Below are 69,994 nucleotides of genomic sequence, written 5' to 3' on the forward strand. Positions count from 1 at the left end.
GCTGGTGTTTCCATGCCCTTAGAATTGCTGCTGGAATGAGAAAACAATCAGTCAACAATAAGGAACTTAAAGGAAAAGCCCAGAATTTTAACACTCTGGTGTAGGTCACACAGAGATAGTGCCAGTGGAAACACCAGAGCTCACTGGGGAGAACTGGCTTTGCTGCAGACTCAGGGATCTTCCCAGGCAAGGTCTGTGCTCTGTGGTTCCAAAAATTCCCTCCCCATCCCTGCCTGCCTGGGTACCACAGGAGGTTTTACCTGGAGAGGGAGGGGGCAGGATGAGAGCAGAGCCTTTGGATCAGGGTCACTGGTGCTCACAACACCCAGTGCGGGTGTTCTGCCTCTGAATTTAATCAGCCTGATGTTGCTTTAGTTTAAAGAAATTTAATTAAACCTCAGCTAAATTAGTCAAAGCCAAGCAAGCCACGTGTCAGCTGGAAACAGGGCTGTGGGGAGCTCAGTCTGCTCAAGCAGCTGGAGATTGCAGATGTTTGGCACCATTCAGAGTTCATTTATTCACACATTTACACCTGTAGAGGTGGCTCTGGGGGCTGGTTAATGAACTCAGCTAAAGAAACAAACATGCCAAGTTGGGCATCATGAGAAGGTTCCTGAGAGAAACCCCATCTAGATGGGCAGGACAACCACAGGATGGTCCCCAGGGACAGGGAGGAGATGTTCCTCACCAAAGAGAAGCTCTCCAGTTCCCATCCTCTCTCTGAACTAATTAATCTGGACACACATTAAGAACCCAAATCACGTGTCCACAGCTACAAGTGGCTCTTATTTCCCCCAGCCCACTGCCCTGGTGTGCCTGGTGCTTCTTCCAGGCTCCTGGGGGATGAGGTTCCTCAGCTCAGACCTGTGGCAGTCCCAAAATTCCCTCTGTGTTTCCTTCAGCCATTGCCAAGCCCTCCCGTCCAAGACAACAAGAGGAGCCCTCCAACCTCTGCATCTGCTCAGCTTCCTGCTGAGGGTGATCTTGGATCAAAAACTGATCCTTACCTCCAGGCCAGCTGGGAACAGACAGGCAAGGGACCAGCTTGGATTTCCTCCAGGAAAGAGTGCTGGGGATGCCTGGGAATGAAAGAGGTGAATCCCAAGGCAGCCCTGGAAATAGTGCCTTTCATTCCTCAAATGCCAGAGATTGCAGGAGCCCAGCCCAGCCCCACTGCAGGCTGGGCAGGAGATGTGTGCAGACAGGAGGGACGTGTTCAGGTGAAATATCCCTGGATTTACACCAGTTTTACCCTCTGCAAACAGCCCAGGGGCAGCTGTTGGCTGGGCACGTCCCCGGGCAGGGCACTGTGCCACAGGGAGGAAACCCCCAGCTCTCCTTGCCAACCATTCATTGCAAAGTGTCTCCCTGAGTGACCTCTGGGGAACTCAGCTTTAGATCCCCTACTTATTTATAACATAATTTAAATAGGAAATGGCATAAAGGAAATAACCTCAGCTACCTAAGGCTGTGAGAGTAAATCCTTGATGATTAAAGCTGCCATATCATTGTTAGCAATGGAATTTCTCTAGTCTTCACAGTCCTAGCACTAACTTTCATCTTCCCAGAGAGACACCTCTCACAAACCCACCTCTAAAATTCCTTTGTTTTTTAAAAAAATAAATCCATTATTTTCTCAACTGTCCAGTTCCCTGGTGGGAGAAAACCTTTCCTGCTTAAACAATCACAACAATATAGCTTGCAGTCTGTTTTAAACAGTAAAAATGCAACAGGAAGCCAGAATTTGGGGTGCAAAGTCCAACCTGTGGACACAGAACACCTGAAACGCTGACTCAGGGGAGTCTCACGCTGAGAAAATCTGCTTCACACCTTGTTTTGGCTCAAGCTGACGGAGCCAGGCACTTAAAAGTGCAAGAATCAGCACTCACAGTCGCTTTTGTGGGTGGGAAGGGAGAACAGAGCAGTTAAACGACCTGGGCAGTGGCTTTGGGAGCTTGTGAATGGTCCCACGTCCACTCCTGTCCCAGCACAGAGCAGGAGAGCACCGTGCAGGGACCTCCTGGGCCAGACTGAGCCTCTCTGGGTTTCCTGCCATTACTTCCTTCCTCCCCATGGAGTGAGAAGGTGGGGTGGGATGCTCCAGGGGAAGACAGCTCTGCTCATGCACCAGCCTGGATGGAGAAGTGGAGATACCCCTGAGGAAACACCCCCAGAACCGAAGGCAAGGTGCTGAAGGTGATGGAGGCAGAGGTTCAGCCCTGAAGAGCTTCACTGCCCAGCACCAGAGGCAGCCCCGTGAGGAGCCTGCAGGGCTGGCTCTGTTCTCATCCAGCAGGTGGGTTTGGGGCAGCTGGGCTGGTTAAACTTCAGATTGTCCCTCCCTGGGCTGGTTTGGCCCCAGTGCCCAGCTGTGGCAGCAATGCACTTCTTCAAAAGAGGCGTGAAATGGGAGCAGATGAGAGCTTTCCCCTTTCACTGGTGGGATTCTGCACTCACTGCCTGCCAGAACCACTCCTGGCAGATGGGCAAAGCACTGGAGTCAGGCTTAATTTTCATTCTGGGATTAACAACTCACTTGCAAAGCTGTCTAGGTCTCAGCCAGCCTGCTCCCTGTGTAAGTGCTTCTGCTCCCTAAACAAGTGACTGTATCCACAGGAAAAGCTACACTGAAGCAGTTCCTTGAGCTAATATTTGTAAAGAGCTCCCAATCCACAGGAGCTGTACTGCAGGAATCCATATGTCCTACAGAAGGAAACAAGTGTTTCCCTCTCTGACAAGGCAGGTATTTGTGCAGCTCAAGATGTTGTTGAAGGGAGACTAGTGTGCAACCCAAAAAAACTTCCCTTGGTGTTGTTCTGGGTGGAAAATTGCATTTCAAGGAAAAGAGGTTAACAAATTTCCCTCCACCCACCCTGCACCCTGTTGTGCAGCTGGGGCACAGCAAAGTGTGAGCTACCAGGTGTAGCTGTTTGAGGGGGTTGTGTTTCCCTCAGGAGAAAATTGGAAGATGTATTTATCTATATTCTAGAGATACAGAGCACCCAGCAAGTGGAAACAAGGAGAGAGAACTTATTAAATTTTGAGATTAATTAGGATGGGCTTTTTAATTTGCACCCTGGTCCGTGGTACCACCTGGGCCATCCCAGGAGAAGCAGCAGTGGCTGACAGGGGTCTTTCTGCAGCAGAAAAACCAACCAGACACCCAAAATGGTCACTGCAAACCACCAGAGTCAGCAGAAGTCCGAAGCAGCTTTGTTGGGTCTACAAAGATCATCCCAGCTGCCATTTCACTCTGGGCATTCCCCTTCCAAAAATCGAACCTTCCTCCACGGATATTTGCCACGCAGGGCACAGCCACTGGGACTAAGAGGCTTCTGAGCCAAGTGAACAGTGGGTGCATCGTGTAATGGGAAGGATGTTTCTCTAACTCAGAGGGTTTCCTGGCTCTGACGTTGCTGGGAGGGTTATTTCTCAACGTGTGTCAGCTTTAATGTCAGGCCACAGCCACATGCTCGCCCCGTGAGGGCTCAGCTTTGTCTTGCCCAGGCCACAGTGGGTATTTAAAGCTGGCATTTACACATCTGCCACTCCCTGAGACCTTCCCAGCTCCAGGGCGTTCTTGCGCCCTCCACCAGGGTCGCAGCTGAAGGATGGAGAGACCTGGGGGGGGAAAAATTCATTATTTCCCACCTAAATCAGCCTTTCATCTCTATTTGCTGTGGCTAAAGGTCGACAGGGTGATGGGAAATGCTGAAGATGAGCAAAGCTCTGAGCACTTTGCGTGTTTACCTGAGCAATGGAATCATCTGGGGTTTGCAAAACGAGCCCGGAAATTGCTCAATTACAACATTTCTGTTGCTTTCTCCTTCCAGTCAGGCTAAAAATAAAGCTAAGCCTTGTGCCAGGCTCATTTCTGCTCCAACCACACTCGTCTGAGCAGAGTTAAATGGGGATGAGGATGGGCCTTTACCATGTTGTTTGTCAGCAGAGCAACTTCCAGTCACAGCCAGAACAGGGAAATGGAACCCACTGGTGAGGCAACCAGCCCAGTACTGCATCCCCAAAACACACCTCATGTCCCCAAAACCCACCTCCTCTCCTCCTGCTCAACACCAAGGTGTGTGCAAGGCAGCTTTTTTTGTGTGTTGGAGGCAACTGAGGCGAGACCCAGCTCAACCCCACTCCTGCAAGTCTCAGCTTTGTGTTTAGGCAGGGGCTGGGTGGAGGTCTGAAGCTCCTACAGCCTTGTTCTTCATTGCCTTCTACAAAATGGGCATCTAATTCTGGGTTGGTTTGCCTGGAGATGCTCCATTTCTCCTGGAAGCCCCGTGCAGTGTGGGGAGAAAACTCTCTTGTTCCACCAAGGGTGAGAGGCAACACTGATCAACCTGATGGACAAATTGCCTGTGCTTCTACCCCAAAAGGGGTTATAACTGCAGGTGTGACAGAGCTGGTGCTAATCATGATATTCCTGATCATTCTGAGTCAGGATTTAGGAACATGGGATACCAGCCAAGACACCAGGCTTCTGGCTGGACACTTTTTTCCCCAGGTATTTCTCCATTCCAACACAATGAGTTCCCCCACAGTGGTATTTTTTACACCTGATTATCCATCTCTCAGCTGAGCTCAGAGGAAGGGGCAGAGCCCTCAGCATGTTTTGCTACAGCAGATCCCACAGACAGTGATAGGAAGAAGACCTTCAACTCTGGTAGCCCTGACCTCTGCTGGGAACAAACCACCAGCACACAGGGCAGGGCTGGCTGGCCCACACAGAAGTCTGGGGACGTTGCAGAAGCCACAGGATGACCTGAAGTGTCTCCTAGGAGAGTGTTTGTTGTTGTTCTGAGGGTTGGCTGCGTCACTGCTGTGAGGGGAGAAGGGAACAGGGCCCAGCTCGGGGCTTTATAAACCAGCAGGTCAAGTACCTTTGAGGAACTGTTTGGGTCTGGCCATGAGCCAGGGTATGGTTCTTCCTTTGGAGCATCCTGTGAGCTTCCCACCTACCCCCATCCCCCGAGGATGTACCTGTACATCTCAGGGATGCCAGAGGGCTGCACTCGAACACAGAACGCCCCAGAGATGCTTCAAACCAGACCTTTTGGAGTCCTTGTGCTCTTGCCACGTGCAGGAGGAAATGCTCCCATGGAGAAGCCACATTCCAGCACCATTTGTCATCCACAGCATCCTCCACAGCCACTGCCACACTCACAGAGATGTCTCTGGGCACTGCAAAAGAGAAACCTCCATGGCAGCACTCCAGCCTGGTTGGAACCCAATCCTCTCCACTTCCTGCCAGCCGAGGGAGGGGGTCAGCCAAGTGGAGAGGCTTTGGCTCTCCCTTTCCCAGTTAATCCATGGATCTGCCCAGGGCCAGTTCAGGCAGTCACTGATGGGCTTGGCTGTGTCCCCAGAGTTTGTGTGCTGAGCCTTCCCCATGGCCAAGGACAAATGTCTGCTGTGGTCTGGTCCAGTAGAAGAAATCAGCTGCTGACAGTTTCCAACACAGTGGAACCTGTTGCTGTAAACCTTAAATAACTGCCAACCAAATCTTACCTGCCTTCCTTCTGCCTCTAAAACGAGGTGAAAACACCAACATTCCAGTATTGGAGCTCAGAGCTTCAGCCAAGAGGTTTAGTGGTTTGTCTGGTCCCAAAGCCAAGCTCAGGAATAAGAGTGATCCCACCAAACCCTGGTGTCTATTTTGGGTGTGGACTTCCTGCTGTAAGTTTAGACCAAACAAGAGGGTTGTACCTAAACAGGGTTGGATTTTCACCCTCTAATGAGCATTTCACTGTGAGGTTATTGCTCTGCACTGTGTGACAGGAGTCAGAACGGAGTCAATTTAGTGACAAGCAAATTTCTTATGTTAAATGTGAACAAGTGTCTCCCTGGGTTTGTTGTCACCACGCCTGGAAGGAGATGAAGCTCAGCTCCCACTGCAGAGACTTCATGAGAATTGATAATTTTAAACCCTTGTGATGTCTAGCAACAGTAATTACATTTCACTCCTCGGATGACTAAAATAGATTCTCCAATATTTTATGGTGTCTGTGACAGGGAGGATATGGAGCTGTGGATGGACAGGACGTGCAGGTAAAGAAAACAGTGGGTAAGGTCAGGATGACATGCAGATCCTGAAATTTCTCCAACTTTTGCTCAGTTCTGAGCCAGGAAGTTAAAAAAAAAATAAAAATAATCAAGGACATTTAATTTATGCATCCAAAACAGCAGTGTTGGGACCTTGGGAGAGTTTCTGCCCCTGACTCCTCTTACTCAGTTACCACAAATGACCTCAGCAGCCACCTGTTAAAATCATTTCAGAAAATGCATGGAAACATTAAGCAAGAAGAAAAAAGGAAAAAAAAAAAAAAAAACAAACCCGCCCCATCTTTCCATTCAGTCAGGTACAAACATGTTTTTTTTTTGGCTGAGGAAAAGCAAATAACGACGACTTTCAACCGTCACTCATAGCTTTGCGGTCCCGGTGAAAGTCCCCCCGGCCCTTCTTGGCTCTCTGGGTTACAGGTTCACAGAGAACAGGTACAAGCTCACAGAGAACAAGTTCACAGAGAACAGGGCACGAAGCTCAGTCAGGAAATAAAACATGGGGTGTCAGGAAAACTCAACGAGCGAGGCACGGTGGTTGTGCCGAGGCTGGGACGACTTCCCAGCAGGCCCGAGCCACTGTGACCTTCACCATAACCACACGAGGAAGGGCTTTTCACACCCCCAATCCTGAAATGACTGACTTGCTTACTCAGGCAGCATCCTCTGAGCCGATTACTCACCCTGTCACCCCTTCTGGTTTCTTTGCTTCTTTGTTCTCTCTGCACCCAGGCACTGGAGGCACCTCTGGGTCAGGCCCTGCTCTATCTTCGTCACCATCGTGCTGCTCCTGCACAAAGGGCTCATCAGTCACTTGGGGGCAGAGGGGGTTAAGCCCAAGACTGGGGTTTGGGTTTAAAAAAAAACCCAAAAGGACAGTTTTGTGCATCCCGGTCTGGGGGATTTTTGCAAAGGTGCTTGATTTTCCTGGCCGCCCTTAAAAAAACTTTTTGCTCTTTCCCAAAAAAGTCAGAGGAATACCCACAGGCCTTGCAATAATTGCTGATAGATTCACCTCTTCTACTCCTCTGTGGAGGGTGATTCTCCCTGGCATGGAAGAGGAAGGCCAGGCTTTGGGGGATGGGAGTCGAAGAGTAGAAATGAGCCTTTTACCAGACATCCCACCCAGCCTGTCCTTGGCATTGACCCCGAAACCACTCCATGGATCCCACCTGAGACCCACCAGGACACTGTGGATCCCCTGAGCCTGAAGTGAGCTCCCAGCTGTTGGGTTCAGCTGGGGTTTGACCAGCAGACCCCTTTGTTCCAGGAAGGTGAGCAATGGTTTCCAATCAACCAACCTGAATGGCTTCATTAAAGGATTCTTAGCCCTTCAAACCCACCAGGCCTGAACTTCTCTTTGGGTTCTTGTTTTCCCTCCTGTCACTGCTCTGCCTGCCTGACCCTCCTGCTGGAAGGGTTTCAAAAAAGCTGAAAAGCATTTTTGAAGGTGGGTGCAAACAGCTGTGTCCCCATAGGTGATTCATGGTAACCTCTTGGCAACTTTATGCACAAACCCATCATTAATTCCTGCTGCCCTTGAGCCAGCTCTGCATCCCACAATTTCCTTCTCACTCCACTTTTAAAGGAATTGTCTGAGTTGAGCACTGAGCCCAACAGCCTGTCCCCCAAAGCAGCACCTCTGGGGGATCACATCCCCTGAAGAGCTCTGCAGACCCCTCTCCATCAGCCCTCCCCTCTCCCCTGCCTACACAGGGGTGCCTGGAGGAGGCTCCTGCCCCACGCCTGAGGGCAAATACCTATTTCCCAATCTGTATTTCAGCTCCATCTCTCATCCAAGTCACCCCCATCTGTCACAAATATCAATCACATCCCATCAGCTCACACCAAACAGATCAAATCTGCTTGAACCTTGACCTTCCTCAACCATCTCCTGTAGCCCAAGGAAGGACCTGCACTAACTCTGCCCCCTCAAACCCTGCAGCAGCCACAGAAACCTGGGGCTCTCTTCCCTCTTTCACACCCAGTAAGGGAGTTCTGCAAGCAGAAAGGGCTGAGCAGGATCATCCTGTCAGTTTAGCTCATCACCCACAAGATTTTCCCTCATTTTGCCGAGCTTTGGAACCACCCCAAGAGAGTTGATACATCTTTTTGTTTGGCTGGGAGTGCTGGCTCAGGTTCTCTGATCACTGCTTTGACACAAGCCAGAGGTGTCTGAACATCTGCACATGAGACACCTGAAAGGTTGGTACACAACAATCAGCAATCTCAGCTGGGAGACATAAATCACACCTGGGGGCTTTGACACCTGAAGAGTGGCAACTCTATTCATCAGCAGATCAATTATGCTAATCATGTTCCTAAAGAACTCTCCTGTTGGTATAATTAGCTATAGGTGTGAATGTGACTTTCTAACATGCTGATGTGCAAGCTTGTTCATCCAGTATGAACTTGGGGAGAGTTCTTAACCCTGATTTTAACTCTTAGCTGGTATAAATATGGGATAATTCCATGATAACCCCCCACGAAAAGTTTTGTTCATCCAATAAAGGCATTTATTGTTCTGCATCTGTTGTAAGTTTTGAGAAACCTCACGTCTGCCTTTCCTTTTTGGGCTTCTCTCCATCCCCAAATACTTCCATATCATTTGGGAAGCACTTTAACACCCAGAAACTTGTTGGTTTCTGGGGTCTTAGGCCACCAACAAGTGGTCTAAAAATACTGCTCACTGTGGGCCTGGCCTGAGCTCCTGCTTTCATCACCTGTGAGCTCAAACCACATCTCACTCCTGGTCCCCTCACTTTGTCCTCAGCTGAGGAGGAGATGGTGTGTTTTCCTCGCTTTGGTGATTCACATGTGATGGGTCCTCATGGGGCAGGGACCTCTCCTTGCTGACAGGGACTGGGGAGTCATCCATCTCCTCTAAACCCCAAAGAAAGATGCAGAGAGATGTTTTACAAGGGCTTGGAGTGACAGGACAAGGGGGAATGGCATCACACAGAGAGGGCAGGGATAGATGGGATATTGGGAAGGAATTCTTCCCTGGGAGGGTGGGGAGGCCCTGGCACAGGTTGCCCAGAGAAGTTGTGGCTGCCCCATCCCTGGAAGTGTCCAAGGCCAGGTTGGACAGGGCTTGGAGCAACCTGGGCTAGTGGAAGGTGTCCCTGCCCATGGCAGGGGAGTGGGATGAGGTGATCTTTAAGGTCCCTTCCAACCCAAACCATTCCATGTCCATGTCCATTCCATTCCATGTATGACAATTCTATGACCTTCTGCAGACTCAGTTCCTCTGGACAAGCACTACAGACCTGCACAGATAAAGGCTTTTCCCTTCTCCAGCCTCCTGGTGGTGCAGCCTTATTGTCACCTGAGCCCTCCTGACCTGTGTGACCCCCCTGGGCATGGCAGTGCCAGCAGTGCTCCATGCACCAGGATAAGGCTATCACAGACACCTCATGGGCTACACACACAGGGAGGGCTTTGGCCCCCATTTCCTACAGATTTCCTAAGACTCCTCCCCATTTCCTAAGGAGCTGAAACACAGACAAACCCAGCACACACTGGAAGTCCCACGTGCATCATCTACCACCACGTGTGACTGGTGTGTTCTAGCAATGACTCTGCACAGCAACTCCTTCAAACCACGTTCATGAGTCACTGAGAGCACCCCTGAGCATTGCACCCAGTGAAGCATCATAGGCACATTTCTTTTCCAGAAGTCCCTCAGGCCTCAGAAAAAGAATGTTCAAAAGGCTGGCTTTGCCCTTGGGGCACTGAGATAGGGGCACCTCATCTGTGATGCAGCCTCCTGACAGAGAACTGATCATGGAATATCCTGAGTTGGAAGGGACCCACAAGGACCATCCAGTGCAACTCCTGGTCCTGCACAGACACCCCAACAATCCCACCCTGTCCCTCAGAGTGTTGTCCAAACCCTCCCGGAGCTCTGGCAGCCTTGGTGCTGTGCCCACTGCCCTGGGGAGCCTGGGCAGTGCCCAACCACCCTCTGGGGGAAGAACCTTTTGCTGAGATCCAACCTGACCCTGCCCTGACACAGCTCCAGCCATTCCCTGGGTCCTGTCACTGGTCACAGGGAGCAGAGATCGGAGCTGCCCCTCAGGAAGAAGCTGCAGACCCCACTGAGGTCTGACTTTCATCTCCACCAGCTGAACAAGCCAAGTGACCTCAGCCACTCCTCATATGGCCTCTCCAGTCCCTCCATCGTCTCTGTGGCCTCCTTTGGATGCTCTCTAACAACTTCAGATCCTTCTGACATTGTAGCCCCCAAAACTGCCCCCAGGACTGGAGATGAGGCTGCTCCAGCCCAGAGCAGAGCAGGACAATCCCCTCCTTTGAGCAGCTGATGATGCTGGGCCTGGTGCCCCCCGGGACATGGTTGGCCCTCCTGGCTGCCAGGGCACTGCTGGCTCCTGTCCAACCTGCCATCAGCCAGGACCCCCAGGGCCCTTTGCATGGCACTGTTCCCACAGCACTTGTTTTGCCTCCATCCCTCTCCCCATCATTAAACTGGGAATTCCCACTAAAGCACAAGAGCTGTAGGAAACCCATCTTGTTTGCTTTTCAACTCCATAAATAAACCTCATTTCCCAGACTGCCAGGTGGAAGGGGCTGTTGGAACAGCCCCTTATCTGAGAATGCAAAGCTCTTGAAGGAGCTCAGAGCGCTGAGCTCAGATCCAGGAAGCCGGGCTGGTTTTGAGCCTCTTGTTTTATTCAAAGCAGCTAAATTTTCATGCTGGCCCGGTGCTGGACGTGGGATATAAATAGAAATTAATCCAGCAGGCTGCAAAGCCAAGCCTGGGCCCAGCTCTGCCTCCAGCACTGGCTCTTGGCACCTGGACAAGGGAGGAAGGACCCGAACGTCACCGGGAATGTGACCTCCTGCTCTGCCCCCTTGGCTCTGCTCAACATAAGCAAGACTGGGATGAGCTCACCTCTTTATAAGGAAAAAATGTCTTATCCAGGGCAAAAAGAGGCTTGGAAACTCATCCCCCACGTGGCTTGGCAGCCTCTTTGGGAAGAGCAGCTTCTGCAAGATTCTTTGGTTCCCAGTTATCCCAAGAAGAGGGAATGGGCACCTCTGGGTGCTAAAACTTGGTGTCTTCCCTGGCCAGAGATACTCAGAGGAAAGGATGGTGGGAGGAAATAAAACCCAAAGGCAAGTGCCAAGCATGGGGAAGAAAATATAGAATAGTTTATATATTATATAAAAATATAATTATGTATAAATATAGCCCCAGAATGGTTTGGGTGGGAAGGGACCTTAAAGATCATCTTGTTCTACCCCTGCCATGGGCAGGGACACCTTCCACTAGCCCAGGTTGCTCCAAGCCCCGTCCAACCTGGCCTTGGACACTTCCAGGGATCCAGGGGCAGCCACAGCTTCTCTGGGCAACCTGTGCCAGGGCCTCACCACCCGCCCAGGGAAGAATTTCTTCCCAATATCCCATCTAGCCCTGCCCTCTGTCAGTGGGAAGCCATTCCCTGTGTCCTGTCCCTCCATCCCTTGTCCCAAGTCCCTCTCCAGCTCTCCTGGAGCCCCTTTAGGCCCTGGAAGGAGCTCTCAGGTCTCCCTGGATCCTTCTTTTCTCCAGGTGAACCCCCCCAGCTCTCCCAGTCTTTCCTCATATCATATATTATATTATATATATATATATATAAGTTGGGGCCAATGGCTACAGGAGAATCACCAAATTTAACCAGCTTCCCAAAAGCTCTGGCTGTTTCCACAAGTGACCGTTTCCCGTTTCCAAATCAGAGTAAACAAAGATGCTGCCAGCTGGAGAACAAGGAAAATTCTCCACATGCAGCCAAAAACGTCCTCCAAACCAGCTGCTTTCTGGAGCCCAGCACAGAAAACCCCCACACCACACACGTCCCACCAGCAGCTGCCAACACGTCTGTGCCATGGTCCTTCCACCAGCCCTCCATGGTCCTTCCCCAGAGCTCCCCCTGCCCCAAAAAGGGCCTTTGGGGTGGGTTTGGATCCAGCAGCTCAATCTCCTCTTGCTGTGCCAGGTTTCAGAGCTGTGGGGGTTGGAAGGAGCTCTGCTCCCTGGAGGAGGAACAGTGTCCATTGCTGGGTTGGTTTTATTCCTTCTGGACAAATTATCTGAGCTTCCCAAGGACCAGCCTTTCCCTGATCCTTCTTGGAACTGGCACCTCCCAGCCCAGCACAATTAGCTTTGGGCAAGTAGCTAAAAGTAGTTAAAAAGGGGGGGTCACTGCCTTTAAGTACTTTATGGGAGGATACAGAGCCCTAAAACATGGGGAGGGTTTTGAGAACAGTTCCCAGTCACAGTGAAAACCTGGGATAATGCCTGGAGGGAGCCCAAATCATCCCAACCAAGCTTTTCCTCCATCCCCTTTCAAGCCACTGGACCTAAGAAACCACCAAAGACCTCGGTGCTACAACTTCTGCCTCAGGTTTTCATCCCAGCATCTTCTCTCCCCACCATCAGATGTGCAGAGGGAAACCACAGCCAGGTTTTCTCTGCCTCCCAAACAGGTTGCAGCAGCTTTTCACCCCAGTAATTTATAATCCAGATTTTCAGTGCTAATGCTCCGCTGCCAATAGATGTGACACCTCAGAGCTGCTGGGATGGATCAGGGACAGAGCTTTTACCACCAGAAATATGGATGAATGCTAATTTATAAAAGCCCTCTATCTACCAGCCTATCAGAGGAAATGAATTCTAAACCATTCTGCAGGAAAATACAGTGCTGGCAAAAATTCATCAGAGCAACATTTAATCTTCTTGGTACTTTGTCATTTTTTTGTTCCATTTCTCAATTTATTTTTTTTTCTTGGGGGGGTGGTTCTCACAAAAAAAGAACAAGAACAGCAGTGTAAGGTGGACAAGGGGAAATATGAGCTGGTTGGGGTTATTTCTATGAGCCACTTACAGTAATGGGTTTGAACATACAGTGCCAGCAGATGGGACCATAATTCTTAATAGGTGTATATTTAATAATCCAAAGTCAGGAAGGAGATGATTAATTGCCTTTTTAAGGAATTTTTTATTTAGATTTATGCTGAGGAAGAAATAACATTTTCCTGGAGTCAATGCATCTTTACTAGTCAGGTAAAAAAATGAAGTTAATAACTTTTGAGACCTCTCTTTTGAGAGAGGTAACAGCCCAAGCCAGCTCAGCCATTTAACTCCCAGCTGAGCCCTCTTCCCCTCTCCCACACGAATCCTGCCCTTTTCCTTCTCTCTGGCAAGGATCCAGGCATGGAGAGGGTTGCAGGGCTGTGCAGGGAGGAGGAGCAGCAGCACCCCAGGACCCCCAAACCCTGTGCTTAGGTTCCCACCACGTGCCCGTGCTCTGGGATTTATCCCATCATCCAATCACACCAAGTGTGGTCCCTGCCCAGAAAAATGCCTTGGCAGATGAAGAAATGGAAAAACCAAGCTGCTTGTGGAAGAGCAGAGGCAGGAACAGAGCTGGGACCTGCAGCCCTACCCCGGGCACCCGACTGTTGGGCCTGCTTGGGAAACTTCCCACAGGATCTGCCACGTCCCCCAGGTCTGGCTGGGAGAGGGATGAGGATTTCCAGGGAGGGTTGGCCCTGTGGGATGCTGCTCCACGTGGAAGAGCTGAGCAGGGATGGCAGGATGGCCCCAGTTTCCCTGCAGAGCAGGTCCTGCACCAGCTTGTGCATCACCAGACTGTGTCCAGGGCAGAGGCCCCTGGGCACTTCTGCACCCCAGGAGACATCAACTGCCCCTTGCAGGAGTGACTTCTGAGCATCTTATCCCTGAGTTCCCTCACTCCAATCTGGAGAAGCTGCTTCTGGAGAAACTCTCTTTGATATGGCCACCAGATAACAGAGAGGAGAGGCTGCATGGAACAGTGCCTGGGAGGCTGGAAGTGCAGGAGAATTCCTGTGGTAAAACAGGGGCTGGGACACACCAAGGGCAGCCCAGCCCCAAGCAGGACAGCACAGGCACATCTCACGACACACATTTCAGCATTTTCACTCACCTTGCACAATTAACACTGGTGGTAAGTTTTAAACTGTTTTTCTGGATAGAGAGACAGAATCCAGTGTGGGAATCTCCTCTTGATTTCTCAGTAGTTAATCCATTTTGCCTACCAACTCAGGGACATGGGGACAGATCTCAGGATCAGGCAGAAGCTCCTGGCTCCATCAGCCCAGCCCAGAAGTTGCTGCAGAGGTAGGACAGACACCACCAGCTGCTGCTGCCTCCAAAGGGGCTGTTCCTGCCATGCACAGGGACAGCAGACTGGGCTGGCCCAAGCAGCAGCTCTGACTCAAAGCTGCTGTCCCTGATCCACAGCAGCAGCAGCAGCTTTGTGTTCCCTGCACTCGTGACAGGATGCAAGTCTTGAGATCTCACTTAATCCCAGTTTCCTGCCCTGGCTCAGGTAAACAGAGCATGACTCTTGCTCAGCCCAGCTTTTCCTGTTTTCTCTGGAGCTGTGGTCAAGCTCACACCACAGAACTTCAGCTGGGCTGAACAACTCGAGGCATTTTGACCATTCCTTTGGCCAGACCCACCATCACCTCCACCAGAAGCTCCTGCACAGAGCAGGGGAGCAGGTTCCATCTCCATGGTCACACTCAGCATCATAGAATTACAGAATGCTTTGGGTTGAGAAGGATCTTAAAGCTCATCTCATTCCACCCCCTGCCATGGGCAGGGACACCTTCCACTAGCCCAGGTTGCTCCAAGCCCCATCCAACCTGGCCTTGGACACTTCCAGGGATGGGGAGTCCACATCTGGGATCTACTTGAAATCTCTGCAAAACCTCCAAGTTGTGACCTTTATTGTGAATTTGCATCATTTCTCCCTTCCAGTCAGGCAGAACCTCTGATGGGAAGCAGCTTTCCTGCAGTCAGCCTGCTGGCTTCGGGCTCTGTGATGGGAACTGTGGGGCTGAGGGGGCTCCTGGACCCTCTGGGGTGCCACATGCTGATCAAGCAGCAGGATGGGAGCAGCTTCTGCCCCCCTGCTCTGCTCAAAGAGCCACAGAATGGTTTGGGTTGGAAGGGACCTTAAAGATCATCCCATCCCAGCCCACCCCCTGTGCACCGTCCTGGTGCCACATCCCCCTGCACAGTGGGGTGCTGATTGAGCCAAACTAATTCAGAAAGTGGTTTAATCAACTTAACCTGCCCGTGCTGAGGCTGATGAAAGCAGTTTGCCTTGGAGGGCTTGGCCAGGCCTTTGTTTGGGATTTTCAAAGCTTCACAACCCACGACTCGAGTCCCACTGGAAATCTGTTCAGTGGTTCTCAAGCCCCTCTCTGGGATTTCGGTATTGCAGAAGCTTTGGCTGCAAAGACTTCAATTTCACCCTTTAATAAGCACAGAAAACTTGATTTCAGCCCCACTTACAATGCTGTAAATCCAGGCTAACCATATTAAACTCGGGGCAGCTGATGCCAGAGACTTAAAACCGCCACGGGTAAAGTCCCCTCAGGTGTGTGCAGCCAACAGCCTGACCTGCAGCCACCCTGGGCTGATTTGTAAAGCAGCCCAGAGAAATTTCTCTTTAAATGTGCCATTAATATTAACAGCTAAATCCCTGGCCTGCCCTAAAAACCTCAGCCCTGCCTAAGTTTGCAGCAACCCTTCTGATTTAATTTGCTGACAGACCACGGCAGCAGTGTTTGCAAGCTGATGTAGTTCCCTCAAAGTCAATCACATTTATTTCTGTCACTAACAGGGGTGTAAGTCAGTACCCTGGCTAAGGACCAAGCTTTTCCTCCATCCCCTTTCAAGGCACTGGACAAAAATCTGCTCAGAAACCACCAAAGACCTCTGTGGTCTTTCACTTCGCCCTCAATTTTTCACCTAAACTTATCCTAGAGGAAAATTCCCCACAAGGACGAATTTTAGTGAGTTATTTTCTCCTCCAAGAAATTATTTTTGAGGCTTTCTAGTGCTGCCCCACCATGAGAAAGAGCTTTAAGCAAAGCACACCCTGGAGCTGATGCATCAATCCTGGTGCTCTGCCCAGGTACACAGGGCAATATTCCTTGTTAATAGGAAGAGAGAGGCCTTTTTTTCCCTGGACTAAAAGCAGCAACTGAGCCAACAGCCAAGCACAAACATGGTCCATCCTGCTCCTAATAAATGCTTTGGCACTGATGTCCCTGTGGCTCCCTGTGCCAGGCTCAGCAAGGCACAGCTCATCCCTTTCCACCACTCAAACTTTCCCCAGTCCCTGACCAACCCCATCCCAAATACCCCGAACAATGGTTTCATTCATGGGAGAAGGAAGAATTCAATACCATTTCATGTCAATAATAACTGCCTAATTGAACAGGAAAGCCCAACCCAGAGGGAATTTCTTGCCTTGGCAAGAACATCCTGGGATTTCCTATTTGCAGCCCAGAGGATCCTCATCTCCTGCCTCACCTGGGCCCCAAGAGCCAGATAACATGGCCATGGGTGGCAAAAAAAAAAAGGGAATTAAAAACCCTGCTCAGAGGAAGAGGGAAACCATTCCTTCCTGCTCTCACTGGTGGCTCTGGATGCAGCTTTGTCTTCGTTTCAGTCTGAAAAATTAATACATTTGTGGTCCAACCACGTGACGAGACAGGGTGCTGTCAGTCAAGACACTTTCCAAACTGCTGCTGTGGGCTCTCCTTTATTACTGGAAGCTCTGCTGTGTGTGGTTTGTCATTAGACATTAGTCTGGGCTCACAAAAAACCCCCAAAAGTCAGAATATTTGTTGATTTGGCCACCCACTGATGATATGATTCCATCCTGATAAAAAACTGCACTGCACGAGACCCATTGCAAACACAGTGGAAATATCCAAGGATAAATACTTTTCGTTTCAATATTTAAGGATCCTGATTCTACTTTTGGCTTCAGCTAAAAATAGTTCATCCCTTGAAGTCAGGAGCTCTCATTCTTGGGGAAAGGTAGACCTGAAATCATCAAATCATAGAGTGATTTGGGTTGGAAGGGACCTTAAAAATCATCTTGTTCCACCCCCTGCCATGGGCGGGGACACTTTCCTCTATCCCAGGTTGCTCCAATGTGGCCTTGGACACTTCCAGGGATGGAGCAGCCACAACTTCTCTGGGCAACCTGTGCCAGGGTCTCCCCACCCTCACAGGGAGGGATTTTTTCCAAATATCCAACCTGAATTTCCCCTCTTTCAGTCTGAACCTGGATGCTGCAGGGAGGGAGGAAGAGCATCTGCATCCCACTGTGTCATGCCCCAGGCAGTGCCAGCCCACCCAGGGATGGACAAACATCTCCCTTGCTCTCCCACATCCCACTAAATCCACCCAGGGACTGGTTTGTACTGGTGGGAAAAACACAACAACAGCTTTTAGAGAGGAGGCAAATTCGGGCTCCTGAATTGCCTCAGATCATGTGAACAGTCAGTTTTAGTTTTTGTTGATAAAGTGAACTGACTGAGAACCTGAAACCAGAAAGAAAGCAGAGAGAAGCAGAAGAGTGGGCAGCTCATAAAAGAAAGTAAAAGCAAAAGAGCAAACCCTCCCCATTCAGAAAAATAGAGTGTGTTATGAAGAACCAGAGTAGTTGCAAAAGAAGCCTTTCAGAAAATCAGAGTCAGCAATGCAACACCTAGAAATGAGAATATAAGGGTAAATACCATCAGAGAGAGACACAAGGATTTAGTGATAAACTCTAATGTTGATAAACTGAGATGTAGATGGAAAAGGTTAAGAGAAATACCAAAAAAAAGGGTTTTCTGAATTAACTGAAACTGAGAAAAGGAAACACTGAGAGCCACAGGGAAAGGTGCACTATTAGATACTCTTCTTGTTTCAGTCTTCAGAGGAAAAAAACATGCTTAAGTCTCTCCAGCTGCCCAATAATGAGTCAGGAATATATAAAAATGAAGTCTGTATACATATATACAGACTAAAGGGTGACAAATTATAAAGCTACATTAAAATCTACATTTACTACACAACTACTTCTAAAACCTCCAACAAACTAAAAATCCAAAAGGTATCAAATAATTCAAAGGTATCAATACCTATATATATATATGTATTTTTAAAAGCACCAAATATTTTTTTTATATCAAATACTCTGTATTTGATGGGTGAAAGACTCTGAAGTGGTAAGAGCCCCCCCAAAATCTCCTTGCAGAGAGACAGAGGCCAGAGGAAGGGGAGAGACAAGCAGGTCACCCAGAAAGGCAGAGGGAAGCAGGGCCAAGGGATGGGCAGGAACAACAAAAGGCTGAACAGTCTGTCCATGAGCCCTCTGAGGAGGCAAGAGACAAGCAAAAAGCATTTCTCAAGAGCAAACTGGGTCACCCAGCAGCCTTTCTGACGGGTATCTGGCCGTGTGGATAAGGAAGAGGCCAAAATATCCAAATTCCTCGGGGCTCTGAGCACCGTTCTCCACATGTGCCTGCTTTGTCTGGCTCTCTCAGGCCGCCCTACATGGCATCAAGAACACAAGTCCTTGAAGCTCTGAGTTGCTCAGTCACTCATTTATGTGCCTCTAGAGAAGCTGCAGGGGACTAGGATCTTTATCCTGTGCTTTGGGGGCAGATCATCCCAAAATGCTGCTCCTCCAGAGGGTGCCAGTAATTGCAGAAGTGCCCTGCCAAGAATGACAAGCACGGAGAGAGCGGGCCAGGCCATGGCTCCCGTGCCATGGGATTGATGAGCAACCAGCAGGCAATGGAAAGTGCCCTGAGGGATCTCCTGCCTTGCCAGTCTCGGCTCAGAGGGTCTGGGGACGTGGCAAGCTGGGCTGGCATCGCTGCCAACACCTCCCTGAGCTCCACGGGGCACAAACCAATCTGCTGGCTCGCCCTGGGGCTCTTACAGGCCCCCCCATCCTCCTGGAGCCCTCCCTGGGCTGGGCACTTTCCGTGTCATGGTTATTTATTTCTGAGTTGTGCTGGTGTCTCTGTTTCCTTTCAGCAGGGCTGTCACCTCACCAAAGGCACAGGCAGAGGATTTTGGGATGTTTTTCCATGAAAGACTTGCAGCCACCTTCACCTCCCCTCAGACTTGTGAACATCAGGACCAATTACTCAGGAATGTTCTGTTTGCCACGACTGGATCCAGGTTGGAGAGGAAGAGCTGGGCTGGGCTGGTGGCACGGGCCCAGCAGCAGAAATGAGCACCAGTGCCACAGCAAAGAGGTCACCAAGAGCCACAACCACCTGAGGAATGTTTGAATCAACCGAAATTCCCCCACCGTCCGTGCCAAGAACAAAGCATCTGGAAAAAAAACATGATGCCATTTTTCTGCTCAAAAAAAAAAAATCCTCTTCCGTGTTTTTGTCATCCATAATCACCATCTCAAGAGCCTCCTGAGCACTGAGACGTGCTGTGAGTGTTGGGGATGGTCCTGTGCAGGGCAGAGTTGATCCTTGTGGGTCCCTTCCAGCTCAGCAGGTTCTGTGATTCTGAGACCCCTCCATCCCAAGACCTCTGCAGGAAGCCCTGTGTGGACTTGTTGATGCTTTGCTTTTTCCTTGACTCCTCCTGATGCCAGTGAGGTTTTCCAACACAGGGTATCAGTTCATCCATGGTTATTTTCAGCACAGAAGTCAACAGCAGCAGCACTGTGTTTACAGAGCCCCCTGAGCTGCTCCTGAGCTGGTTTGCAGTCCCCTGGATGATAAATGTCACCTGCCCTTTCTTCTGAACTGGACCAGATCCCCACCCCCATCTCCCCAAACCCATCTCCCCCAGGCCTCCTGAGCAAACTGGTGTTCAAAGGAAGGTGCCACCATGGGGCTGAGCTGAAGCACTGGGAGAAGGGCTGGGGGGGAAAATCCACAACACACTTGGGCAAATTGTGGGCATTCCCCTTAAGGGGCTCTGGGAGAGCTGGAGAGGGACTTTGGACAAGGGCACGGAGTGACAGGATAAGAGGGAGATTGTTTCTAACTGAAAGAGGGCAGGATTAGATGGGATATTGGGAAGAAATCCTTCCCTATGAGGGTGGGGAGGCCCTGGCACAGGTTGCCCAGAGAAGCTGTGGCTGCCCCATCCCTGGAAGTGTCCAAGTTGATATTGGACAGGGCTTGGAGCAACCTGGGCTAGTGGAAGGTGTCCCTGCCCATGGCAGGGGGGTGGGATGAGATGATCTTTAAGGTCCCTTCCAACCCAAACCAGTCTGTGAGTCTGACTGAGCTGTGGCCACATCACTCCCTGGAACAGCCCTGGTTTAACTGAGGTCTCTCTGCAGACCCCACAGGTCTCAGAGGTGGCCACAGCAGAGATGCTCTGAAATGGCATCAGCCTGATGGCTGGAGATGAGGTCCCTCCTGAGCTTCAGGTGATGTTCTGTCATGGGCAATATCAGAGCCTGGATGGGTGGCAGGTTGTCTGCAGAGCATGGATTGACTTGATGACTAATTCTTCAGAGCTCTTTGCGCTTCTTGAAAAGGAGAATCAAGAGGCTGGGGAGTCTCATCCTCAGAAAAGCTCAGTTCTCACATCAGCACTGGGAACACTGCCCTGCTTTTCCCAAGATCCTGGAGCTCTGGGTGCTGCTTCACAGAAACCATGGCCTCGAGCAGCCTGCTACAAACCACAAAGTGCTGAGCACTTAACGACCATAATTTACTGCTTACAAGGGCACTGAGCTGTGCTGAAAGCCCAGCCCAGATTATGGGTTTCAAATACTAGGAAATCTGTCCCTGAGCCCTTAATCCAGTTTATGGGCTCATCACAAATGGAGCTGAGCCATTCTTGGAAAGAAAACTTGGCAAAAGCAGTCCTCCTGTATCAGTAGAAACCACATACGACGCTCAGGCCAACAAATCTAGATTGGGGAGCAATTAAAACATGTAACAGCCTCTTTCAGTGACTGAGGGAAGTGGTGACAGAGGGGCAGCTACCAGAGCTGGGTGCACAAGACCAGCACCAAACCCTCTTGTGAGGCTGCTCTGTGGTCCCAATCCTGGGTGGGAGCTGAAGGTTCCTCAATCCCAATCAAGCTAAGCCTGCCTGGGCCAAGGAGCTGCCTGGTTGTGCCCTTCAGTGTGTAGGAACATCCTCTCCCTCTGCAGAAGGCAAGGGGAGAGGAGCTCAGCTCACCTCACCAGTGCTATTGAGGTTCACAGAGTTGTTCTTCACCCTATTTACACTTAGTGGGAAAAAAAAAAACCCAGACCCTAACATGGCTATTCTTTTTTAAAAGTCTCTTCTAACAACATCTCTCTTTCAACAGCTCATTTACTGCCCATCTGGGACTCCACAGTAAAATCTGTTCAGCTGTGGCTCTAAATGACTTCCCTTCACACTAATCCTTGCTGTTCTCTGGCAGCCAGGCTGAATTCTCTTTTGATTGCCCACATCAATAAATCAAACATTATCCATGCTTGAATTTGGTTAAGATTCTGGTTAATGGTGCATGAGATAGAAGAGGACTCAGTTGATGAGTCTTAGCTGTGCTGCTCAGTAAAACTGGTCGAAGTGGAAAAAACCAGCCAAGATGGATTTTTGCCATTAAAAATACAACTTGTCTGATCCCGTGCACGGGTGGGAGAAGATGCACTGATTAAAATCGTGATGAATTTGTGGAGTCTTGAGCACCAGCAAGGGAAACAAGAAGTGGGAGAAGGGCCTGGGATGTGTTTGCTGCCAATGGACACGATGAGCACCAGAGGAGAGCGCCTGGAGGAGGGCACGGGAGCCTCGCCGGGAGCAAGAGGAGAGGGAGGTGTTCTCCTCACCCAGGAGACCTCTGGCAGGGCCAGAGGAGCAGAGCCCACGCCCAGGAGGACATCCCTCCTCCCAGGCCTCTCACCACCCATCTTTTCTCTTTATCTTAGCACCATCTAGAGGGATGTGCCTGCACACCCAAGGTGGCAGCTCCACGGCGACATTTGGCAGAGGAGAACACCCAAGGGCCACGTGTGGAGTCGGGGGGGAGCCAAATCACCAGCAGCAAAGCCTCAGAAGAGCAGTTCACTCCTCCAGCCACCTTCACTCTGTGCTTCAGCACAAGGTACAATCATTCCCCTCATCCTCGGGAGCTCATCTGAGAAGGGGAAGGATTGTTCCTCCAGGGGGGGTTGGAGGTTGAGAGGTTCAGGAGGGAGGTCTGGAGGGTGTTCCTCAGGGATTGGGGGTTTTCTCTTGATTATTTTTTTTTTTTAACACCTACAGATCTTGCATCACAAGCTCCTGCAGGCTTCAGTGGAGGCCACATGTAGAGTGCTGTGTTCTGGGCTCCTCAAGAGAGACATGGAGCTCCTGGAGTGGGTCCAACAGAGGCTACAAAGATGCTGAAGGGATGGAGCATCTCCCTGACCAGGAAAGGCTGAGGGAGCTGAGGCTGTTTCAGCCTCAAGAAAAGACATTGAGAAGGGACCTCCTCAATATCTGGCAGGGTCTGCAGGGAGGGAGCAGAGGATGGACCAGGCTCTGCTCAGGGAGCCCAGCAATGGGACAGGAGGAACAGGCAGGAACTGATGCCCAGGAAGTTCCACCTGGACAGGAGGAAGAACTTCTTTGCTGGGCAGTGGCTGAACAGAGACCAGAGATGAGGTGGAGTCTCCCTCACTGCAGATATCCCAGACCCATCTGGCCACAGTCCTGTGCCATGTGCTCTGGGATGGCCCTGCTGGAGCAGGGAGGTGGCACCAGATGACCCTCTGTGGTCCCTTCCACCTGAGCCCTTCTGTGATCTGAGGGTGTGACAGGGAGTCCTCGATGGTTTAGGGCAGAGACTGCTCTTCATGGCCACTCAAGCTTTTGCCTGTCACTGGCACCACACAGCAGCAGCACAGGCCACCAGCTGAGCTGAAGGTTTCTATGCTGTATTTTATAGTTTTCAGCCTATCAGGGCTTACTCAGACCTTCCACCATGGAGGACCAAGACAGAGTGGGTGGTGAGACATCAGCTCCTCCCTCTCACACACTGATCTCACAGACTGTGCTGCAGCAGCCTGGGCTGTGCAGCCCTGGCAGAGACTATCCCTGCCCTCCATCAGCCACATCTCTGACCAGCCTCACACAATCCCAAGGCAAGGCCATGGAAAACAAAGTCTGACCCGCCTGGATCAGCGAGTCCTTGGTTTGGAGATGGGAAACACATTGCCTTGATCAAAGGGCAAAGCAGAAGCTTTCAGAGCTCACCTGGCTGAGATTAAGGAGCACAGACAAGCACAAACAGCAGCAAGGTCTGGAAAATGTACAAAACCTGCATTGCTTCAGTAACTGGTTGCACTGAGGACTAAAATCCATCAGTGCTCTGAAGGTGAGATCCCAAAGGATCATGGAGAAAGCAAAGCCTCTGCCTGCATCTTGTCTGCTGGGGATGTCACCCTTTCCTCCCCCCTCAGTCACTGGGACATGGTTAAAAAGGTGCAAAGGTCTGGATGGGGGATGGAAGGATTGTGCGGGGTATCCTTGCCCACAGCACAGCTGATCTTTAAGGTCCCTTCCAACCCAAACCATCCTGTGATTCTAAGATATCCATGTCCCTGCAGCACCCAGACGACAGCAGGAAGGGAGAAGAAACATCCCACTCTTCTCCCCTGCCTTGCACAAGCACAGTGCCCGCCGCAGTGATCCCACCCAGCTCAGCTGATGAGCTCCCGCGTCTCAAACCCAGATCCTCCAGCAGCCACAAGGCACCAGCAGCAGCTCCTCCAGCCACGGCCAGGCCACTTTTCCCTTTCCTTTCCCTTTCCCCTCCACCACGGCCGGCTCAAACCTCGGAGCCAACACTCGGAGCACTTTCTCCTTTCCGGGAGGAGCAGGGATCGCGTTCCTGGGCGGGGAGCCCGGGGGCAGCGCCAGGCTGAGCCACCGCCCCGCCCGTGCCCGGGCGCTCCGGGAGCAGCATCCTCGTGGGAAGGAGGGTGGGAAGGAGGGAGGGAGCGAAGGAGGGAGCCGGGCTTGGTGAGTCAACGCTGCAGAGCTGCTGCGAGAGGAGCGGGAGGCAGAGCCAGGCCGGCTGGGAAGGGCAGATCTGCTGAGCCCGCGACTAAAATGGTTTGAGTAATTATCGACGGTAAGGAAAGCTCTGGTTGGAGGCGAGGGAGCTCAGAGGGGTTCCCGCAGGGTAAACACTCCGCGTGTTTTATGGCTTTGGCTCGTGGGGGGAGAAAGGTTGGAGTAGCTGGAAACACAGCCAGGGCTCCAGACACACTAACAACTCCCTTTTAACCTGTTAAACCCAGTCCTTCCATTCCCTCTGCTGCTTTTGGCCACAACCTGCCGCGGGTCCCGCAAGCCCCGCCACGATCCCCTTCTATGTGGACCTCCAGCTCAGCGAGAGGTCCCGCTCTGGGCTCGCTGGGGAGGGTGTTTTGGGGTTGTTTCAGGTTCCTGCAGTGAGCAGGGGTCTCCCCTTTCCCCCCAGCCTGCCGCTATGTGGCCAGGAAGATGAGGACCCTGTGGAGCCGGGAGCACCGGGAGCCACCGTCCTGCCCGGCACAGGCAGAGCCCCGCGGCCACCGACAGAGTGAGTCCGGACCCCGGGGGGACAGGGACACCCACACACCCGGGATGGAGGGGCCAGGGCTCCCCTGGGCTCCCAGGGCACCTCCACACCTCCCTGCCCCCTCCCTCCGTGTGCTCCGGTGACCAGAGTCTTCCTCAGAGCCCGGCGCTTGGGCTGAGGAGGAACAGGTGGAAGTTACAAAAGTTTCTTTCCTCTGTCTTTCCTCGCTGGGTTTTGTTGTTAAACGTCCTGGTTCCATCCCAGCCCCTGGCAGGGGGGATGAGCAAATAACAGCCTTTGGAAGAGGGGACAAACACGCTCTGGGGGGGGGAAAGCAGAGGGGCAAGAGGATGGCACCTGCTCCCCCAGGGCTGTGTGTCCCTGGGACAGTCTTTGTCGTTTCATGCACCCTGTTAAATACCAAAATACATCTCCGTACCCCCACAGGCAGGAAGAGATCCCTGGTCTTGCTTCCCAATCTTCCCCAGCCCCTTCCTGGCTCGTTTAAACCACACTTTGTAGATCACTCGTGCAAAACCCCTAGAGCAGCTGGTCCCAGTTTGGCACAGAGGGTACAGCAAGGGCCATCCTGGCTCCTCACCCATCCCAGTCAAGGCAAGGAAGGTTCACCCAGAGCTGCTCCTACATCACCTTGCTCAGGTGTTAAACCTCACTGTCAAAGTAAACTCAGTTTTGAACAGCAGACAGAGGAATCTCAGCACAGCAGAGATCTGCCCAGCAAATACCAGTTGTACTGGTCTGGCTGAGTCACTCCTGGTTGCTCCTGTGCAAACATGCCCAGAGCTGCACCCAGGCAGGGGCACATTCCCAGGCAGCTGCCACAGTGGTCAGCTCATGCCTGGGATCTCCTGCCTCTGCCAGGAGCTGCCACTGGAGACTCCAGGGAAGATGTAGGGCTGAGCCATTCCCTTCCTGCTGCTCCCATGTGCTGTGGGGAGGGGAAGGAAAGCAAACTACGTGCTCAGAGAATCCTATAAAGTCTCTAGAATATCACCTGTTCCCTAAAATAGCAGCTAGATCTTTAATGGGGAAGGGAAAGGGAGTGTCTCCCTTCACTAATGCCTTAATTAAGTGCATACGAAGGAAAAACAGAGTCAGGATTTAGCAGAGGCTCCAGCTGGGAAGCTCAGGGCAGGCACTTGAGTGTATCAGTGAGAGAAATCAAACTCCTCCTCTGAGCAAAGAGGTTCAGCACCTCACTGCAGTTAATTGCTGGGTGTTTAATTGCAGTCAGGGGAGATGCCAGGCTGGCACGAGCAGAGGGTCTGGCCCTGTGCAGGTTGGGCACAGCAGCCCCTCAGATCTGTGGCTGCAGGAGCTGTGCCAGTGCAATGGGGAGGCTGCACATCCCTCTATCCCACAGCATTCCCCAGCCAGGAGCTCTGTGTGCCCCAGGGAGAGCTGGCCCAGCACAGGGTGCCAGGAGCACGTGGCTCAGCAGAGGAATGGTCTGGCTGGGAAATGTGGATGACCCAGAGGCACTGGTGGGGTCACAACTTGGAAGTTGTGGCTCTTTATCCCCTCCTCACAGCAAGGTGGGCTCTCCATGTCACAAACGCAGCCTGACTCCTCACACCTACTGCTATTTATAGTTTTTGGAGCACCTTCCCTGTTCACATCCCAGCCTTGTCCCTTCAAATCCTTTCCCTTTCCCCTTGGCTAATCCCAAATCCACCTCTTTTCTCCTCTTGTTGTGCATTTGCAGATGTAAAGGGTGAGGTATCAGCACCCCCTGAAGCAACAGCCTCCCCTCCCAGGAACATCAAACCCATCCAGTGCAGGTCCCGACAGTAAAAGCCCTCAAGGTCCTCCCATGAAGGCCACAAGATTTCTTCCCACTGATTTCTCCAGGGAATCCATTTGCTGGGAATCTTACAGCACAGGGATTGGAAAATATCAGCAAATCCCTCCTGTATCTGCTCTCAACACAGAAGCACAACGATAGAAAACATCTTAATTGGTCTCCTGCTACCAGAATTTTCCAGCTGGTAGACAAAAAAAGAAGATTCCCAATATGTATCAGATGCTCCTGGCACTTCTGGGCCATGGAATACCAGAGGAAGAGCTCGAGCCATTGCATCCCAGCAGCGAATTGGAATTTTTATCCTGTGAAACCAATTTGTGCTCCTGATGATATTGGTACAAAATCAGTTTCCATGAAGGTCAAATCAGTCCCTGAGCTGGAGTGAGGAATCTGGGAGCTCAGGGCTGTGGAAATCCCAGGATGTTTTGTACAACTCCTTCTCCCATGCCCAGTCTGAACGGGCAACCAGCTCCCCCAGAGCAGAGGCTGCAGGAGCACAGCAGGACCCCCCCAACCCCTGCAGTGTCACAGAGCAATGACAGCAGAATCACAAACCCCACACTCGTGGAGGAGACTCTGCCCGACCCCCTCCTGTGACAGCTGAGCCAGAAGTAAAGTTGGATCAAAAGCAGCTGGCTGGGAGAGTGGTGGGTTTTGTCCTGGAATGGGTTTGCTGTCCTTGTGGTGCTGGGACTCAGTGCTGAGGGTCCTCTGGCTGCTCATGTAGGCAGAGGTGGCTCCTGCCTCACCATTGCTTGTGATAAAAATAAGAAGAGAGGGAGCAGAGTCATCCTGCACCCCTGGGAAGAGCTGAGTGAGAGCTCCCAAAGCTCCAGGGCTCGGCCTCGTGCTGCCCTCGGCGCTGGTTTGGCCTTTGCTGGTACAATTTGGTGGCAGGAGGGGATGTACACAAATTACTGACCTTAATTTTAAAACCCTCCTGGCTTTGTGTGGGCCATGCTGGGCTTTGTGAAGGTGGGAGAGGCACAAACCCTGCCCTGGGGGTTGTGGGGCTCTGCAGGGGATGGGGGGGAAGGAGGGAGGGTAGGCTGGAAGGTGGAGAACAGCCACAGCAAGGCTGGAAAATGCACACCTTGGGCTCTTTATTCTGACATTGCCACTCCCTGGGACAGGTGTCACCACCAAACTGGGGGTTAGGTGGTCACAGCAGTGCAAGGAGCCACCTGAATGTCATGGAAGGGCCTGGCTGTGGGACAGGAGGACAACAGCACCACCTGAGCACAAAACTCACAGTGCTTCCTTTGCCATTCCCTCATGGATCCCATGGACACACTGAGGTCTCCTGCTCTCCACTGGCTCCTCTCATGTGTTGTGTGCAAATGGAGAGCGTGGAGAGAGGAGGAAAGGAAAAAACAAAGGAAATCAGCCTGCAAATGGAGCAGAAAAGGGAGCCTGACAAGAGCAGTGCCCCAGGATGCCCTACCCAGTGCCCTCTCCAAGGCTTGACCCCAAGGATCACCCAGGGCTCTGCCAGTCTGCTGGAAGGTGTCCCTGCCCATGGCAGGGGGTTGGAATGAGCTGAGCTTTAAGGTCCCTTCCAACCCAAACCATTCTGTGTTTCTATGAGATGTGACTCTTGGGGATGGGCCTGTGCAGAGCCAGGACTTGGACTCGATGATCCTTGTGGGTCCCTTCCAGCTCTGTGATTCGTGATTCCACGATTCCATGCCCATCACCTCCCTCCCAGGGGAGGCAGCAGAAGCAGCAGGTACTGAGCACTGTCCCCACCTTGTTCCTGAGTGGAAAGTGTGCTGAGTCATCAGCTGGGACAGTGCCCACATGTCACAGGGCAGAGACGCTGTCCCTGACAACTGTGTGACACAAACACAGCCCAGAGCAGGCAGCACATTTCCAACACCTCCAGGCAGCGTTTCCCTGTCTTCCTTGTACTGCGAACTCCCACGTGCTTCATTCCAAAGGCGTGGGATTGGCACCTGTGGGTGTTCCCTGTGACTCTCTGAGCCTCCCCAGGTAAGAGCAGTGAGAAATGTCCCACAGGAGCTCCTCCAGCCTGTGCCTGGATTGTTTCTGACCCCTGGGGCAGCTCCTTCCCCCTGAGCCAGGGGCAGGCAGGTCTCCAAGGCAAGCAGCTTTTCTGTGAGTGTCCTGCATGTTTTATTGGAGTCCTACTTCCACATGTCCATCTGGCTAAATCCAGGATGAGGGATCACAGCCCTCTCTTCTGCCCCACTGGTGTGGAGGGACAGCTTTTATTTTGGTGTTTTCCAGCCCCCTCTGGGGGTCACCTGCCCCTGAACCAGCTCTGGTGTGAGTCGAGCACGGTGGTCTGGATGAACTGGCACAGACAGGGCACGGTGCTGTGCTCCAGGTGCCCCCCTGCCACGGCCCCAGGGAGCTGCCCCGTGACCAGGAGCCGGACGTAGCACCCGCTGAAGATCACCAGGAGCTGCTGGGCCATGGCCTGGAAGGAGCAGAGAGGTGTCAGGACAGAGCATCTGGGCAGAGAGAGTGGTATTAAACACCGTTTGTTCCCTCCTTCAAGGACTGTCCTGCTCTGAGAGGAGCAGGACAGCAGCCAATGGCACATATAACTGTCCCAGATCCCCTTCTGGTCAGCACTGGCCCCACAGGGGAGGGACACAGAATGACCCATGGGTGGCCTGGGAGCTTGGGGACCTGCCCACTCTGTCACTGCCTCCTCTGGCTTTTTTTTTTTTTTTGGCCTCTAGACAGCCAGAGAGCCTCAATCTGCAGGGATGGCACCTGCACAGAATTCACTTAGTAACAGCGAGAGGAAAACTGGAAAATAAATCAAAATCATCCCTTTTGAAGCTCCTTGCTGAGCAGGAATGAGGACACATTTGTTGCTCAGCATGGCACAAGTCTTTGAAGGCACTTTCCATGGAGGGAACAGAGGCTGGGCTCGTTCATAACTCATCCCCAGCCTGGACAGGGGCACCAGGTCCCTGCACAGACCCTGGGTAGATTTGTCTTCCAAACTGGGACTCCCAGCCACCAGCAAGGAAAAGCCCAAGCCATGAATTCCTCAAGGATTAAGCACTGGCTGATTGAGCTGCTCAGCAGCAGCAGGGCTGGAGGAGGTGTGTGAGGAATTCCAGGTGCTTCTGGTGGTGAAAAAGGAGGAGTCTCCCATGGCTGGTGGGTGCTGGGATGAGGTTTGGAGCTGAGCTGCCTGGGGAGGTGATTTGGTGCCTCGGGCTGTCAGGGAGGGATGTTTCTCCTTACCTCTGGTGGGCCCTCAGGGATGAGGCAGAGCAGCTCATTGCACGTCACAGGCTTTTTATTCAGGTTCTCCCCACTGGATAAAAGAGGGGACTCTTCACGTGGAGCCTCCTCATCCTCTGTCCCCAGGTCGGGCTGAACTGCTGCCTCCATGACCACACAGAGCTTGTCCAGCCTGTGCCTCAATCCTGCCTGGAAGAGAAAGATTTCGGGTTCTCCAAAGGCAGTGGTGTCCTGAGAACAAGCTTTTAAAGGGCTTTAACAATTCCCTCCTGCATGTTTTTCACTCCTGGGATTTACCATCCCAAGCACTGTGAGGTGGGTGTCCATCCCACAACCAGGAGCTCTTGTGGCAGTGACTGTTCCCAGCACAATGGTCACGGCCTGACAGGGGGAATCTTGTCTTTAAAATCCGAGGTTTTGAAATGTAAGTCTGTAAAATCCCCTGTGTGTGGACTGGGGGGGGGGGGGGTGTCACTGTCCATCCCCCCAGGCTGCAGCTGTTGGTTCAGCAGGGGGAAGAGCAACCTGGAGATTTGGGGAAGGTTGTACCCCCTCACCTCTCATCCCACAGCCAGCAAGGGCAGTTCAGGGGATATTTATACACCCACAGAGAGACAAACATTCCCTTGGAGGCCAAGAGGACAACATTTTTATCCAATTAACCCAGTACAGCATTTCCTTCTCCCTCAGGCCATCCCATTTATTCCAGGAGGACAGCTCAAGGTGTCAGCTCTTTCAGGTTGGGACACGTGCTTCCAAAATTGGCCTTTCTTTGGTTCCTGATGACTTTCCTTCATTAAAATTGTGCAGTTAATTACCCAGACACACACATAGCAAACAAACAAATCAAAACAAGTTCCTGCTGAACTGGGCAGCAGCAGGTGCAGTTGATCCACCTCCCAGTGTGCCCAGTTCCCAGCAGGAGAAGCTCAGGAGGACACTCAAACACTTTTTTGTCCTTGCTGTGTTGGGCTGAAATGTTGTTAATCCCTTAAATATTGTCAAAATCATCTCAGGGTGATGATAAATTTTCTATTTTCATCTCTCTCTGTCACTCTCTTTCTTCCCCCCTCCTCCTTTTCCTGTTTCATTCTCTCTTTCTCTGCCTCACATTTACTGTTAAATAGCAGTAAATTACATGTTTACTCTTAAAATTATTGTTACCGTTTTAATTATCAATTGGTACTGTTATTAAATTATTATTTAATTAATAGTAATTGGCTATTAGTTATTAATTTTATTAATTTCATTACTATTATTTCATAATAAAATATTTTATTTACAAATTCAATTATTTTATTAATAAATTATTTGTTATAACAACTAATCATTATTAATTGTTTCATTTATTTAATTGATTATTCTTAGTAGTTTGTTATTCTTGGTTATTATTTAATCATTAATTAAATAATATAAATTAAATAATATAAATTAAATAATATAAATTAAATAATATTAATTAAATAATATTAATTAAATAACATTAATTAAATAATATTAATTAAATAACATTAATTAAATAATATTAATTAAAGATTTAATTAATGTTAAATATTACCATTTCTATTAAATTCAATAATTAATATTTAATTAATGTAAAATGTTAATTAATTAATTAATATGTAATTAATGTTAAATGTTAATTATTAAATTTAATGTTAATTTAAGTAATATTTAACATTAATTAAATTAATATTAAATATTAATTAAATCAAGCCTGCGCAGTGGATTTTTTAGGTGAGACACAGTGTGCGCGGAACTGAACCCACCCTTTAATCCTGAGGTTCATCTGCCAGGGCCGAGCGAGCTTGGACGGTGGCAGTGAGGTCCTCAGGACGTAGGTTTGATTAGAGTGACCTTCTCTTAGATGGACGGCCTTACAGGGCTAAGCGAGCTCCATCTGCCCGGGTTTGGGATTGGAGTTGTCCTTCTCCTAGGATGACTGCCAGGAGGCTAAAGAGCTCATCCTGCCCAAGAATGTATTAAATCTGGTCCTACGGTTTTGATCTGTCTGGCATGGGCGACCCTACTGGAGGCATGTACCATACAGTTTGCAACCATACAGGGGAACGGAGACTATGTTCCTATTAGAACACCTTGAGCAAGTCTTTCGTTTCCTGCTTTATTATCACCTACCTATAAATAAACTGGAGGAGGTACCCAGGGACAACCCTTTGTCCTGTCCACCATTTCAGGATGTAACAGAGCAAAGCAAGTATATCCAGAACATGCCGAGCCTGGGCAGTAGCCACAGGAGAACCAAAACCAGACAGACAGAACAAACAAAGCAAACATTCTGACCCCAGTACCCATCCAGGCAGGGGTGCCTTTTATTGGCTCCAGCCTGGCGGGGCCCCCCATTATTCTAAAAGAACCAACTATCCACCCTGACCTTATCCAACCCCCACTGTGTTTCCACATATCTTCAGGCACACTACTCACCTGCGACATTGCATATGGGATTGTGCCACTCTCCCTCCTGCTAGTCGGCGGACCACCATGGCCCGCTTGACACACTACGATAATCCCCCCCCCCAACCCCTCCCTCCCAACCCTGGAACGCCAAACCTCTGTGTGCTCTGCATCTTCCTTCTCCTCTTTCATGGAGGTGTAGTACCTGCCGGCAAGGCTCCCCCTGTTTCTCCTCTCTCATGCAACGGTTGTGGCCAAGGGCTCAACCGCGCGCGCGGAGCGCTCGCGGCGCGGGGACATGCCCAAGCCGCCGCAGGAACGGCCCCCGGCCGCAGAGGGTCCCGGCCAGGAGGTTAGAGGCTCGGGAGCCCTCTCCCAGCAGGTATATTAATTAAATAATTAATGATTTAAATAATTAAATCATTAATTAAATAATATTAAATCAATTGGTACTGTTAAATTATTAACTGTTAAATTATTCACCTTTGCTGTTAAATAAAATCCATACTCCTGCCTTTGGCAGCTGGTCTTCTTTGCACCTTAATTTGGGTAGAGGCATTTCTAATAATTTTAATAACCTGATCAAAACACTTCTCTACCCCCATCCTACCAAGCCTGGGGCTCAGGGTTGGACCTGCAGCTGTGCCCAGGCTGTGCCCACCCCCCTTACCTGTGCCCACCCCCCTTACCTGTGCCCACCCCCCTTACCTGTGCCCACCTCCCTTACCTGTGCAGTGCTCTGCAGGTGGGTGAGGTGGGAGGACAGGGCCTGCAGGCAGCGCTCGGGGCTGAAGTGCACAAACCACAGCTGGAAGGGGCAGGTTAAGGGGGGAATGTTTCCATATCCCCCCTCCCAGCTCCGTGGGGACGGGAGGGCAGATCTCACAGGGAGCAGAGCCTGTGGGATGCTCAGGATACAGCCAGGACCCAAAAAATGCATCACGGGGCTCGTTTTAAGCCACGAGGGTCTAGTGCCATTTAGGGCTGTTTTTAAGCCATGTCTGGTCTAAGACAAAACTTCAAGGTAATGGGGACAAGAAGAGGGGTGGCAGAGAAAGGGGACATTACCCCAGTCCAGTCCTCCTCCCTCCCCTCCTGCAGCCTGGGGTGGGGGCACAACAGGGATAACCCAGGGTCACTGCCCATCACTCATCTCAGTGGCCCTATATCCAAATAAACTGGTGGGGCACAGTGACTTAGCTCCCCTAAACCCTAACCCCCTTCCTGCTTCCTTGGCTTTGTTTCTCTTTCTATTTCTGTATTCTAAATGTACTTTATATTTATATTATTCACATTATATTTATATTATTTATATCCCATTTATATTTGTGTTTACATCCAACAACTGATAATATTTCCCCTTTATCTGTTGCAAAATTTACCCTACTTGGTGCTGGTCTGCAGGACAGAGACACTGCTGGGAAGAGTCTTCCTAGAGCAATGTGATGGGGATGCAAGTCCTGCCAGCTCTGAGGCAGCCAAAGGTCTGCCCTTGGACATCTCCTCAACCTGCCACCATCTAGGGGATCCAGGAACAGCAGAAAAGCCAGAGGGTTAAAATAGATCTGACATTGAGCAGACAGAGCAATTGTAAATTATTTGCTGCTCTCAGGCAGTTCTGGGACACAAAAAGGTGAAGGCTCCTTGGATTAGCCCTCACTTACTGAGGTGTAGAACTATCCTGGTGTGAATAAATGTGTAATTCAAGTTTGGAAGTGTTTCCTCCTCATGCTGCAGGACTTTGTCCCTGCCAGCCCTCCTGCACAATTCCCTGCTCCCTTCCCTGCCCCTATGCTCCACCCTGGCTTCCCTCACCATTTCTATCTCTTACCTCTTTAAACATCTCTCCCTCACCTTCCTCTTACACCTTAATGGGATCTTAAAATTCTCTTGATTCCCCTAAATCTTTGTCTAGTTCAGAAAAGGTATCTCTGAACCCAGGGATGGGGACTCTGGTTTTCTCCATGTTGGATTTCTGGGGGGACACTCTGGTTTTCTCTGTGCTGGTTATTTTGGGATATTTTGGGTTGGTTTTTGTTTTTGTTTTTTTTTTCCTTTTTTACCATAAGCACATTGCTGTCACTCTGCTTATAGTGAGAATCATCACTGTCCCTTAAGTATAACACACTTCCAGGAATAATTGTCTGCCCTAAGGAATCTCATTTCAATCCTTTACACTCATTATTTCCAACTGACTTTGGGCATAACTCAATCACCACTTACAGGAGAAATAAAAATACCCAGTTCCTCAGGCCATGCAATGAAAAAACCATCCTAGAAATCCCACCCTCTGGATCATAACGTCACTAAATACCTCCACATCATCCCAGGAGGGATATGAACAATTCCCTACACAAAGGATACTTGTAGGATGTTGTGTGGCCCCTCCAGGACATCTGTAATCCCCAGAATTAAACTGTGCTTGATAAAGATTTCATTGACAGCTGCCAGCCTCACATCTGTGTTCACGTTTATCTGTGAGAGAATGAAAGAAAAAAATAACATCTCTGAGAAAGAAAAGTTGGGTCAAGCTACAAACTGCAGCTGGATAATCCCAAATGCTGGGTTTCTGACAGGAAAACAGTGACATGAGCAGAGTGTGGGCAGGGCAGGGTGTCACCAGCCATCAGGACTGGCCTCTTCACCAGCAGCAGCCAGAAATCCCACTGAGGTTTATTTCTGTCATAGACAAAACCTCTGAAGCTGAATTCACTTCCAGTGTCATGTTCTCTCCCTTCCATCCCCCAGCAGCCCCTGAGGGAAGGACTCATTTCCTGAAGCTCTGTGCACCCCCACAGTCACCAGGTTTCCTCTTGGAGGACTCATTTGCTCCAAAATCCATTTCAAAAGCCCGCTCTGGACTTTGAATGAAGCCTTTGCAATATTATTCTTCAATAATATTGAAGGCTGTGGGTGCTTTCTCTCACACCAACATCACCTCCCTGCTTCCTTCTGCTGCCCAATCTACTTTGGGTTTATCATTTTATTGCAACTTCTGTTGTTCTGTTGCAAGGCAGCTGCTGTGGGACCTCGACCCCAGAGCAGGAATAAACAATTCCATTAATTCCAGAGGCAGCAGAGGCTACCAGGACTGTCCACAGCTGCTGGTGAGCCCCTGTGCCTTCCCACCAGGTGTGGGAGCAGAAACTGTGCTTTGCAAGGGTTTGTCTCCAGGGTGACCTTGTGGCAGCCTCTCAGTACCTGAAGGGGCTCCAAGAGAGCTGGAGAGGGAATTTGTCACAAAGGCATGGAGTGACAGGACAAGGAGGAATGGTATCACACAGGGAGGGCAGGGTCAGGTGGGATATTGGGGAGAAATCCTTGGCTTTGAGGGTGGGGAGGCCCTGGCACAGGTTGCCCAGAGAAGCTGTGGTTCCCCCCATCCCTGGAAGTGTCCAAGGCCAGGTTGGACAGGGCCTGGAGCAACCTGGGATGATGGAAGGTGTCCCTGGAAGGAGATGGATCTTTAAGATCCCTTCCCACCCAAAGCATTCCATGACCTCCAGCCACAGCAGGAGCTTTGAGCCAACCTGAGCAGCTCCAACATTTCAGCCACCACAACCCCTCCCTTGGCTGTATAACATCCCTCGCCTCAGCCTAATCCCTGAACGCTGTAAAAATATTCCTTCCCCCCTGGATAATTTATATTCTTAGTGTGCATCTAGGGAAGAACTCCCCTCAGGAGTCCTGCTCCTCCTGCCCCACATTCCCACACACAATTCCCTCCTCTCACCTTCCTCTGGCGCCGATCAATGACCAGTATGACCAGTACAGTGACTGCCACAGCAGCCAGGGTCACCAGCACACTGGACACCCAGTAGCGTCCAAAGGAACACAGCTGGACTGTGGAGTAAAAGTTTGTCCAGAGAGACATGTAGAAAATCTGGAAAAAAAATAATTAAATAGAGACTGGGGATAGTCACGAACCCGTGAAAGTGAGAAAAGTCACACAAAGAAGAAAACCAACAGTCCCTCTCCCTTCCCTCTCGTCAGAAATTAAGTCACACGAGATTTTTCAGAGGGTGAGAAAGGACAGAAGGGCTTTCCAATAATAAATAAGGGAAAGAAAGGACTGGAAGGACTGAGTGAGCTCTAGTTTATTGTAAAAAATCACCAGTCACCAAAGACAGAGAGTGAATTATTAATGATGATTCATACCCAGGAAGGATTTCAACTGAGTTCTTCCATTTAGAGAAGAAATGCACTCACTGAGGCATATTAGTAATAATTCTAATAGTCCTGTATTTAGAAAGGTCCTGTGTCAAGGTGGTGCAGGGATCACTCAATTACAATAAAGCTCAAACAGTGGACACTGAAACGGGATCAAGGACTCTGTTAAGGGCTGACAAACTTGGTCTTTCCATAAAGATGGGAAAAACTGAATTTCTTTACTTCAGACAGCAAGTATTTGGGCAGGAGACTGCCTGGAACCAAGTATGATGTGTGCATAGCATGTCACAGCATCAGCTTGTAATAACATAATTTATTTGCACTAAACAGGCACCAAACCCCTCGAAACACTGAGCCCCAATCCCTACAACACTATCAGAGAAAAAGTTAAAACCCAGGCCTGTTGTAGGTATCTCAGCTACCTCAGCCACGGACAACCTGTTTTGGTGGGACTGTACCAGCAAGAGGTTGGAGGAGGTGCCTTGCCCTCCACCTACAGAAATTCTGTGAGCTGGGAGATCTGCTTTTTAACTTGATTTTAAAAATCTGAAGATATTCTGGTCCCGATGCTATTTTAGACCAACAGACCAGTTAACTCTGGTTACTGAGGGGACTGCCTAGAGTTGCTCGTCTTCTTCTGGTGAGAGAGGCTCCTCCACAGACCCCACCACCTGCTGCCAGGCCAGTACTTTGTTTGCAGGGTGCTGAGGGTGTGATCAAATCCAGCTCCTTGTTTTAGTTCCTGGGTTTTTTTGCACAGCCATCATACCTGTCTTCTCCTTTCACTGATAGTGTAGGGATTGGGGCTCAGTGTTTGGAGGGGGTTGGTGCCAAAGGAACCCACTAGGATGGTGAAAACCAGTATTTCCTCCCTGCCCAACCCCTCCCTGGGCACAAGGGAACCAGGGGTAGGTGTTGGTGCCCCTCGGGCAGTGCCTGGAGATCCCCCCTGTCCTCACCACGGCGATGGCAATCTGGAATGCCCGTGAGTTGTAGAACATGTACCTCCTCACTTCAGGCTTCAGGACACCATCCTGGATCAAGTTTTTCCACTGATCCAATGGCACCTGCTCAGGGAGCAAACACAGAACTAGAGCCAGCCTCCAGTTTGGGCTCCCAGTCCCCCCAGACCCAGCCTGGGCAAACATCGTGGGGCCAGCCTGGCACTGCAACCCGAGTCTGTGTCCCCTTCCACAGAGAGCATCTCCAATCCCCCCCACGCAGCTCTCACAGACCAAAAACTTGTGTTCTTGCCCCATTTGCAGCGAGGAAAATCTGCCTGGAATATCTGCCTGGAAAGGGCAGGGAAAGGCACAGGAGGAAAAATGCCTTTTTATGAGGAGGGACAAGACAAGACAGGTTGTCCCAGGGATTCCCTGACCCATCAGAGTGACTTCCAAGCAAAATTCACTCCAACCTGTGTTCAAAGAGTTTCCTCATGGAGGTTTAATCCAAGATCACCCCAGCTGACTCGCAGCTGAAGTTGAGCTGAAACAAGCACCTCTCAAAACAAAAAAAACCCAAAGCCCTCTGTGATGTGGCTGCGAATGCAAATGATGCCAACCCAGCTGGTATTAAACTCCCACAGCATCCCCAGGGCAGCTCACCTGGACCCCCAGGGCCTTCAGCTTCTCTGCACAAAGCTCCATGTCAAAGGAGGAGGTGGAGCAGGTGTTGTCCATGCTGAGCACCAGGAGCACCTGGTCTTTGAGGGGTTCTGCAAGAGCCCAAAGGAGCCATGAGCACCCCACTGCAGGGGGAGTTTTCTCCCAGCAGCCAAGAAACACGTGGCAAAGGGAAGGCTGAGGATCTAAAACCACCCTGATGTGTTGGAAAAGAATCCAGAATCCCCCTTGGACATTTCTAAGGAGCTCTGGAAGCAGCCTAACGTAAGGAGACAACTCACAAAAAGGAAGGAGACCCTGAACACTGTTCCAGGGGTGAGCAGAGATAACAAGAGATAACATGATGCTCTGATCTTCAGCCAGATAATGTCTTGCCTCACCAATCCCTGACTGAAAGGACAATGGCCTCAGGCTGCTGGGGGTTGCTAAGGCTGATCTACCTCTTAGAAATCCCCCCTTGGCCTGCCCACCCCACCCACCACAAGCAACAGCTGGAGCAATCAAATTAAAGTGCCTTCCAGGAATCACATTGCCTGAGATGTGGCAGGGCCACCCTGGAACCTCCCCCCTGATCCTCCAGTGCCCAGTTCCCCACTCCAGCAGTGCTCCTGGGATCAGCTCAAGGCCCTCAGCTTCCCAGTGTCACCTCAGAGGTGTAAGCTAGAGATCCCAGTCACAGCCAGGAGCCTAAAAACTGTGAGGACAGCCTGTCCTAGATTTGAGGAGCAGCTTTGGAGCAGCACAGGAGAGCTGTGATCTCCAGGCATCCCATCTGCAATCCACCTAGAGCTTACACAAGCTGTGCTGTGGCAGGCTGAAGAGTTCAGGTCTGAGGAAGTGGCTTGTTCAGCTCAGATCCTGTTTCACTGAAATGTTTCCCTCAGCTTTCCTTCCCCTTTGCAGCTCCCAGGTCAGCTGGGTGTGCCCTGGGCTGCTCCTGCTGACACTTTGTGCTCTCCCAGACTGTTGTGCTGGTGGAACACCACGTGTTCACCTTTCACTTCTCCCTCATTTCCATCCTCATCATCTCCTCACTGCTCAGGAGCAGGGGATGCCACATGGAACGAGGCAATTCCGACATGGTGTGACTGCACTGAGCCAAAAGGGGAAGAGCAGGAGCAGCTGGAACCTCCAGGATCACAAGGTGCTGGTTTTTTGCTGAGCTTTATCTCCTCCTGGCACAGAGCAGTGGAGATGGTGATGATTATAAAGCAAAAATAAAGCAAATGGCCTCAGCCTTGGGCCCAGCTCTCCTGTTCTCCAGGGCTTTTAGTCTTGGACACTTCCAGGGATGGGGCAGCCACAGCTTCTCTGGGCAACCTGTGCCAGGGCCTCACCACCCTCACAGGGAAGAATTTCTCCCCAATATCCCATCTAACCCTGCCCTCTGGCAGTGGGAAGCCATTCCCTCTTGTCCTGTCACTCCAGGTCCTTGGAAACAGTCTCTCTCCATCTTTTTTTTAGGCTCCCTTCATGTCCTGGAAGGCCTCAATCAGGTCACCCCAAAGCTTCTCTTCTCCAGGCTGAACAATCCCAACTCTCCCAGCCTTTCCTCCCAGCAGAGCTGCTCCAGCCCTCTGATCATCCTGGTGCCTCCTCTGGACTCTCTCCAGCAGCTCCATGTCCTTGCTGTGCTGTTCCCCAGGGCTGGAGCAGCTCTGCAGGGGGGTCTCAGCTGAGGGGGCAGAGGGGTAGAATCCCCCCCTGCCCTGCTGCCCACACTACAGGTCAAGTTTCCCAAATTTGTCTTGGAAGGCCAGGAGAAAAGGACTTCCAGGGTCCAGATTTTCAATAGGTTGATGTCCATTCATTCCTATATATCGGTTATTCCAAAAAAGTCAGAGTGTCTCCATCCCCTTCCCAAAATGCTGAAACATCCACACTGTTCAGTCACTTTGGCAAATGAGATGCTGTTAAAGAACATCTTTGAAAAAGTTTGTCTGTGGTTATTTTAAGGGCCCTGTGCTCAGATTTGCCTCTCTCCTCATCAACGAGCCACTCACCTGTCACCCACTGCAGGGATTCTTCCTTTAAATCACTCTTACAGTAGAGGAGGGAGGACCCATTTTTCCCAGTCCTGCCAGTTTGGCTTTTCTGGGCCATGCTGGAGGTGCCTCTCCCTGAGGGATTCTCTGTTGTGGTGTGAGAAATTCAGCATTTATCTCTCTCCCTGCTGAGAAGCACCAGCTCAGCCCCCCCGGCAGCCGGCTGGGGAGCAGACTGTGAAACCCTCACTCACACTCCCACTGCTGCCTCCCTCGAGATCCTGCTTTCCACGAGCCAGGAGGCATTTTTTTTTTTAGCCCTGAAAAGAGAAAAAGAAAATCCTAAATCTTGCAGAGACAGCAAATAAGGGATAACAGCAGTGACTTTGCTCCTTGGACCCTGCACTTGGCAGGTGTTGGGCAGCCCTGAGCACAGTAAGCACAGACTCGCCTCCTGCTGCAATTACCTTTGTTTTCTGTTAATAGCTGGAAACGTTGTCCTTAAATATTCCTTAAGTTATCCTGACATCCTTAAGCATTCGTATTTTGTAAGCAATTGGTCAAGAACAGGCAGGATTTCTCCTTGTGAAGCCAGCGGGCTCTTTCGGAACCTGGAGCCGGTGAAAAGCCCGTCCCTGGCAGCGCCACACCCCGCTCACCGTGCCGGGGATAAATCCCCTCCTCAGGGAGGGAGCAGCGCAGATCAGGCAGAAAAATGCCTCTGCTGAAAGCAGGAGCTCTCACCCGGAGCAGCAAAGCCTTTGAGGGTCTCTGCTTTCCTCTCCTCTCCCCTCAGTGCCAGGAGCCGACGGGCAGGTTCTCACAGCAGGCACTGTGCCCAAGGGTTTGCCTGCTGATGTAAGTCTCTAACCCACTGCCAGGACCTGTGGGTGGCTATTAAAGCTTGGAAGACTCTGAAGTTTACTTTTCAATTATCTTCCCTCTCACGTGGCTCCGCTACATCCGCAGCAGCTCTTCAAAAACATCACCCACTTTTTAACCTCTGCGTGGAGCAGGAGCCTGTTGCTGTCTCCTGGTGTGAGGGTCCCACATGGATTCCCCCCACTCTCCTTCCAAAGAGGGTTGTTTTCTTTCTGCCTGGGGGTTGTTGCTGCAGTTCCCCCCTTGCACACAGCCAGGGTAGTCCCCGGCAAGAAAGGAGGCAGGAGAAACAACAGGAGAGGTTCTGCTGGCAGGAAAAACCCCTCAGAGGGCTGGAAACTCACCCTTAAAGGGGACAAACCACGATAAATGTTGCACAGGAGGTGTGCAGTGTGTGTGTGCACAGGGTGGGCACAGCACCTGCTCTTCAGGTGAGGAGCAATTCCCCTGAATTCTGAGCACAGCCCTCCCACGAGCACCCACGTTGTTACAGAGCACATGAACAAAAGGTGGATTGAGACGGTGAATTTTCTCCCTCCTTCTCCCCTTTTGCCATCAATCCTTTCAGGTTGGCATCAAACAAGAAGGGAAAGTGAAAATCAAGACAGAAAAGCCCAGAGAAAACAGCAGCAAAGAGTGAAAGAACAGTGGGAACTAAAGGAAAATCTAATTAGAAACTAAAGAAAAACCTACTTAAAATGAAACAACCTGTTGCTGCTGCTGGCACATTAAGTTAGAGGTGAATCAAGGCTCTGTGGCTTAGATGTCTTAGAGAATTTGGGGTCTCTGGAGGACAATCCCCAGGAGGTGAGAGTGAAGGTGCAGCAGGTCAGGGCAGCTCAGCCACTCCCAGCCCATCAGGGAGCTGCAGGAAGGAATAGCCTTCCCCAGCCAGGACAAGCTCCTTGCCCAAAGCAGCTTTGCTTTTGCCTCTTTGTGCAGCACAGACCTCATTTGGCTCTGCTGCCTTTTACTGCAGAACTGCCCATTTTGGAGGTGGAGCCCCCCTGTCCCCCCCCAATCTTCCTCTGGTGCCTCCTGTGCCAGCTGGAGGAGCAGCCTCTCATCTCCTGTACTCCCAGGCTCTGTCTCTCAACATCTCTTCCTATTCTTTATGCAATGCCAACGTCTCTCTGGTGACTTTGCCTCCTTCAGGCTGTGGACCCTCTTTTTCAGACACCTCCAAGCCCTCACTAAACAGCAGAGAAACATTCAGCCAGTCCTGCTTCATTTCCCGAGCTGCCAGCAGAGCCTTACCTGGTCCAGCTCGCTCCTGGTCCTGGGAAGGCAGCTCAGCTCCCTCCTCCTCCTCCTCCTGCCTGGCCTTTCTGTGCCATTGTCCCACTCTGCAGTGCCCAGGTGCCACCACCAAGCAGGAAGTCTCTGGTCCTGCAGCCCCAGCCTGTGCTGGGAAAGTTCCCTCTCTTCCCTGTGCCTCCCTGGCTCCCAGACTAACCAGGCACAGCTCAGCCCCTGCCTCCCTCTCCTCACCCCGAGCTGCAAGCACCAACTTGCAAAATCTCCCTTGTGCATGTGACTATTCCCCTGGGCTGCTTTCAGAAATGTGGTTTTAACCCTCTGTGGTTCCTCAAAAGTGTTCCCACACACTGAAGGCACAGCCATGGGAGCAGAAACTCCCCACCCCCCCAGGAATTATCCTCACCTTTGGCAGGGTGGGGGGCCACAGCTGGAGCTGGACTCTGAAGCCTGTGCAGTGTCACAGAAGTCTCTCCTCCTCCTCCTCCTCCTCCTTGATCAGCCAGGCAGAACTAACAAAGCACAAATCCCACAGTTGCATCAGATTAGCTGCTGTGGGAATATTAAAGCCAAACACCCCTGACAGGGCTGGAGACACCAGAAGAGGCAGATGAAGATCTCAAGGCTGACAACAGGTCACTCACATTGGGCAAAAGGTCAAGTCAAAGCCCAGAGGAACAGGGATAACACGCAGGGCAGGAACTGTAGCCCTCCTCATACCAGGAGCCTGGGCTGAGAGGGAGCAAGTTTCCTCTCCAGCAGCTCCAGGAGAAAAGCAGAAGGCTCAGGCACGTGGTCAGAGGGACCCTCCAGAGCAGCTTCAAGTGCTCGAGAAGTTGTTTCTTCCATGCAAAGAGACAATGCTGAGAGAAACCACGAAAAGGAGGCTCCTTGGCATGGGAATCGTGGTTTCAGAGCTCACCAAAAGCTGGAGGATCCATGGAGGGTTGGAACAGAGCGAATCCAGCGTCTTGAGGACTGTTAGTTTTAGTGAATGGTTGAAAAAAATAAAAAAAAAGCAGCTTCTTGCAGTGCCTGTGGACACTTCCTGGAGCAAAGGCCACCCTTCTCTTGGAGGGATGGGTTCCTGCAGCCCTGCCTGCCCCAGGCATTGCTGAGTGATGTGTTCATCTCACCACGTGGCTGCACAGGCCACAGGTATGACTCCAAAGTTCCTTACATGGGATCTTGGGAACTGGGATCTGGGAACTGGCACAGCAACACCATCCAGGTATTGAGAAAAATCAGATAAACCCTGCTGCTGTCACCAGTTCCAATCCCCACCCACAAAAAGCTTTGGGCTCTTTTGTAAATGCTCCTCATCAAAAGCTTTGGCTTTGTTTCCTCCTCTCCTCACCCACACAAAGATTCCAGCAGGGAATGATCACCCGAGTGCTTCCAAAGACCACTGTCAGCTCTGCACGGGAAAATGCCCCAGGCCAAACCCTGTGGGGGCAATAAACTTGAAAGCAACAACAATAATTACCTGTGAGGTGCCCACAAACCCTGTGGGATCTTGGCACATCAGCAGAAGCAGAAAACTCCTGCTCCTCTGTAAGTTTGGGATCACCAGACTCGCTGAGGCTCCAATCCCACACTGCTTTGGGTGGGAAGGGACCTTAAAGCTCATCTCATTCCAACCCCCAGCGACAGGCAGACAACCTTCCACTAGCCCAGGTTGTTCCAACCTGACTTTACCAAATTATTTGCTGGCTCTGGGGGAGTCCCCCCCATTTTCCCAATTCCTGCAGTGCTGTGCAGCTGGTTATGGATTGCTTGGAGCTGGTGTATCTGATTTCCCCCTCCCCAGGTTGGTGTTACACTCCTCTGCAGGGAGCCTCATGCTGTTGGTCTCAGATCATTTCTCCCACTTCTCAAGATCATTTGGAATTGGGACTCAGTTCCTCTGTACCGTTTGTATCTCTTCCCAGCTTGGTGCCTCGGACATACCTTGTACTCCCTGTTCCACATGCTGCATTAATGAATATATTACAGGGAACCTGATTCCAGGAAAAAAAAATACCTGCTGTTTGAAGTGCTTTTCCAGACTTTTCTGACCCCTCCTGCCCTCAGGGATAAACTCACCCCCCATCATGTCCTTAACATCATTTCTGAGGTGGCTCTTTGCTACCTACTGCAAGTCCTACTGCTTCAAACACAAGACATACACACTTCAGTCTGGTTTTCCCTACCCTGAGACCATATCTCCTCTATATTTACTACATGTTTTGATAAAGTGAACTCTTTTTGCAGTGTTTGGAAGGCTGATAACACAGCCCTGACTGGAATTCCTGTTTTATTGGCCACACTCTGAACACAGTCACAGTTTCTCTCTCCATCAGCCTCATTTGGGCTGTGCTCACTGCAGCCAGCACTGGTACATCTCATTTTCTTTTGATGAAACTGCATTTTCAGTGGAGAACTGTGCTGTCTTTTCCCTATTTATTTTTTTCCTAGTGAGTCCTAATTAGGAAAACAGGGTTATTGAAAGCCTTATCTTGCCCTTCCTGCACACAAAGTCCTTTCACAGGCTCTGAGTTGTTGGTTGTGTTGGTTTTTTTTTTTTCCTGAAACAGCTCAGCAAAGCTGACAGATTGACAGTCATTAAATGTAAAAATTTATTGCACAATATCCCTAAATTACAAGTTTCAAATGAGAAATGACATTTGCTTAAGGCACAAAGTGTGGTTCTCATCTTTTTTTTCCCTATTTCTGCCTCTTTCCTATGAAGACTTAAAGTATTCTTCTTTTTAGTATGGTAATGCAAAAACCTCTTTCTTGCATCTCAAATTAGAAGAGGGAAAGCTCACTGTGTGCCTTGGATAATGATTCAGCTATTGATCCAGAAGATGCTTTATTAGATTATTTTGAGGCAGACGAATGTAATTTAATACCAATTTATTTTCTATTCCTATGCCAGTCCCAGATACAATCTTTTCTGCATGAAATTAGCTCTTTCTCCTTTCAACCTCAAAGAAAGATTACACTTTGCTCCTTGCTTGGATTAGCAGGGGGAACTTTTTCACCAAAATGTTGATTTTGAGGGTTCTTGACAGTGGTTTCAATACCTTGAAGTCAAAACCTCAGCCGGGATTAGTGGGTTCTAGGCTTGCCTCTCTCATTATTAATGCAAGAACTAGTGATGTCTGATAAATGGGAGATTCCAGAGGAGGAAAATAGAGGGAAAGAGGAAAACTGAGCAAGTTTAATGCAGGCAGAGAGAAGGAAATGACCTACAGAGGACACTGCGTGATGGTACCACAGGAGGATTTGGGGCAGCCAAAACGAGGGGCTGTTTTTGTGCCCAGCTCTGGCTGGGATGCACCATCCTGCTGCTCACACCTCCCACCAGCTGCCTCCCAGGCCAGGAACTGCTGGCTTTTCTCTAGGGTCACTTATTGCCACCAAATTCTGCCTGCCCTGGGGTCAGATGTGGGAGAAAACAGCAGGAGCCTAAATGTGGGGATAGCAGGAAAGGAACACAGGCACTGCCAGCTTGTATCTAGTGTTTAAAAAGTTCTGCTTTAATAAAGATCATCAGGGACCTCACAAAAGCTGAAGAATGAGGTGTTTAAGGTTGTCAAAGGGGGACTTGCACACTGGAATACCTCAAAAGATTCACTGATGTTCCCAGCTGGCACAGGCAGCCTGGCAGCACAGGGAAAGGCTCACTGACTTCTGGCACTGGGAACATGTGGGGTCCTCTCTCCTGGTTCTGAAAGTGCCCAAAACAATCCCACCCTGTCCCTCAGAGTGTTGTCCAAACCCTCCTGGAGCTCTGGCAGCCTTGGGGCTGTGCCCACTGCCCTGGGGAGCCTGGTCAGTGCCAACCACCCTCTGGGGGAAGAACCTTTGCCTGAGATCCAACCTGACCCTGCCCTGACACAGCTCCAGCCGTTCCCTGGATCCTGTCACTGCTCACACAGAGCAGAGGCTGGAGCTGCCCCTCATGAGGAGCTGCAGACCCTGGTGAGCTCTGACCTCTGTCTCCTCCTCATCAGCTGAACAAACCCAGTGCCCTCAGCTGCTCCTCAGATTGTCCCTCCAGGCCCTTCACCATCTTTGTGTCCTTCCTTTGGACCCTCTCTAACAACTTCAGATCTTGTATTGTGACACCAAAAACTGCATCGAGGAGTTTTGGGGGCAGGACTCGAAGTGTGGCTGCACCCCTGGGAAGGGAGAAGATCAGGGAAGATCTCTAGAGGTGAAAACTTCTCTAAAACTAACCAAAAATTAAAAAAAAAAAAAAAAGGTAAATAGCACACAAAATGCTCCTCTAAACATTATAAAATGATGATTTTTAGGCCCCAGGAAGGCCCATGACCCAAAGGCAGGCAGAGCCAGCCCCCCTGCCATGTCACACGGGCTGAATGACTGTCCCAGCAGGGCACTGCCTGGCCCTGTGCCCACAGCCCCCAGTGGGATCCCCCAGGGACCCCTCTGCCCTCACTGCCCACCCCTCACCTCATCCCTCCTGTTCATTACAAGCCCCTCCTCTCATGGTATTGGATTTAACTGCAACAAAGGCACAGGGGATCAAACCCATCCTGGCTCTGAACTGACCAAACAAATATCCAGCATCATTAGACAGGGCAGAGGGGGTCAACCTGCCTGGGGGGGGGTGTTTGATTTCCCCTCTGCCCCCCTCCCAGAGGGGTGCTGAGCTCTTCAACTCCTTGCTTGACTGGGCAGCAGTGAGGAGGAGACAGTGACCTTCACTGGACAGCGTGAGCCGAGTGGGGAGCGAGCTCTGTCAGTACAGACGTGCCTTCAAAATTGAACTCTGGCTTCAAGCAGCACAAATATGTGTCCTAATTGTACCTCAGACTGCATGTTAAGCCACCCAGATGACATTCATATCCTGGTGTTCGTGTCATGTGTCCATCTGGTGCTTGTCCAGATGACACACCTTCTCAATGGCACGGTAAAGGTGACAAGTGTTAATTCTGCAAATATACAGATAATGCCCGAAAAGAACCTCCACAAAAATCAACTCCAACCCGTTGTTGATGAGCAGGGATGTGACCAGAGGCAAACTGAACTGTGTGACTCCTGGTCTGATCCCAGGAAGGTGTTTATTTGTGAGCAGTTTTAACTGGGAAGAATCGAGAACAGCAGCCCCTCACTGACACTGCAGCAACAAGACACGAGGGCTGATCATTCTTTCCCTCCCTCCAGCACCAGGACTCTGATATTCCTGGCACTCAGGTGGTATTTCCAGGGATGGGACCTCAAATCAAGGGTATCAGGCAGTGCTGGGTGTGCCCAAAGCAGCTTCTGGCTCTTTCTGTGGTACAGGTGATGCTTGTGGTACAAAGAGACATCAGGGATTATCACAGAACCACAGACTGGTTTGGGCTGGGAGGGACCTCAAATCTCATCTCATTCCACCCCTGCTACAGGCAGGGACACCTTCCACTACCCCAGGATGCTCCAAGCTCTATCCATTCCTTGAACACTTCCAGGGATGGGGCAGCCACAGCTTCTCTGTGCAGAGGAGCAGCAGGGAAAATTCGGGCACAGATTTGTACCAGCAGCTGGGTTTGGGTCTCACTCCTACTCATCAGACTCCCTGCAGAACATCTAGAAAATCACATTTCAGAGGCAAGAAGCCACGTTTCCCACTCCATACCTCTGTCAGAAGAATGTTCCCTGCAGAGTATTTTCCTGGCACAGCCTGGCTTAGGCACTCAGACAGCACCAGGGCTCCCTTTCCCAGAGCAAGATAAAAGAATGTCAACTTGAAATAAAATCTCTACGCTGCAAACAAAGCCAGCCTTCCTGGAGAGCAGTAATTGGAAACCCTTCCTTCAGTGCAAAGTTTATTCTCAACAGTTAAGTTTCAGGGAAATATTACAGAAAATTGTTATTCTTCCAGCACTTCTGCATGTTCTGAAGGGAGTGACTTCACAGCACGTTTGCCAAGAAGAAACAATTGGGGAGGGTTATTTTTCCCTGTTCTAGAGAGGAAGGATAAAGTCCTCATTAACAAAGGGAAACTTAAGAACCAAAAGGAGAAAGTGGGGCACACACTGCAGCCTTCCTGGCCAGAGCAGGAGTCTGTCACTGGTAACAAAGGGGATGAAATCACTAATTACAGCCCCAGGCCAGGAGGGCTTTCATGAGCAGTGTCCTGCTGCAGCCTGAGCACCTGCTCTCCACAGGCAGAAATGTTTCATCTCCAAAGGACACACCAGAATTAACATGGTTGCAACCTTTTATGAGGCCACAGCACCTCTCCAGTCATCCCACCACACTGATTCAAACTGCTTTCATCCTGTTCTCCTCGTACCCACCTGGTTTTTGTTTCCCCCCAGCCTGGCACGTTTGACTTTGCAGGAAGCTTTTGTTTCAGTTTTACAACTTGTTTAATGGCTTGAATTCCTGAAGAGAACCTTTCAGAACTACAGTGCAGCACCATAAACTTATTCCAGGAGACACTACAGCACTCTGCTCGTTCAGTGTGACTGCAGAATTCACACCCATCCTGCTTTTTCTCCCTCCCAGTCACAGCACAACTCCAGAGGTCCAAGAGGCTTTGCAGTGCTGAGGGGCTGTGGAAATACAGGATGTCCTGTCTGAGGAACAGAACACCATCAGTGGGGTTCCTTGTCTAAATCCTGACTGCACAAATTGTGCATCTGAGCAGGGACACACTGACTGAGGGCCCTTTTCTGCAAAAAGCCTGAAATTAAACTCAACAAAAAAAGCAAAGCTGCAGTTAACATTCTGCTGGTGGGACAGGGAGAGGAAGAGACCAATAAAACATGAGACCCCCTGATATATTTGTATGTATTTTTGATTAAAGAGCTAGAAAGTGATGCAGGACAACCCCAAAACACTTCTTTCCCACTGCTCCCAGGTACAGGATGCTGCAGGATTCAGGATGACCTTGGTACAAACACTCAATGACCAGTACTGGACCAAAGGAAGGATAATTACTGCTCAGCACCTGGCTATCAAACTATTCCAATCAACTGGCAACACTTTATTTCCCCCTAATGCTCACAAGAACATTTGTTCCTGAAGGTTTTCAGAATGATCTGGCAGGTAAAGCATCAGACTGGAGCCAAGAGGAGGAGCTCTGTAATGGGTTTGAACTTACCTGCTGTGACCTTCAGAGAGTTGCTGCCTCTCTTACTCTTGCTTTTAGCAATACTTGATGGTCAATCTGAGGAGTCCAGACTCCCATGGTGCTCACTGAGACCTGCCAGCATTCCCAGGACAAGTCAACATTCCCAGGACACGTTAGCAGGAACGACCAGACTGACAGGAGGCTTTGGAGTGAAGTGTTTTTACTTGCAGGTGTCACAGTGCCAGACTTGTACCTCAAGCAACAGCAGAATATACAGAGGATATTCAACACAAGCACCTCAAAATGATCAGCCAGCACTGCACAGCCAGAGAGCTCTTCCCCAGGGTTACAACCCTGTGCAAAGGTTTAACAACACACTCAGAAATGCAGTTTGGTCAATGAAAATACAGTTACACACATTTAACAATTACTGACACGGGCTCTCCATTTCAATCTGGCCAGAATCTCCCTCTCCTTTCTCCTTCAGGCAGCACTGATGTGCCAACTGGATTATATTTGTTTAATAACTCAGCCCAGATGTGAGACGTGGCCATTTCGTGTTTGACTCAGCTCTGAACCCGTGTCAAAAGAGAAACTAAGAGAACTCCAACAGCTCACTGCAATAATTTAACACATGGACAAGGACAGGTGAGGGATGGCTGAGGGCTGGACATTCCACCTGAAGCTCAGACACGACTCCCAGCACAGTTTTCCTTCTTCCCCCACTACCCATTGATGCGATAGTTCACGTGGATCTCGGGTTTGATGTCACACACCAGGGACAGCAGCTGGGACAGAACCACCTCCCTGTTCTTCTGGAAGTTCTGCTGGATCACACTCATCTTCTCCTGGGTCTCCTTCTCAACTTCAGTGGTGCAGCTGCCATGAGATCCGAGTGCCTGCACACGGCAAAGGAAAGAGGAAGCTCCTGTGTGAGCAGTGTGACCAAGAAGTCACCACACCAAACTGTGTATCTGGTTTTTCTGGACTGTCTCAGGGCATCTCAGCCATTAATCTTTGGTGAGGGAAGGTTCATGTGAATGTTTATGTTAAAACACCAAAAGAACTGTTGGATTTTTTGCTCAGGTTTCGCCCTAAACTCGTCCAAGTTTGTATTTCAGCCTCAGCCCCTGCCTTTTATTCTCTTTTATAGAATCACTGAATGGTTTGGGTTGGAAGAGACCTTAAAGATCATCTTGTTCCAACCCAGGGGAGCATTTATTCATTAGCAGTTAAGAGCATGAGCATTTAAAGAGTGCCCAAAATAAAGGCTCTGCTGTACAGATCATTGGAACCTGGAACTCCTGGGCACTTCTGTACTAGAGAGGGCAAGAAAAGGAACACCATTAAGTTACTTTAAGCACAATTCACACCATCCCATTCCTTCTACCCTTGGAGAATCTTTATAAAAATGTGTGATCAGTGACAGGACCCAGGGAACGGCTGGAGCTGTGTCAGGGCAGGGTCAGGTTGGATCTCAGGAAAAGGTTCTTCTCCCAGAGGGTGGTTGGCACTGCCCAGGCTCCCCAGGGCAGTGGGCACAGCCCCAAGGCTGCCAGAGCTCCAGGAGGGTTTGGATGATCCTCTGGGGCACAGGGTGGGATTGTTGGGGTGTCTGTGCAGGGCCAGGAGTTGATAATCCCTGTGGCTCCAACTCAGGATATTCTGTGGTCCTAACAGGAGTTGGGCCACATGATACACACAGCAGGGAGTCTCTCCCAGCTTACAGTGTCCTTCTTGCCCCATCAGCAAGGACAGAGAGAGAAAATTCCCATTAAGAGAGGAGAAAATGGCCCAGAAGAAGAGACTGACACCCTGGGACTCAAATTCTTCCCTGTGGAAAAGGATGAGTAAAACCAAACCAGCTGAGAGGCAGTGAAGTCTGTGGGAATTGCCTGGGATTTGAGCCAAGCTAACAAGCAACGGTTAAAATTATTCCTGACCCACTGAGGTGATTATGCAGGAGCAGAGGAAGTGGAAATGTGCTATCCAGAGGATGGACAGAGGGGAGGATGCCAGGGCATTTTTCTGAAGATTCTGGAACTGTCAGGGGTACCCAGGCACTGCAGCCTCAGCTGGTGGAGGGCCTCAGTTCTGTGCCTTTTGGGAATACTTCTTGCTCAGAAGGGAAGGACAGAGCCATGGGATACAGAAGGAAACACTGCTAAGCAGAACACAAGCCTTACAGCTGCTTCAGCAAGAGCAGCAGCTACGAGGCAAGTGGCTCCTACCACACCAGCACCATAAAAACCAGCCTGTCACAGGAAGAACAGGACACTGCTACACACAGGAGGGTTTGGGGGCTGCCACCAACCAACCCACGAGTGCATTAATCTAATTCCCTGCCTGTCAATAGTTCTGCAGTTGAGATGCAGAACACCCTGTTCTGAGTCACTCCCACTGTTCTTTCCGTGCCACGTGGCCCTGCATCACAGGAAGGCACTTAGGGAAGTGCAGCTCCTGCACCACACTCCACCCCCAGGGCTGTTTCGGGGCAAGGAACCCCAAACACGAGGCTGAGGGGCTGCAGGGAAGTGAATGAGGTAGAAAACCAACCGCTGCCTCCTTGGCCTTGAACTCCTTCTCCCGCTGCAGGCGGTACTGCTCGATCTCTGCCTGGGCTTCCTCCTTGGCCTGCTTCAGCCTCCGGTTCTTCCCTGCTCCCAGAGAATAAAACAAGGGAAAGAAAGAAGAGAAAGCACTCAGAGCTTGCTGCCCCACAGCTCTGCAGCTCCCCATTGCACAACTATCACCACAGAGTTTGCTACTGCAGCAGTTCCCTGTGTAGGAGGCCCCAGCCAAGCCCCCCTCAGTGATCTCGGGGGCACAAGGGTCACCCCACCAAACCACAGCCAGGAGCTTCCCCCTCTGAGCAGTGGAGAGCTTCTCTGGGGCACTGGATGCACTGGGCAATGTTCAGCTCTGCCCTTACTCATACAATGAATCCCAGAATGGTTTTGGTTGGAAGGGACCTTAAAGCTCATCTCATTCCACCCCTGCCATGGGCAGGGACACCTTCCACTAGCCCAGGTTGCTCCAAGCCCTGTCCAACCTGGCCTTGGACACTTCCAGGGATCCAGGGGCAGCCACAGCTTCTCTGGCAAGCTGTGCCAGGGCCTCTCCACCCTCACAGGGAAGAATTCCTTCCCAATATCCCATCTAACCCTGCCCTCTGGCAGTTTAGAACCACTGCCCCCTGCCCTGTCGCTCTCAGCCCATATCAAAAGCCCCTCTCCCTCCTTTGTACCAGCCCCCTTTAGGCACTGGAAGGGGCTCTAAAGTCACACCAGAGCCTTCTTTTCTCCAGTTGAACACCCCCAGCCTGTCTTCAGAGCAGAGGGGCTCCAGCCCTCTGATCATCCTGGTGCCTCCTCTGGACTCTCTCCAGCAGCTCCATGTCCTTGCTGTGCTGTTCCCCAGGGCTGGAACAGCTCTGCAGGGGGGTCTCACCTGAGGGGCAGAGGGGCAGAATCCCCCCCTGCCCTGCTGCCCACGCTGGGGGATCTGCCCTGGACACAGTTGGTTTCTGGCTGCCAGTGCATATCCAGCTTTTCATCCACGAGAACCCCCCAATCCTCCTCCACAGGGACACTCCCAACGAGTTCTTCTCCCAGTCTGTACCCACCCCTGGCACTGCCCCAACCCACCCCGAGCCTGCAGCCTCTCTGGGAGACCCCAAAAGAGCCCAGCAGAAAGAACACTTAGTCTTAGCTTTGCCCCAGACCAACTGTGAAACCCAGAGCAAAACTGGGCACTGCCTCAACTTCCCCTCTTGGACTTCCCAGCTCATTTTCCCCTCCAAGATTTATCATCATTGGAGTGAACTACACAAGTCTGCTTCTTGCAACACTGTCAGGGGGTTGAACAAGTCAGGGCAGATAGATAAATATAGATATAGACAGATACAGATGAATATGGATATATACAGATAGACAGCTGTAGATATAGACAGATAGATATAGATAGACATATATATAGATAGATATAGATATAGATAGATAGATAGACATAGATATAGATAGATAGATAGATATAGATAGATATAGACATAGATAGAGATAGAGATAGATATATAGATAGAGATAGATATATAGATATAGACAGATATAGATAGATACAGATAGATATAAATTGATATAGGTATATAGATAGAGATAGATATAGATATACAGATATAGATAGACATAGATATAGATAGATATAGATATACAGATATAGCTATAGACAGATATAGATAGATATAGGTATGTCTGAAGCAGGAAAAATTTGCAAAGTTGGGGCTCTTTGTAACCAGGATTTATCTTATTTAACAGTAAAATCTAACTTGGATCGCCAAGGAATACCTCTCAGCTCTCTGAAACACCTAACCACGGATGGGAAACACAGTTTCCACCAAGAAAAAAGAAGTTAAAGGTGGGAAGGACAGAGAAAAGCGCAGGCACCCCCAAGTGACGCCGCTGCCGTGCCCAGGCCGGGGCCTGATGGTGACGGGGCCGAGAGCCACGGGGCTGCTCCGAGGCCCGGCACGGGGGTCCCACAGCGGTCACAGAGCCCACACCGAGCCCACACCGAGCCCACACCGAGCCCACACGGCCGGGCCGCGAGGCCTGAGGCGGCCGCGCCGGCACAGGCCGGGCCTGTCTACCCCGGGTTCCCCCGCCGCCTCAGCGCCCGTGGCCTGGCCTGGAGGAGCCGCGCCGTGCCGTACTCACGTTTGCGGGCCTCGGCCACCTTCTCGGCGGCACGTTTCTCGGCCTGCAGCAGCTGCTGGATGCCCTGCGACTGGCTCGCCATGGCGGCTCCCGCACCCACCGAGCGCCGGGGCCGCGGGCGGCGCCACGGGGACACGCCCACACGGGGACGGGCACGCCCACAGCGGCAGGGACACGCCCACGCCCGCACCATGTTGGATAAGGACACGCCCTGACCACGCCCCCACCGCGCGGGCCACGCCCCCTCAGTAACGTTTCCACCGCGGAGGTCACGCCCCCATCAGGCCACGCCCCCTCGCCCCAAGCTCCGCCCCCAGGGGGATTTTTAATTTAAGTGTATCACAAAATTACAGAATCAACCGGGTTGGAAAAGACCTCTGAGATCATCGAGTCCAACCTGTGACCCAACCTCACCTTGTCACCCAGACCATGGCACTGATGCCACATCCAGGCTCTGCTCAAACACCTCCAGGGACGGGCACTCCACCCCCTCCCTGGGCAGCCCATTCCAAGGGCTGATCCCTCTCTCTGCAAACAACTTCTGCCCCATGGCCAACCTAAACCTGCCCTGGGGCAGCTCAAGGCTGGGCCCTCTTGTCCTGCTGCTGGTTCCTGGCAGCAGAGCCCGACCCCCCCCTGGCTCCCCCCTCCTGTCAGGGAGTTGCAGAGAGTGAGAAGGTCTCCCCTGAGCCTCCTCCTGTCCAGGCTGAGCCCCCCCAGCTCCCTCAGCCTCTCCTCACAGCGCTTGTGCTCCAGACCCTTCCCCAGCCTCGTTGCCCTTCTCTGGACCTTCTCCAGCCCCTCCATGTCCTTCCTGAGCTGAGGGGCCACAACTGGGCACAGCACTCCAGGGGTATTTCCCCAGGGTGTGGTCTAACAGACTTGTTCCTAAGAAGCTCTTTAACATCAGAGCTGTTGAATCTAAGTCAACTGTTTTCTACTTTTGGGAAAGGGATGTAGGTCCTTGGTTCTTTTAATCTACTACCTGATCAATGAGGTCCCACCTCCCTTTATCGACAGTCCCAAGGTGTTTCTTTGCCCCCCCGCCACAAAATCTGCAGTCAGCCCACCTTAAACCCCTTCAAGAAAGCAGTGTTGGGGGGTTATTTTTATTTATTTCATGAGTTTTAATTTTTAAATTATTTATTTCCATGATTAGAAGTGCAGCAGTCCCAGGATACACATCATGCTCCCCATGGGATGCTTTGGTCCCCTCTGAGCTGTGCCATCCCCTCCAGTGTTTGTGTCACCCCAAGCACAGACCCACTGACACACAGGAGAGTTTATAATCATCAAGAACCCCCTTCTCCAGGGGCTCCCACTGCCCCCAAACATCCCCTCACCTCACCCCATCCCGCCCAACCCTCACCCATCACACCCCAGGGACAATTTTAAAGCCCTGAGCGCAGCTTCCCCAGCATCTTTCAAGGCATAAATTACAATTATTGTTGAATAATAGTGCTCTGATGAAGCAGGAGAGCCAGGACAGTGACTCATCGCTGCCGAGGGGCTGCTGGGCCACCTCCTCCATCCCCCGTGATGGAAGGGACAGGAGAAGATGAATCAAAAGCATATTTATAGTGCTCAGTAGGAATTCTGAGTGTTTTCAGGGTGACCTTCAGCTGGGCCCAGCGATGAACTAAATGGGTTTAGCAGGTCTGTCCATCCAGGGGGGTATTTGCTTCAGGAAAAGAGAGAGAAAAGGAAACACCAGGAGAGGAGGTGCAAATTTGGGGTTTGAAGCAAGCCTGGGATGGGGCACAAGGATCAAGAAGAGCTGCTGGGAGCAAAGGGCTGAGCTGTGGCATGGACTGGTCTATGCTGGCAGAAGGGAAATCCAGCAAATCTGGTGCCACATCATCTGTCACAGACAGGGCAGGTTTGGCCAAGAGGACACAGCTCAGTTGTGCTGGTTATCAATGAGCACGGAAAGGATGGAAAATCATAGAAACACCATAGAAGGGCTTAGGCTGGAAGGGACTTTCACTAGTTCCAACCTTCCCTGACATTCTGTCTCTATTCCAAAATACACCACAGCCAAAACACCTGCTGGGGCTCAACTGGGACACACCCAGACTGCTTTTAAACAGTAACGACCCAGAGATGAGACCCTCCTTATCTGACCCCAAACCTGAGCAGCTCCTGCCCCCCTCTCCCCTCAGACCTTTGCCAAAGGCCACGAAATCATTAAAGTCTCCCCCTGACTCCCCCAGCCCTCAATCCCAGTCCCATCCAGAAACCCCCCATCCTCATTAGCTGCTCCAGTTTTTGTTTCAGGGATGTCCCCTGCTGCTAATTAAAGCACTTGAGCTGAACCCAGAGATGATCCCAGAGCAGGGTGCTCTGAAGGGATACCAGGGATCAAACAGGCTTTGCACAAAGGGGTCCAGCCCTGCCCTGAAGTCACAGCCAGCACTGGGGGGGTTATTTTGCTCCTGGGTGATGGTGATTTTTAGCCTCACAGCTTCTCTCTGCAAGGTGATGATGATAACATTGCCCTTTTCTACCCTAGAACTACCCCAACTTTTCAGAACTACGCTAACTTTTCAGATAAAAATCCCTCCAAATTCCAGCTTTGTGTCACCTAAAAAACATGTGATGAGTTTTCAACCATTTCATTCTGAGAGTTAACAAACGAGGCGATAACAGCTCGTGTTTAAAACAATCCTTTGCTTGGTTGTGCTGCTTTCTAGTTTATTACTGCCCAAAAAGCTACTTGAAACCTCATGTGAAACACTTGTGAATCCCAAAGCTGTTTGATTAACTTCTCCACTCCCTTAAAACTGTTAAAAATTGCTTTTCCCTTCTTGCATTAAAAAAAAAAAAATATTTCCAATCCTCAAACCTGCCCAGGTGTGGATAAGAGCTGCTGGTACAGCTTTAATTCTGCCAGCAATGGATTTATAATTAATTAGTATCACAAGTACTTCTGAACTTGGCTTTTTATTCCCTCAGATTCATTGAACAGGAGCTTGTAATTTGCTATTAAAGAAAGCAGCAATTACTGACACTGATAATGTCATCCCCTTATTTGTCCAGCACTGATTTCTTAATATGATAAACTTTACTAATCCTAAATTTCACGTACCTCACATTCAGCAGAGACTGGAGGAAGAATATCTTTAGAAGATTAAGGCTAGTCCTGCTCTCTAACAGGGGGAAATAAATTGTTAAAATAAAGAAATAAAAGCATTTTCTTTGCCTTCTTCCACAGGTCAGAGTAATGAAAATTAAATCAAACGCATTTCTTAATTTTCTTTCTTTTTCCAAAAGCTTTTTTTTTTATTATTTTCTTGCAAGTGTTGAGGACTTATTTTTCATTTTGGAGCTGCATCTTTCCTCTTTCTGCTTTTTTTCCTACACTGGCTCATAACTCCAAGTGTGGGTCACACAGGTTCCTGAAACAGCAGAAGATGTTTCTAGAAGTAGGAAAAAATACAGCTTGTCTTTATTAGTTTTTTTATTTATTTTTTTTTTTTAGTTTCCAAGCCCAGCAAACATGTGCCATGTCTTATGATCCCTCAGTCATTAAAGATTCCCAGACACATTTCAGAAGAATGAGATTTTAAACACCGTCTCTGGCTGCTTTCCAGATCAGGTAATTACATTTTCCCTCTCTAAAATCCCTTGCACTTTCAACTGGATACGTTATTATTCTCCATTCCCCCAGTTAAACTGTTATTTTGTGCAATTGTTACTCTTTTGGGGAGTTTTTGTGTCAACTGCCTGGGAACCAAACTGGTCTCTATTTTCTGAGGTTTAATTCATTAACACAAATCACTTCAAGGCATTGAGATGATGCAGCTGCCAGATGTTGATAAACGATCATTAATTGATCATTAAAAGACAACCAGTGAATAATCACCAATTAGCAATAGTTCAAAGGGATATTTTAAATTTATAAGCAGAGTATTAGAAATCCAAGTGCAACCTAGCAGTAGATTTACATAGAAATCAATTAAACCCTGAAGTGAACAAGCCTGTACCACTTGTCTGTACTTGACCCACACCAAGAACTTGGCTCAAATCCCCCAAAATAACAAAGAATGTTTCATTTATCATTTGGAGTTCCTTTGTGATCAAGGACAATTTAAAGCCTGGAGTAACCCGATTGCAGTGATGGAATTACACCCGAATGGACTCACATTTATATGGTAAGAATTGATTTTTTTTTAAAAAGCAGTTCAAGAAGCCATATTTCTGTGTCAGCTCTTGTTACACCTTCCTTTGGGATAAGAAAACTGCTCTGGGGAGCTGGTGCCAGCGTTCACCAGGGAGCCTGGAGACTCCCTTCTGGAGCATCACCCACTGTTAGGACCCAAACAGTGAGAGATGCCTCTGTGGCAGCATAATTTACCCTGGCAAGGCCTAAAATCCAGTCAGAGAAATGCAAACAGTGCAAGTTATTCGGGGTGAGTTACTGCTGACACTGGTTGGGTGGTGAATTATCCTAAAATCAACCTGGCTCACCCAACTCCAAACACACATCCTGCTTTTTGAAGCGGGATTTGACAGATAAGCTGCTGGCTGGCCTGGAAATCTGTGACTGGCAGTCAAACACTTCATAAAAGCCCAGTCCAACTTTCATATGGCAGATTCTTCCACAGACTCTCTTGGAGAGTGTGGAGCTGGGAAATCTCTTCCTGGTCACTCCCAGGGGTCAAGAGAGAAACCTGCTGTGGTCGTGTGGTGAGTTACATCAAACTCTGCTTAGTGGTTGTTTCTCTTTGCTACCTTTGACACAATTGCTTTAATATAATTATTTTGATACAGCTGCTTTAATAAAATTGCTTTGATATAGTGCCCTACACTATTTGATGGTATATCATACCCTACTAGCAGCTTTTTAGCTTTTACACTCTGTAATGAATAATTCTGATCAAGATCTTTCATCTGCTCGTTTGCCCAGTCATTTATCATAATAAATAATTAATTTTATATAAATACATCTGATTTGCCATCATTAAAACCTGCAGGACAAAGGGATTTGTTCACCCTGGGCTGAGATAACCCCCCAGACAAACTGTACCACCTTTTTCCTATCTCTAGTTCTCATTGTGGTGGTTTAACTCACAGTCCAAGTTCCTGGTATCCACAGAGGATTATTCAGGGGGGCTTTGGTGGGTGTTGGTGGCCACAAATGCCATGTGTCCCACAGCTTGGGGTGAGCTTTGTTTGACCAGTGATCCGTGAACAGTTTGCCACAGGGGGAATTTTGGTCTGGATGCATTTTCCAGGATGTGTGAGCCTCCCTTTTGCTTCATTCTGTGCTTATCTCGTGACAAAGTCCCTCTGTGTCCTGAGCAGCATTTGAGACAGGCAACTGTGATCTTTAAATCCTTCCACCCACCAGTCTGAGCTCCACATAAATCAGGATCTTTTCATGGGAGCTGGGGAAGCTGGCAGCTCTGTTTATGTATTCTGTTGTGATGAAATGTCAGCAGACCTTATTAATTCCTTGTGTACCAAAAGAAACCTTCCAGTCATCTTTCCTTGACATCTCCTGGCTTCCATCCTTAATCAGAGGTCAAGTGTCCCTTGCAAAGGACGTGTCTGGAAAGATTCCTTAGTCTGACACGTGACTGAGGGGGCAGTTGCCCCTCTGAGGGACCTGGTGTGTCCAACATCCTCGGATTCCTGCCCCAGGGAACACACTGGAAGAGCTGTTATGGACTCAGCCACATCCATACAGGGTACAGGTCAGCTGGATTTTTAGATATGGCAGCAAAACAAAGCAGGTCCTGGTATACAAAATAAGAAACACCAGCCCAGAAGCTTGGAGTGCTGAAGGCAACTGCCAGTTCTTCACAAGCTCCTACAAGAACAGGAGTATTACTCTCGCTCCACTGGGAAGAAACACACGGAAAATCTTGTTTTCTCCATATTAAAAGGATCTTTCAGCTTTTCAGCTCCGCTTTCTCTGCCCCAACCCCCTGAGTAATGTCACTGTGTGCCACTGCTGGGCTGGTGATGGATGATACAGCCCCTGTGTACACAGACTGCTTGATGCTTGGAGATGGTTGAGAGTAAATGAGTCTGATGCTGTGGTTGTGTCATTATCAGCACTGCCTGGAAAGATCAGAAACGTCTGAGGCCGCAGTTTAATTTGGATGCTTATCATAAACTCGAGAGAAATGGAAATGTGTGACAAGAACAAAACACTGCAGCAGCGACACCGAGCAGCTGAGGTATTTCCAGGCTGCAGAGGAAGAGCTGTGGGTGCTGGGGGGGGTCCTTCCTCTTACCTGTTCAAACAAAAACGATGCTGAGGAGCATCCAAGGGGCTGGAGCAAACATCCCACTTGCCTCTGGGGCCTGAGGAGGTGTATAACAAGAGCTGCTGATGTGCAGGTTCCTCGTGGGACTGCTCCCATCGCTCAGCTCCAGGGCTCCTGCCTGCTAAATGAAGCAGATTTATCTCCATAAAGTCAGTGGAGTGATGGACCCTTCGCTGCAGAAGTTCAGCCCAACGCTCTGAATTACCCCAGGAAGGTGAACTTTCCTCACTCCCAACTCAGCAGAGTTTGGAGCCTGAAGTCAGACAACAAATAGCTCCTAAAATTAGTTTTTTTCAGAGGTACACAAGCACCTATGCATGCAGAGAGCTGCCTGGTGGAACTAATTTGTTTACAACGTTCACAGGAAAAAAAAATCTTAATAACCAATTTCTATATTTAGTCTGAGTACCTTTGAAAACTCCAAGCTCCATAGCCCTGTGCTTCCTGTCCCCTTCCACTCATGTGGGGCTACAGGAAAAAGCCAAAAATAAACTCACAGCCAGCACAACCCTCCCGTGGTCCTGATGTTTGTCAAACATGACCCAAAGGCTGCTGCTCTGTTTGGCCACGCTGTAGACCCAGTTTTTGACTCTTAATTACACAGTTCATTGCAGAGCCAAGCAAAATACCCAGTTTACCTGAATTAGCCCCCCGTTCTCTCCCTGCTCTTCCCTTCCCCAGATCAAAACCCTGCTCCATCCCACTTGATTTCCATTGTGATTTGCCAGACAGCTCTTTGCTGCAGGGAAAAAGAAAAAAAATCAATCTGTTTTTCCACTACTTCATCCATCAGCTTCATGCATCGAGCCTTCTGCTGGCAGGATGAGCTCTGCAGCACTTGGCCACCACCAAACCAGCCCAGGGCCATGTGGGCAGCGAGTTCCAGAGCTGCAATGATCTGCCTGACTGTGCCATGGGCAGGGGCACAGGAGCACAGCTCAGGCTCCATGGGATGAAGTCACACTCCAGTAGGTTTCAGGATATTAATAACATGATTAACCTGAAACAACCACAGTAACAAATTGATTATCAAGAGTAATAAATCATCTTACACATACACACACACACAGGTAGCCTGGGGTTTGGGGGTTTTTTGTTTGGGTTTTTTTTGCATTGCAAAGCCATGAGTCCATCCACAGGACTGAACAACCACCAGTATGGAGCAACAGCCTGGAAAAGGCCAAGCAAAACTTGATTAGGGGTGCAGAAGGCAAAGGAGGAGAAGGCTGCTGGCTTTTACATCTCTAAGATGTGGATACAAGCCATGTGGCTTCTTTTTCTGCTTCTCTCCACCTACTGCCCAGTCCTTTCCAGAAGACTTTGGGAATGACTTTGCAGGGCTGGAGCCAGGACAAGACATGGCTGCTCTGGGTGTGAAGGGCACAGGCAGGAATGTCCCCAGCACTGAGCAATCCAGAGAGACAAGTTACACCAGGGAGCTGAGGGATGGGCTGCTCCCCCCTGTATCCCAAAGCCCTGAGCTCCCTGGACTGGCTCATGCAGTTTTCCATACACAACCCTTGGAATTCAAGGATTCTAAAGGCTCAGCCCTGCTGGATCCACAGTAGCAGGGATCCAGCAGGGCTCATGGTGCTGCAGTGTTTGAAGGACATGAAAGCACCAGATCCATGGAGTGGATTTGGGTGTCTGGGATCTTGAGCTCTCATTTCCTTCAAGGCACAAGTGAATAACTCCTGCACAGGGACTACAGGTCATCTGCTCACATCAGTGAGTGAAACAAAGTCCTGCTCACAGCCAGGGAGGGAGAGTCACAGCCCTGCCTTGGGGATGGCACTGCCTGGCCTGGGAGGTTCATTAACCATGGGCTGGGGCACTGCCCTGCACGTGTCCACATCCACAGAGCTGCAGAGGGAAAGAGCACGTGCCTCCCAGCCTCTGAAGCAGGCTATTTATAACATCAAGGAACATTCCAGGGGATAATTTTAAAATCAGGCACAGAAGCAGCAGCAGAGAAACAGCCATTTGGCTTGGGATCAGCACCCAGAGGCCTCTGCTACACCCAGTCCACATCCACATGCAGGGAGGCACCAGCAGGACTTAAAACACACCAGTGCCAGGGCTTATTCCACTTCCAGGTACCTCCTGGGTGCTCCCAAGTGTATGGCAGCTGTAGGAAGGAGCTCAGAATGCCCCTGTCCACATCCCTTCCATCATCTCTGATCCACATTGGGAATTACCAGCTGACAGAGCCCTCCCCAGTGCACAAGGAGTTACACAGCTGCTCCTTGTACCCAGGTTGAGAGTGGAGCAGGAGCCTTCCCAGAGACAGATGGGACAAGAAGTGCCAAATGCTGCTGTTAATAAGTCAAAGCAAGTCTGGCCATCCAATTCACATCCCTGGGCCGCAGCTCACTGCTTTAATTTCACAATAATTTACAGCCAGTGACAAAAGTTAGATCCAAGCCAAGGAGATCACTAAGACACCCAGGGGTTGAGCCAGGGTAAGTTGGTACCACGAGATCTGACCTGGATTAATACTGGCACCAAAGGAAAAACACCCACTGGGCTCTGAGAGATATTGGGAACTGCAACAAGGCTCCCCTGCACCCCTTCCTTCTTCCCAGAAGGAGATTTTTAGAGACATTTCTGAGCCAGGAGGAATCCAGAAAGGGACTGGCAGCTTGGGTTTCTCAAAGCCTGTCACACACTGCAGTGGTGGTGGAGTCAGGGCTTGGAAAGACTGGGATGCAGGTGGGAGAACTTGCATCTCTTCCAGCCTTGGCAGCAGAGCTCCCCGAGGGGTGAGACTCACATCCTGCTTCCCTTCTGATTCCTGCACTGCAGGAATCACTGAGCTGATCCACACAGCTGCCACCCTCCAGCCCTCAGTTCCCACAGTTCAGGGAGCAGCAGACTTCAGGTAACAGTGAACAAACTGCTGCTTTCTCAGGGAATTGAGCCTGGGCAGCAAATCAGCTCCACACTGCCAGCCTTTCACTGCAGAGCCTGCCCCAGAGCAAGGTCAGAGTGAGCCCTGAGAGCTGCAGGAGCCTTGAATTCCCTCCCAGCGACACACAGAGCAGAGCCCAGCAACATCCTGTGCTACACAGCCTGTCTCCTTATATCCAAAAATCACACTGATGTCCTGACCCACCTCTTGATGCAGCCTGAAGCATCCCTTTGCAGCAGTATCAAGCCCACCTGGCACCAGCAGCACAGCTCCTGCCCTGCTGCTTTTGTTAGCTTGGTTGTTCTGCTCAACATAAACCACAATAAACTCAATTTGCAATAAAAAGGAAAAAAAACACAACAAACCAAAACCAACCAAACAAACATGGAGCTTCTCTTTGCCATCTCCTCCTGTTCCTGGTGGAGTCTAAACTCCAGCTCCATTGCAGCCAGCCCAGAAATGGAGATGGGGTCAATTCTGCTGTCCCCACCACAGACACCTGGTCCATCACTCCAGGAAACCTGGTCTTGCCACTGTCACTGGTACAGGAAAACACATTTGAGATGGGTCAAACCACCTCTCCAATTCTGGTCCAAGTTTCTTGGCCTAAATCAGTGATTTTGCTCAAGAGGAATTCAGTTTGCCTTTCTACAGTGCTCCACCAGGCAAGATTCAAAACAGCAGGTATGTTCCCACCTGCTACATCCACACCTAGAATTCCTGGAATTTTCTTTGCCAACGGGCAGCTCAAGCTCCCTGCTGACCCTCATGTGCTGCCATGGAAGGGGTTTAGCTCCCAGCTGTGTTTTGTTTCCTGTGCTATTTCCCCCACTTCAATAAATATTTGTGTTATCAAACCCAAACATTTCATATAGAGAGAGAACCTACACACACACACATACATCCCTTTCCTCCTCTCCCTCTAATTTAGAGAGCACATGCAATTTGGGGCTGACACTGGATGGATTGCATGGAGCTAAGTGAGACACCTCATGCAGCTAGATCCAGATTTCATTACAAAAAGCCCAGGCTTCCCTATTTAAACCCCTTTTCCATGAATGATGGTTGGTATTTAAACAAGCAGACAGCATTTTCTAAGGCATTTTATCCACTTTAATTAAAAACTAATATTTATAGAGCAAGGCAGGTGTGCTGTAAGCCAGGAGAAGGTAACAGTCCCCACTTGGGGTTGCTGGTAGCTTTCTGCAGTGAGCAGAACATAATCAGTGTTAAACTGGAATAAATACTATTGATTGTGGTCTCTAATAGAGGATATGATTTTAAAGAGCTCACAGCACCAGACTGGTCAAGCTTATTGTATTTATTGATTGAGACTGTGTGAAAACACAAGGTTATTCAGCACACACCAGATATTCAAAAGGAGCATCCAGTGCTGCCTAAATGACACAAAACAAGTGACAATATTGCTGTGGAAGGGCTTTGTCACCATCCCATGACTAAAACGGGTGTGGTGGGGATCCCATGTGCTGTTCCAGGCACCAGCCACCACCCAGAGCTGGCTTCTGACCTCTCCTGGAGAAACAAGAGGGCAGCAAAAGCAGAGCCCCACATCCCCCACAAAACACTCAGGGGGGGAGACAGAACCTATCACAGAGCAGAGCAACCATCTCAGCCAACAGGTTGTTGGGCAGCACCTTATCCAAGATCAGAGGGCAATAATTTCTTCTTCAAAGGGCAATAATTTCTTCTTCAAAACCAAACCTGGCTGCTGGCAAACACCAGAGTAGGGACTTCATGTACCAGAGCTCCAGGTTCAGCACCAGGATAAGAATGGAGTTCATGGAGCAACATCTTATTCTTATGCACTTTTTAGTCTCCCTCTTCTCATCTGCCAACTGCTGCTGTTTCTGCCCAGCCTCCAGAGCCTTCCACATAGTAACAGAGTTTATCAGCAATCACTTCTCACCTTGTTTTTGCCATATCCCACTTCATACATGGCCCTACAGGCTGGGCACAGCATCACAGCTCCTCAGGGCATGAGTTTGCTGTCACAGCTCTGGTGGCAACTGCCAGGGAACAGCAAAAGGGAGCTGCTGTGCCAGGGAGGGGGAACAGGGAGCAAAGGGTGCAGTGCCACAGTACTGTAGGAGAAGGAGGGGAGCTCCAGGTTGACCATGAATCCTTTTCTTTCCAGGCAGGTCCCCAGGAAAACCAACCAAGACTCCAAAACACAAACCCCTCCAAACAAAGCACCTTGAGTAAAGGGTTGAGCTTAAATCCATCCCCTGAGCCCACAGGTGAGAGTTGGTGGGTGGAAACCCCGGGTGGGGCTGCCCAGGGCAATCAGAGCCGGGTGGAGCACAGGGAGGACCCTTTTGCCAGAGTAATTTAGGAGTTATAAGCAAAATCAGGAGCTCCATCCCTGTGTTCTTGCCATCAGGAGCATCAGTGATTGCTGCCATCTCTTCCTTCACCAGATCCTCTCTGCCCTCCTTGTCTCTGTTTCCTCCAACTTCACAAAACCCTTCCCACCACAATCTCATTACAGATGCTTTTACCAAAGAACACCTACATGATTTAATGCCTTTCTGGTGCCCAATCAAGCATTCCACTTAAAGAAGTACTAAATTAGCCTTGCATGTTCCTTGTCAGATCATTAGCCACGTTGACTTTTACGCTGTTTTCCACTTAAATCTGGGCTTTAAGTGTTTTCTCTCTCAAACTTGTTCTAAAGCACCGTGTGCTATTTATCAAATAAAAGGTTACTGTTCTGGTGCCACAAAACCACAGTGCTGGGGATTTTTGCACTGCCCTGAGGTGACAGAGTCCTGTCTGCTCTGGATTGCTGTTTACACCAACAGCAAACCCTCAGCCCATTGTGATTTGGGTTTTTCTCTCTGTGCCTTCAGAAGAAAGAGGTGATCAGGGTCTGGTGCTTGGGGAGAACACGAGATCTTGGTGCAGCAGGTTGGAATTAAGTGCAACACTACAGACAATCCTTGTTTTGGAGGATGTGCCCCTGACCCATATGACCCAAATCAGGGCAATTCTCTGGTTCTTGGAAAGCCAAAGGAAGTTCAGAGGTGTTCACAATGATGGCTTTGACAACAATAATCCTTTACAAGTTGCTGCAGCTCAGAAGGACATAGTGACCCATGTGAGGACAAGAGACAACTCAGAATGTGAAAGATTTCTTTCTGCCTTTCTGGTTTCAGCATTTCTTGTTAAAGCCCCTGCAAAGTCCCCTGTCTAAAGGGTAATTCAGAATTTCCAAGGCTAACAACATCTGCTGGTCCATCTGCATTTTTACACATATCCCAAATGCATCTAATTTACCACTTAAATGCTCTGGTTTGTACCGGGGGAAAAAAGAGCTGCCTTAGGTTAAATATTAGGCAGTAGGTCCTAACACACAGTGCTAAAATTCCATGGAACAGGGCTCATCCTGCAGGGAGAGCAGCTCCTGGAGCTGCAGGATGCTGCAGAACAGCCTGAGTGGAGCTACCAAAGCTGCAGCCTCAGCTACAGCACTGACCCCTCAGAGACAAATTAATTTAAATGGTAACTACTCGTGCCAAAACTCAGCAAATGTCCTGCCACTGGGAAGTTTGCTTGAAACCAGTGCAGGGAAGGCTAAAATCCCTTTCCCTGGGGAAGGAAGGGCATGTCCTGGGCCAGCAAGGCTGTGGACACTGCAAGGAGCCAGCAGGGAAGGTGGGAAGCTGAGGTGGCACCGGGGATTTTACCCTTTGGAAGAGAGACTTGGAAGGTGCAGGTGGGGCCCACCAGCCTTGAGATGCCTCTGCAGCTCTGGGAGCCACTTCTGGACTTGGGGAGCAGAGGAATAAAGAGCCATTTCCACACCCAGCAACGGAGCAGGGGCCACCCAGCTGCCTTTCCATGGAATATTCTGTTCAAAGAGTCAACATTCCTCAAGCACAGCATGTTCTCCCACAGAAATCCTATGAGGGAAGGCAAGAAGGAGCTTGGGAGGTGGAAGACTTCAAACTCTGGGGTTTATTGGTGTAGGAGCACCTGGGAGAGGTGGGCTGGGGGGTGTGAGAGGGGAGGGCAGTGCCAGGTACTCCTGGCAGGGCTCAGGTAGGAGAGCAGTGGCATCACCTGCCTTGAGTTGTGTGGGCAGGAAGGGTTAAAATTTTCTGGGGAGCTCTGCTCTGACAGTAATAACTTTCCAAAACAGAGAGAAAACTCTGGGATCTGGGGCAGGCACACGGAGGGGAGGTTGGAAAGAGCAGGAGCCAAGTATTAACACAGACCCTTCGGGCTGGGGGAAGCCTGAGGGGATGTGAACACAGATGCCAAGAGCTGCTGGAGCCCTGGAGCAGCAGGGTTTGCCTTCCCAGCCCCTCTGGAGCAGCAGGATTTACCTTCCCAGCCCCCCTGCTTGTGTCCAGAGGGAAGGGGGGTGTCAAGTGCTGTCTGTCTCTCCTGCCTGGCAGCTGGCAGCTCTCCTCCTCCTTTATCATCCTTCCCAGTCTCACTGCCAAGTTTTTATGCAAAGTAGAAAAGCCTCATTAAGTGATGCTGAAAGAACTTCTCTGTTGGTGTTAAAAAGTGACAACCACCTAAGTGAGCAAAATGTTCTGGCTGGGTTAGTGCTTTGTGCAGGTACAAAACAACTCAGGAAGGTGCAGAGCAGGGAGAAATCCAGCCTGGGAGGGAAGGTGGACAGGCTGAGCCTGCAAAGTGTGTCAGTCTCAAAGTTGGGAAAGAAGCCCAGACCTCCTCATTGTAAGTCTGATATTCAGCTGCACATGCCAAATGCCTTCTGACTTCTCTGACAGAGCTCCAGGCAGCAAATCCAGCAGGACAGTTCCAGCTGCTCGGGTACAGCAGCGTTTCCTGCAGTCCATGGGTGTGCAGAGCTTGGTTCCATGAGGCCTTTGCAGTTCTCTGGGGTCTGGTGCTGCTCTTCCAAGAAGTGTTTGGACAACACTCTCAGGTACACAGTGGGATTGTTGGGGTGTCCTGTGCAGGGCCAGGAGTTGGACTCTGATGGTCCCTGTGGGTCCCTTCCAGTTCTGGATATTCTGTGATTCTAAGATTCTGAATCTCTGTGGCAGCCAAAGGTGCTGTTGTGATTTACACCAGGTGAGTTTGTCCCTACAATTCCTCGTGGCTGGAAGCCCCTCTGTCCAGCACCTCCAGGAGCATCTGACCCATAAAGCACCAGCTCAGAGCAAATCCTTGGGGAAGAGAACTAGGAACCCTGTTCAGGCATAAGGATGGGAAGTGGAGCAACACCAGCCATGAGCTGGGTACCCTGATGGTCTGAGGAGACCAGGGCACCTCTGGAAGGGATCTAAAGGCTTTGCCTTTGATTTCTTCTCTGAGAAGTGCTGTGCTGCTGGTGTGGGGGGAGCAGAAAGCAGGGACAGCAGGTGTGCACCTCCAGAGAATCCTCTCTGCCTGGGAGCACGAGCACCTTGAACTGCTGGCAGCCTCCGTGGGGAGGAGGGACCTGCAAATTCTGATTCTTCAGCTCTAGATATTAGAAAAAGAAGAACTGAGATGGAGAATCACAAATTGAAGCCACATAAGGCTCTGGGCCTTGCCAGGGGTGCTTTTTTTAGGGCTGGGAGGAGCAGAGTTGGTATCACTGCTGTGCACAGAGAGCTCTGGGTTCTGTTCCTGGAACTGGTCTGGGCTGGTGCCTGGATGAATCCCAAACACCTCAGAGCACCTTCTGCCTCAAAAATGGGGTGGAATAGGGACTATATCTTCAATTTTTTTGTAATTCCCTTATTATAAAGGTCTCCAAAGGTTACAGAGGTAGCACCTGTGCAGGTGGGTCTCACAGTGGCAGCAAGGATTTGATTTCTTCTCTTCTGCCACGTAAAACTTGTTTGCATCTGTCTGCTGCTGGGCTGTGGTGAAGAGCAGAGTAGAGGATGTACAACTGCAGAATTTGTCAGATAAACCAGTGCTTAAAATATCCCTCCTCCCTGAATCCCATTCCATCTCTTCCCCCTGTTGCTTGTCTCATTCAGGATACCATTAACTCAATCCTCAATCACTGTAGTCCTCCCCCTGCTCACAGCATTAAACCAAAGAGAGCAACAGCTGCTTGAGATGCAGCAAAATTCAACTTTCTTTCTATTAGCTGGAGGCCTTGGGCCCACACCAGGGAGAAGGTAAAAAGCAATTCATACAGGAGAGCTGGAAAATTAAATCTGTTGTAGCAGAGAGGAAGATTTAGGCCACATGAGAATCCATTTACTCCAGTAGCCCCTGCTGTCATTCCTGATTTCCAGCAAGGACGTGATGCCAGGGCTGGGAGGAGGCAGCCTTCATTCAGCTGCCCAGGTGAGCAGCTATTCAGAACTCCCTGTGAATTTGGTTGTCTTAATATAGCTTAGGCTGAATGAAGATATTTTTATTCCAGGCTAAACGATGTGTTTTTAATGTCAGCTACTAAATTACCTCGTGTAATCTGCTGGCTGCCTCCTGCTGAAGTGATGAGTGTCTGTGCTTGGGAGAGGCAGACTCATTTCCCTGCCAATGCATCCAGAGCAGCCTGACAGTGCCTTGCTCTGAGACTCCTTGCAAAGGTGCTGCAGAGCTGCCAGGAGCAGCAATCCCTTCCCCAGCCCAGGGGAGGCTCCAAGAGGAGCAATATCCCTGGAGGAATAGCCCAGGTAAGGGCTGAGACCTGTTGCTGGCTCTGCCACTGATCTGTGGAGGAATAATTTCCTCACTCACCGCTTAGCTTTTATTTAGCTCTTACCTTTAGCTTTTATTTAATGGGAATATTCAGTAATAGTATTTAGGGGCAGAAGCTGGATGGGGTGAGCAGCTGCAGCTCAGGTTCATCAGATGCTTTGGGTTGGAAGGGACCTTAAAGACCATCTCATTCCACTCCACTTCCACTCCACAGAATATTCTGAGTTGGAAGGGACTCACCAGGATCATCAAGTCCAACTCTCAAACCAGGTTGCTCTAAGTCCTGTCCAGCCAGCCAGCCCACATCCAGGCTCAGGCTGGTGATTCAGGAATAGTCACTGACTGCCTGTGGACTGATCCCAGCCTTCACCTCCCATGTGTTTGGCTCCTGATGGCAGAAGGACAGAGGATGCTGCAGTAGGAGCGAGCCTGAGGCTCAGCCTCCTCTTCTCCTCTTCCCATCTGGCAGCATTTCCCTCTTCTCTCAAGGCAAGTCACTGAATCATCCCACGTGTGTGTGGAGCAGGGATTCCTGCAAGCCCC

At 50.2% G+C, this 69,994-nt stretch overlaps 2 protein-coding genes and 1 long non-coding RNA gene across 5 annotated transcripts; 1 reads left to right on the plus strand and 2 right to left on the minus strand.

The window, feature by feature from the left end:
• Positions 1–23,701: 23,701 nt before the first annotated feature.
• LOC116797115 lies at positions 23,702–26,902 on the plus strand. The gene is made up of 3 exons (XR_004360575.1): positions 23,702–24,014; positions 24,366–24,467; positions 26,173–26,902. It is a non-coding gene; the product is annotated as an uncharacterized LOC116797115 (long non-coding RNA).
• A 1,486-nt stretch (positions 26,903–28,388) lies between these two features.
• On the minus strand, positions 28,389–42,692 carry TMEM268 (transmembrane protein 268). 3 transcript variants are annotated; one of them, XM_032708529.1, is made up of 10 exons: positions 42,475–42,692; positions 42,237–42,342; positions 39,710–40,011; positions 37,689–37,798; positions 37,041–37,148; positions 35,645–35,794; positions 34,276–34,386; positions 32,639–32,719; positions 29,500–29,688; positions 28,389–28,714 (listed from the first exon to the last, which is right to left on the minus strand). In XM_032708529.1, the coding sequence occupies exons 3-10, from the start codon at positions 39,807–39,809 to the stop codon at positions 28,535–28,537; spliced, it is 1,029 nt and encodes a 342-aa protein (XP_032564420.1). In that variant the 5' UTR covers positions 39,810–40,011; positions 42,237–42,342; positions 42,475–42,692; the 3' UTR covers positions 28,389–28,534. The 3 variants fall into 3 exon arrangements, with proteins under 3 accessions (XP_032564420.1, XP_032564418.1, XP_032564421.1); XM_032708527.1 differs by lacking the exons at positions 42,237–42,342; positions 42,475–42,692 and adding an exon at positions 41,831–42,047; XM_032708530.1 differs by lacking the exons at positions 37,041–37,148; positions 42,237–42,342; positions 42,475–42,692 and adding an exon at positions 41,831–42,047.
• Positions 42,693–49,108: 6,416 nt separating this feature from the next.
• Positions 49,109–53,777, minus strand: ATP6V1G1 (ATPase H+ transporting V1 subunit G1). The gene is made up of 3 exons (XM_032708531.1): positions 53,618–53,777; positions 51,462–51,562; positions 49,109–49,804 (listed from the first exon to the last, which is right to left on the minus strand). Exons 1-3 carry the CDS (start codon positions 53,697–53,699, stop codon positions 49,631–49,633), a joined length of 357 nt encoding a protein of 118 aa, XP_032564422.1. The 5' UTR covers positions 53,700–53,777; the 3' UTR covers positions 49,109–49,630.
• Between the last annotated feature and the right edge of the window lie 16,217 nt (positions 53,778–69,994).

This window comes from Chiroxiphia lanceolata, chromosome 21, assembly GCF_009829145.1.
Source record: "Chiroxiphia lanceolata isolate bChiLan1 chromosome 21, bChiLan1.pri, whole genome shotgun sequence".
Taxonomy (NCBI): domain Eukaryota; kingdom Metazoa; phylum Chordata; class Aves; order Passeriformes; family Pipridae; genus Chiroxiphia; species Chiroxiphia lanceolata.

Coding starts and splice junctions, on each gene's coding strand:
- ATP6V1G1 (XM_032708531.1), bottom strand. CDS start 53,699: ATGGCGAGCCAGTCGCAGGGCATCCAGCAGCTGCTGCAGGCCGAGAAA. Junction 51,563..53,617: donor GGTGGCCGAGGCCCGCAAAC/GTGAGTACGGCA, acceptor CTCTGGGAGCAG/GGAAGAACCGGAGGCTGAAG. Junction 49,805..51,461: donor TCAAGGCCAAGGAGGCAGCG/GTTGGTTTTCTA, acceptor TGCCGTGTGCAG/GCACTCGGATCTCATGGCAG.
- TMEM268 (XM_032708529.1), bottom strand. CDS start 39,809: ATGGCCCAGAAAAGCCAAACTGGCAGGACTGGGAAAAATGGGTCCTCC. Junction 32,720..34,275: donor GGCCACACAACATCCTACAA/GTATCCTTTGTG, acceptor TGCCCCTTCCAG/CTGTGGTTTGTGCACTTCAG. Junction 28,715..29,499: donor TCCCTGAGGGCCCACCAGAG/GTAAGGAGAAAC, acceptor TGCTCCTTCCAG/GCCATGGCCCAGCAGCTCCT.